This window comes from Lactuca saligna, chromosome 4, assembly GCF_052625555.1.
Source record: "Lactuca saligna cultivar CGN05327 chromosome 4, ASM5262555v1, whole genome shotgun sequence".
Lineage (NCBI taxonomy): Eukaryota > Viridiplantae > Streptophyta > Magnoliopsida > Asterales > Asteraceae > Lactuca > Lactuca saligna.
The window spans coordinates 156,273,579-156,345,667 of NC_136420.1; the positions used below are offsets into that span (position 1 = coordinate 156,273,579).

At 37.2% G+C, this 72,089-nt stretch overlaps 2 protein-coding genes across 2 annotated transcripts in view; both read left to right on the forward strand.

The window, feature by feature from the left end:
- The first annotated feature begins 32,170 nt into the window (after positions 1-32,170).
- On the forward strand, positions 32,171-35,558 carry LOC145040281 (uncharacterized). The gene is made up of 5 exons (XM_078988229.1): positions 32,171-32,330; positions 32,987-33,113; positions 33,495-33,672; positions 34,215-34,658; positions 34,947-35,558. Exons 1-5 carry the CDS (start codon positions 32,171-32,173, stop codon positions 35,556-35,558), a joined length of 1,521 nt encoding a protein of 506 aa, XP_078844355.1.
- A 36,198-nt stretch (positions 35,559-71,756) lies between these two features.
- The window catches only part of LOC145040282 (boron transporter 4-like), a 4,642-nt gene continuing 4,309 nt past the window's right edge, over positions 71,757-72,089 (forward strand). Inside the window, exon 1 of the mRNA XM_078988230.1 lies at positions 71,757-71,777. Coding sequence (XP_078844356.1) covers positions 71,757-71,777 — 21 coding nt within the window. The remainder of the gene's footprint in view (positions 71,778-72,089) is intronic.

Sequence of the window (72,089 nt, forward strand, 5' to 3'; positions counted from 1 at the left end):
CTAAGTTATAATATATTGTGATTGGATCCTAGCCTTAATATTACATTTGGGTGTTTTATTAAGGACTATCTTAATATCTAAACTAATCTTGTCCTCTTCATTCAGATGTCTTCAAACAACGCTGCTTCTGGCTCTAATCCTAATAGCTCCTTTACCGTTATGAACTTGTGTGGGAAAGTCACTTTTGATGGATCCAACTTCAATGAATGGATCATACACATTAGGATGATTAACCGCCACGAGGACAAATAATATGTCGTTGATAAGGAGCTTAAGGAGATTGATGAGACCACTGCAACTCCTTAGGAGATCGCTGAATTCCAGGCACATGAAAGGGATGCTACCAAAGTAGCATGCATCATGATGGCCACCATGACAACGGAACTCCAAAAGTCCTATGAGGACATTTACCCTTTTGAAATGCACCAAGATCTGATGGAAAGATACCATCAAAGTGCACGACAACAGAGGTATGAAATCATTTGCTCCATGATAACAACCTTGATGAAGGATGGAGAGTCCGTCATGAGCCACATGCAGAAAATGCAAAGGTATGTGGATCGATTGTTGAAGCTTAATGTTGACTTCCCTGAGGAACTTGCAATAAATATCATTTTGCACCCCTTACCATTGTGCTCTGATTAATTCCGCAAGACATATCACATGAATAAGGAAGGGTCACACTCAAAAAACTTCAGGGACTTCTCACGACCGTAGAAACAGGTCTTGAGGGGAAGTCGGTTTTTAACACTCCTACTCCAAACTCCGCCCCGATTTTGACAATCGGGAAAAGTCAAGGGAAGAAGAGAAAGAGTTCTTCGAAGGGTACCAAGTCTAGGACCCTTGATGGCTCATCTTCAAGTGGAACCAAGAAACGTTTCGTCACTCCTTCTTCTGACCCAAAAGAGGCTGAATGCTTCTATTGCCATGAAAAGTTACATTGGAAGCGGAACTGCCCAATGTACCAGCAAGATGTGAAGGATGGGAAAGTTAAACCCAACCATGCTGGTATTTACACTATCTTATCTAAAAACTCACCCCATTCTAACTCTTGGGTCCTTGATACTGGTTGTGGTATTCATATATGTTCTGATTTGTAGGGACTAAGAGGAAGTGAGAATGTGGATCAAGGAAGAATAAACTTAATCATGGGGAATAGGAAAGCTTTACCTGTCACCAAGATTGGAGTTTATACTTTATCACTAACTAGTGGGTTTAATTTAGATTTGAATAAATGTTGTTATTCGCCAGAAATGGCAAGAAATATTATTTCCTTTCATGCATTGTATAAACAAGGTTTCACCTTTTCATTTGATAATGAAGTTGGTTCGATTAATGCTCTCTTTAATAATGTTCTTTATTTTAAAGCATTACCTTGCGATGGTGTGTATGAAACTGTATCTGTGGTTGATAACTTAGGAAATAATGTTTAGTGTATTGATTCTGTTAATGATAATAACTTGTATAAAGCATCATTATGGCATTGTAGTCTTGGACATATAAGCAAGAAACGCATAGGCCAACTCCAAAAGGATAGAGTCTTGGAGTCATTTGACCTTAGGTCAGATGATAGTTGCAAATAATGCTTACTTGGAAAAATAACAAAGTCACCCTTCACAGGTTCTTGTGAGAGGGGTGAAGGTTTGTTGAATCTTGTACACACAGATGTGTGTGGGCCCTTCAAACATGCCACAAGGGATGCTAATCATTATTATTTGACTTTTACTAATGATTATAGTAGATATGGATATGTCTACTTAATCAAGCGTAAGTTAGAGACTTTCGAAAGGTTTAAAGAGTTTAAACAGGAAGTCGAGAATCAATTGGGTAGGAACATTAAGATGCTTCGATCCGATTGAGGTGGTGAGTATCTTAGTTCAGATGTCCTCAACTATCTTAGGGAATGTGGGATTGTCTCACAATTGACACCTCCCAGGACACCGCAGTTGAATGGTGTGGCTGAGAGGCGTAATCGGACCTTGTTGGACATGGTTCGTTCCATGATGAGTCAAGCTTCGCTACCAATCTCATTTTGGGGGTATGCCTTAGAGACTGCCGCCCATATCCTTAATCTGGTCCTTACAAAGAAAGTTGCCAAAACTCCTCATGAGATGTGGACTGGTAAAGTACCCAAACTAGAGCACATCAAGATTTGGGGTTGCGAGGCTTTCGTGAAACTCGAGACTCATGATAAGCTCAAACCTCGAAGCGAGAGGTGTATTTTCATCGGCTACCCACAACAATCCTTTGGTTACCTCTTCTATAAACCTAGTGAAAATGTGGTCTTTGTAGCTAGGAGGGCATTCTTTTGAGAGAGAGATTTCATAAGCTAAGGAAATAGTGGGAGGCAAGTTGACCTTGAAGAAATTCAAGAGTCAAGTGGTGAAGGAACTTCAAACCCTAGCACTCAACTTGAGGAGGAAACTCCTGTTGAGCCAACTGACAAGTCTGTACCTCTAAGGCGTTCCACAAGGGTTAGGAATGCACTTGAGCATTACTATGGATTCCATATTACTGCGGAAGGTGATATACTTATCAGTGATGAGACACTGATAGGTCTGGATGAACCTAACAGTTACGCGGAAGCCATGGTAGGCCCTGAGTCAGCCAAGTGGAAAGAGGCAATGGACAGCGTGATACAATCCATGTATGACAATCAAGTTTGGAACTGGGTTGAGAATGTACCAGGTCGTAAGACTGTAGGATGCAAATGGATCTTCAAGAAGAAGACCGACATGGATGGTAATATACATACTTATAAGGCACGACTGGTTGCAAAGGGTTTCTCACAAACTCCAGGAGTTGATTATGATGAGACCTTTTCTCCAGTGGCCAAGATTAAGTCTATTAGGGTTCTGTTAGCCATAGTTGCATGTCATGACTATGAAATTTGGCGAATGGATGTCAAAACTGCTTTCATCAATGGAAAGTTGGCTGAGGATATTTACATGAGTCAGCCAGAGGGTTTTGTCAATACAGAGTACCCTAATAGAGTGTGTAAGCTTGAGAAATCCATTTAAGGGTTAAAGCAAGCACATCGCAGATGGAATCTTTGCTTTGATGAGAAAGTCAAAGAGTTTGGTTTTCTAGGAGTGAAGATGAATCTTGTGTATATGTCAAGGCTAGTGGGAGTATAGTTATCTTTTTGGTATTGTATGTGGATGACATACTACTCATAGGAAATGACATCCCAATTCTACAGGAAGTTAAGTCCTGGCTTGGGAAGTGTTTCTCTATGAAAGACCTACGAGACGCTGCCTATATTTTAGGGATAAGGATCTTGAGATACCGGAGTAAACGACTCATTGGACTTTGTCAGAGCACCTACTTGGATAAGGTGCTGAAGAGATTCAACATGCAGGATTCCAAGAAAGGAGAGTTACCCATCTAGAGTAACGCCAGAATGAGTAAGACACAAAGCCCTATTACTGAGGCTGAGATAGCAGAAATGATTCGAATACCTTATGCTTCGGATGTAGGATCGATCATGTATGCTATGACGTGTACTCGAACTGATGTAGCCTTTGCCTTGAGCATGGTTAACAGCTATCAGGGGAACCATGGCAAGGCACACTGGACTGCGTTAAAGAATATCCTCAAGTACCTACGGAGGACTAAGGACTGGGTTCTTACCCACGGTAGGAGTGAAGACTTCAGAGTTGTAGGTTATTGTGATGCTAGCTTTCAGATTGATAGGGATAATTTCCACTCTTAATTAGGCTGGGTCTTTACCCTAAACAGAGGAGCAATTTCTTGGAAGAGTTCCAAGCAAGAGAAAGTGGCTGATTCAAGTTGCGAATCAGAGTATGTAGCAGCTAGCGATGCAGCAAAGGAGACGATATGGCTAAGGAACTTCATTGGAGACCTTGAAGTTGTACCAGCTATTAAGGAGCCAATGTAAATTTTCTGTGATAGTGAAAGTGTTATTGCCTTAGCCAAGGAACCAAGGGATCACGGGAGATCCAGATACATCGACAAATACCATTTCATCAGACATCAAGTAGAAGAAGGACTCCTCGTGGCAAAGAGGGTATCATCAGATGAGAATCTAGCAGATCCCCTCACGAAGGGACTGACTTGGGTTAAGCATCTCCAGCAAGCTCGGAGCATAGGGCTGAAGGATAATATTAGATTTAGTAGTTAGATAACCTTGAAAATTTTAAAGTGTAATTGACATTAGATGATGAATAAAAGGTGTTTTATTTATGAGTAAAGTGTTGCTATCTCTTGTCAATTGTTTACTATATTTCTTTTGCATGTTTTGACTTCCAGAAAAATTATGTTTGGTATATCATATTATTCAAACCTCCACAGTCGGTCATATGTTAGAAGTAGGTATGAATCAATACTGTCATGATTGGTTGCAGAGGTCTAAGGTGTTGGACATGGCTACAGCAATCATGAGTGCTCATAAGTTCTGAGCATTGGACACAACCCACACTCACTGGAATCACTTCATGGAATTTATCTCGAGTGATCGTGAGATGGTAATATCATATAAGTCGTCAAACCTAGAGATATGATTTGTTACTTACGATTTGGTTATGCATTGATTGTACGTAAATTGATTGGTAACTCGATGTTATAAAACATGCTTTTGTGTATAATTCAATGAGTGGTAGAACAAACATATGAGTCGAAGTTTATCTGTTCCTTCTTGGATTAGAAGCTGATATCTGGGCCCCTCGATGATTTTGTTTTGACCTATGTACCGGGCCCAGTCAGAACTAAGTTGATGTGTTCAATTAAGTTCTTTGTCAAACAAATCGAAAATCAGGAAACAAACTGCTGGACAATAAGTAAGACATTGTTCCATGTATTTGTCCGGTTGATATCTCGAACAGAGGATTATATGATCACTTATCTTAAATGGTGTATCATCATCTTCTTAGTTCCGAGAAACCTTGAAAGAGCTACGATTGCTGATCGGTTCCTGAAGTCATACTTGCAGTTGTAGTTATTAGACTTATCAAAGTGGGAGACTGTTGGATGAGGTGTCTAAGTCCATAACTATTTCTAGTATGTACTTGACCCAACCCGACATGGTCCATTTGGGTTGCATGGCACCATGCAAATGGATAGACTAAATGAGAGAAATAACACTTGTGGATTTATTAATATATTATAAGTTCTAATATATTAATAATATTATTTAATTAGTTTGATCAAGATTTAATTTAGAATAAATTAAGTGATCAAAAGATAACTAATTAAATATATGGGTTGATTATGTAAATCATCCATACTTGTATAGTGGGCTAAGAGGCTCCATGGATTATCAAGTTGGGTTCCACCCATAGGATGCTCCATGGGAGTTACAAACTCATCAGTCATGGAAATGAAGAGTCATGACACATTAGGGTTTACACGGTGTAACCCTAGATGTATCAACACTATATAAAGACCATATTATCCACGAAAATCGGCTACACACATGAACAAGTGAGGGCTAGGCCGATTTTTGCAAGTGTAAGATTCTCTCAAAAGTTTACTCCTTTGCATTTGGTGTTGTGTGAAGCATTTGAGGCATCACACTTAGGGTGCTAGGCTCACAAGGTTTCAAGGATCACAAGCAACAACAAGGTAAGTTATTCTATCTTCCATTAAAGTTAAATATTGTTCCCCATGTATGCTAAATAGGAATATAACCTTGGAATTCAACTTTGCAGAGATATCATGACATGCTGAGAGAGGATATGCGGGAGGTCATGAGTTTTTCAGGGTGCAAAACCCTGAATGATATGGTGGATAAGGCTCATGAGTGGGAGATTGAGCTAGAGCTTAAGACGAAGCTCAAGCCGGAGAAGGTGCAGATAACAGTGGGTCAGCCTAAGAGGCCCAAGACCTTCAACGCCCATACCATGGGCCAACAGGGTCCGGGCCGTAGCCGCAAGTGTGATAAGCGCATAGTGGCACTTTTCGAGCGACAGGTTCAGGATGTTTCGATTATGGCTAGTCGGGCCACGTAAGTAGGGACTACCCCAAGAATGCTCTTATTTGCTTCCATTGCAATTAGATAGGCCATAAAAAGGCCGATTGTCCTAGATTATCCAGAGGAGTAATGGCGGTGGCTATGCCAGCCATTTTCAGGATTACTAATGGCCACCAAGGCAAGGCGGAGGCACCTGTGGTGAATAGAAGGGCATTTCAGCTGACCACGGATAAGGTCGTGCAGTGCTAGATGTGGTTACTGGTATGTAACTTATCTCTATCTTTTATTGCTTTACTTATTTATACTTATGATTATTTTGATCTTGTATAGGAATGTTTTTGGTCAATGGTATAACTGCTCATGTTCTATTTGATTCGGGTGCTACCCGATCCTTTGTATCTCTTGCACTTAGCAAGAAGTTTTGTGATACTCCCTGGATTTTGGATATCCCGTTGGAGGTTGAGATTGTGGATGACCGTGCAGTGCTAGATGTGGTTACTGGTATGTAACTTATCTCTATCTTTTATTTCTTTACTTATTTATACTTATGATTATTTTGATCTTGTATAGGAATGTTTTTGGTCAATGGTATAACTGCTCATGTTCTATTTGATTCGGGTGCTACCCGATCCTTTGTATCTATTGCACTTAGCAAGAAGTTTTGTGATTCTCCCTAGATTATGGATATCCCGTTGGAGGTTGAGATTTTGGATGACCGTACCGTGAGTGCTTTGAGGGTTCATCATGGGTGTGTTTTGAATCAGTTTAGCGAAAGGTACTCTATTGAATTGGTACTGATTCCTCTATAGGGATCGAAGGTTATTATCAGGATGGATTGGTTGGGTCCTAATGGGGCCATGATTGACTATGAGCGGCAATTAGTAAGGGTTAGAACCCCAAGTGGGGGAGAACTATTTATTCCTAGTGAGGGAGCCTCGTATGGGCCGACTCTCTGTTCACCTACAAGGGCCAAGAGATATTTATAGTAGGGTTGTTCATGGTTCCTAGCTTATGCTGCAGACACTCGAGTTGAGGGCAAGATGAAGTTCTGTGAGGTGCCCATTGTTCGGGATTTTCAAGATGTATTTCCTAAGGATCATCCAAGAGTGCCTTCCGATAAGCAGGTTGAGTTTTGACTTGATTTGGTTCCTAGTGTGGCTCCGATAGCTAAGGCACCGTATCTCTTAGCACCATTGGAGATGCAGAGTTGTCTATGCATCTTTAAGAGCTACTAGACAAAGGATTTATTTGGCCGAGTAGCTCTCGTTCGGGAGCATCGATCATGTTTGTGATAAAGAAGGACAGTTCACACAGGATGTGTATTGACGGCCGAGAGTTAAATAAGCTAACAGTGAAGAACCGTTACCCATTTCCGAGGATTGACGATTTGTTTGACCAAATTCAGGGTGCATCTTGGTTTTCCAAGATTGATTTGCGATTGGGGTACCATCAGATGAGGGTCATGGATGATGATGTGCAGAAGACAGCCTTCAGGACTTGTTATGGACATTACGATTTCATGGTGATTCCGTTCGGGCTCATTAATGCACTAACAACGTTCATGGAGAACATGAACCAAGTCTGCAAGTCAATGCTTGATTGGTCTGTGATAATATTCATTGATGATATCTAGGTCTGCTCCAAGACCAAGAGGCATCAAGAGGAACATTTGCAAGAGGTGTTGGAGACGATGGGTAGGGAGAGGCTTTATGCCAAATTCTCTAAATTTTAGTTTTGGTTGCGCGAAATGCCGCTCTTAGGGAACATCATTAATAAGAAGGGAATATTGGTCGACCCAACCAAGATTGAGGCCGTAATGAGATTGGAGGTTTCAAAGACCCCATCTGATATTCAGAGTTTCTTAGGTCTCACTGGGTATTATCGGAGATTTACCCAATATTCCTCCAAGATTGTAGAACCTTTGACCCACTTGACGAAAAAGAATGTGACTTTTTAGTAAGGGATTGATTAGCAGTTGGCTTTTGAGATTCTATGGTAGAGACTATAAGTGACCATGATTCTTGAGCTTCCTGAGGGTTTGGATGATTTCTTGGTTTACTGTGATGCCTTTATTTCAGTTTTGGGAGTTATTCTTATGCAAATGGGTAACGTGATTGCTTATGATTTGAGACAGTTGAAGCATCACGTGGAGAAATACCATATACATGATTTGGAGTTGGTGGATGTGGTTTTTTCTCCCATGATTTGGAGACACTATCTGTATGGGGTTCAGTGTAAGATTTATACTGACCACAAGAGTTTGAGGTACCTAAAAGACCAACCGAATCTGAATATGCGGTAGAGGAGATGGTTGGATGTGGTAAAATATTATGATTTTGAGATGTTTTACGACCCTGGTAAGCCAAATGTGGTGTCTAATGCTTTTAATTGTAAGGTCATGAGTGCTCCTGTCAACGATGTTTGTTTGAGGACGGTTATTACTTCGCCTTTGTTGGATTTGATCAAGAAGGCTTAGGTGGAGGGTTTGAAAAAAGAGAATTGGAAGGCAGAGCGAATCAGGGGTCAGATTCCTTTATTTGTCAGAGACAATCAGAGATTGTTGACTTAGTGCGGTAGAGTTTGGGTAATGACTACTGGTGAGGTGAGACAGACGATCATGGATGAGGCTCGTAAGTCAAAGTTTTCGATCTGTCTGGGGGACACGAAGATGTACAAGGATTTAAAATTGAGTTATTGGTGGCCTTGTATGAAGAGGGAAATAACATAGTTTGTTGAGCGGTTCCTGACTAGTAAGAAAGTAAAGGCCGAGCATCAGATACCCCATGGCAAGATGCAACCATTACCCATTCCCATGTGGAAGTGGGAAGAGAATACCATGGATTTCACAACAAAAATGCTGAGAATGGATCGTGGATCTTATTCTATCTGGGTTATGGTTGATAGATTGACCAAGAATGTGCATTTCATACCGATTACCGACTGGATATCTGAGGAGAAGTTAGCTGACATCTACGTTCGATAGGCGGTGGTTCGGCACCGAGTGCCAGTTTTTGTGGTTTCGGATCGAGATGTTTGTTTCACCTACAAATTATGGAGGAAGTTTCTTGAGGCATTGGGTGCTCAGTTGTACTTTTGTACATCGTACCACCCAATGACTGGCGACCAGAGCGAGCGGACGATACATACGCTCGAGGATATGCTCCGAGCTTGTGCGTTAGATTTTGGAGGGAGTTAGGATACTTACCTTCCATTGGTCGGGTTCTCTTACAACAACAATTATAATACCAATATTAACCGACTGCCGTTTGAGATGTTGTATAGAAGGAGGTGCAGGACCCCTGATTGTTGGGGGGGGGGGGGGCATCGAGTGATCATTACATCACAACAAGTGAAATAATAAGAATCAAATCCACAGTTATTATTGCTAATAATAGAAATGTAACCAACACTTACATCGACATCATTGCAATGAAATATAAAGTAATCCAACTATATAAACCAAGATTTCACTTTTATTGATACTAAATGAACAATTGGAACTTGTCCTTACAATGCATAAAGGAAAAAAAAAATGTTTCTAGACATTTCCTAAGCAATCTATTAAATATTTATAACTCCTAAGTAGTAGCTTCCAAAATCTGATCATCAAGCCATGCGAACGAAATCCATATCTCACAATCAAATTCAACTAAATCTGCTTAAGCTTCCTTCTTTCTTATAGATCACGCAATACCATCAAAATGTGATCATCACATAATGTATTAAGAGTCTATGAATATGAACTTATTTAAATAATGGAGTTAGATAATTGATGTACCTGAAGTAGAGTTACACAACCTGACTTTAACATCTCTAAGATCTTTCAGGTAATCTGGCAGCTTCGCAACCAATGTCCCTTTAATTTAAAATAGAAACATATAGACTCTTTAGGGATAACACAAGGAACTATCTATGAAATAACCTTTCTATTTACCGTACGATCAAATGGTTTGACCTTGGCCGATCCCTTTCCATTGGAAAGAGAAATCTTTTCTGGACTAGCATTGTTAATGTCCATGGAAACTTTGGAATTTGATCCTACAAACACTTTTGCTTCACTTGTGCTCTTAAGAATTTATTTTTTAATAACAATCAACATATGTGTCAGATCAATTAGGGTCACGTCATTGTCGCTCATATAAAAGATCTCAATGACCTAACTATATGACTCGGGAAGTGAAAGGAGAACCCAGACAATGGCTTGCTCCCTTTACAAAATGACACCCAACCTTTCCAATTTTTCAATCTATGATTTCAGTTTCAGAACATACGTACACACGGAATTTCCATCTTGATGTCTACATGCCAATAACGCTTGAGTAGTTTCGTATCTTTCGGCTTGAGGGAATCGTGATGTGGGGAGAGTTACTGGAGGAGGAGGAGGAAGAGTTGGAGAAGTATGATATCTATTTCCACCATTTCTTGAAGAAGGGAACACACTTTCACCTTGATCAGAATGTAGAAGATCATCTTCAGAAGGAAGAGGAAAACCACATCACAAAGAACGAGGAAGACCATTATTGTCTTGACTTGACATCTATAATAGAAGAAGAGAGAATTCAAGTTAGCTCATTTTTAATCCTTAATTATTAACCCATAAATTTAAAATACGGCTAGGATCCATATTTTCGATTCGAACTTTGAAGAGGGATGTCGTAGTCAAATTCAAATGTATTTTAGGTAGGTAAGGCTTTTACCAGTTTCAATCTTAGGAAACTCCTAGATCTTTCGAGATTCATTGAATCCAATCAATGACATGTTTAATCTCGATTATGTTCTCGATTTTACGACTAGGATGCCAAGGATCACAAACGAGATGTGAATAACCATGCAAATTAGCTTGGTACTCTATGTCATTTGTCATCCCGTTTTAATGTGCCGATTAACCACACGTGCTCCATTAATCAACGATAATTTTTGAGAGACCCATTACAACTCTTTATTTGTCCCCCGTTAGTGTGCCGGTTAACCACACACGCTCCACTAACGACTTATAAAGTGTAATGCGCAATTTCATAGATTAGCATACAAGTTTATATTTTCCTAAGGTAACTAAGAGTGGAATTTAAGAAAATAGTTTAGTAACTTTATATCATTATACTTTTAATGCGGTTATATCCAATCAAATCCATTTGGCTAACGACCCTCCACCATAAAAGAGAGTGGTGGGTAGGAGTGTACACCCAATTACAGTCATTTTGTAGGCCACTTACTTAAACCCCTCTTATAGTATGGCTTTGTGAATGAGGCGTACTAGTTTTGACATGTACCCAGAATTAGCTGGACTTCTAGAAATCAATACTTATTAACTTTCTTACTAAAGTTCCGATTTCTGATACGAGATGCTTCGATAAGACTTAATTTAGGATACTCAAAATCATACACCTTTCCTTAAATAGTTCACTTGTGTGTATGAACAATTTCAGAATTTACAACCATAAATCTGTAATGTTTAGACCCTTTTCCATATCTCACAATTCAAATTATGAAAAGGGATGTCATAATCATAATTGAATTTTAGAATGCAAATATCACAATTCTATCTCCCTAAAATCTACCTAGTGAAAACGTTTCCTCACCATCATTTTCATGAATCGGACAGAAACCTTATGACACTTAGATTTTATGCTGTATATGTTCCTATCCCTATGAATTTTTCATAACCATAATCACAAGACACGATTAGTGACAAATTCAAATTATATTGACTGAACTGGTTCAATATTAATTTCTTGCCACCTGGTAGCCCAAAGGGCATACCATTGTTTCCAAGTATTTATGTAAACAACTGAGAACTCATAGAACTCATACGAATAGTCAACTTTACTGGAATAGGCACAGAAACAAGAATATGTCAACACATTAGCTTACAAACCTCAAGTCGTGTACTAGTGATTCATAATAGGTTACTCTTGATTAGTTCTGTAATGTTGAGGCATCAAAGTCATTGAAACCTAGCCAACAATATTACAAAACGTTCCATTTGAGCTTTGTTACTGAAAACAATTCCAAAGTAATGAAGTTTCAAATTCAAGGAACACTCCATGAACACCTTCCTTGCATTAAAGTTTCTAACTCACATGTAGATTTTAATAATCAACTCCCACTATTGAAACATTTCCATATTCCTATATAACCATAAATATTAACGAAGAATCACCTCAATCTAAAAAATGTCACTATGTGTTGGGTTTTGTATACTACAACATCCTATGGTGCACATATAACTCTAAAAGCTTTGGATCTATTTTTTTTCTAATTATACATGCATATAGTTTCCAAAGCTTTAAGCCTACAACTAGCATACAAATAACATATGTATAATAAAACAAGTTTTAGACATACCTCTTGATGTTGTTGATGTTTCTAGGAAGACTTTGGCCTTTAAGAACTTAGTGCCCAAAGTGTTGCATCTCAAATGGAATCACAACACATCTAGGACAAAGGATGACATTTTGAGAGAGAATTCCATGCACCAAAATCGTCCATCTTTCTCTAAGAATAGAAGCACTTGAAATTGATCATGAAGTAACATCTTTATATGAAGGCTTCCAAAGGTCATGGGTATAACCCAAATCCATACCCATGGGTTTATGATCCATGGTTCATGTTGCCCAACTCTTTATGTATCCATACATAAACTTAGTCCAATATGGATCATATGCTCAACATATATAAATATAACCAATTACAATAATTAGTCCCCCATAGATTTAATTAGTCTCTTTTGATCACTAAATTAATTCCAAAATAATTCTTGATCAATACTAATTAAATCATATGATTTCACATTAATATATTAGAACTTATAATATATTAATAAATCATATATAACCTCTTCTCAAAAGTCCATCATAACCAATTGTCTTGATGATATGCAACACAAATGGGCCATGCTACTTTCAGGTCGAGAACATACCAATAATAGTTATAGGCTTATACATCTAATCCAACAGTCTACCACTTGTATAAGTCTAAAACTATTATTGCAAATACAACTCCAAAATACCGACTAGAAATTGTAGCTCTTAAAATCCGTTGTTGAACTATGACCTAGTTAAAGACGTGTCTATTAAATTAGGGATCATATATTCCTCCATTCTAGATATCATATGGAATGAGACATGGATTATAACCATTCTCTCTGTCCATCTATTGTTTCCAAATTTCCGATTTATGACGACCGACGAATTGAACAAATCAAATCAGTCCAGGTCTGACCGAGCACTTGGGGTTGTCATCACTAAATCATCGAGGGGACCACAAATATCGCTATTATCCACATGGGGTAAAAGGAACGGATAAACTTCGACCCAAATTCTTGCTTGTACTTACTCATAAAATTACACACAATGATATATTTTATAATATCCAAGTTACTGATGTGTTTACATATGTCAATGTGCAACCGATGCGCAACTACAACTCACACATCTCCGTTTGAAGAATATAAGATATTATTGTCTCATGATAAAATCCATGAAGTGATTCATATAAGCGTGGGTTGGATCCAGTACTCGAATCTTATTCCAGAAGTAATCGTGAACACTGCAACCACTTTATCCTAGACAAACTAGACACCCATTTATGACAGTCTTGCCTCAACACCTACTTCCAAAGTATGATCGACTGTGGATGATTTGAATAACATAGTTATCCAGGAAGTCAAAACATGCAAAGTGAAACACAAGAATAATCGAATCCAATATGGTCTCGGAACTTATGAATATAAATAAAACACCTTTTATTTAATCACCATATTGATGACACATTATTCATTATATATTGTTTTGATTTATCAACCAAATACTTGAATTTAAACAATAGCTGTGCCATGCTATAAGAATGTACACTATGTTTTTTATGGTCCTGACTTTGTGAAATAGATTAATTGAGAACATTCAATGATGCTCATTTCATAATTCCAAATCCTTATTGCAAGTGTAAGAATTCCAAATTCCTGTCACTGCTAGAAAGTGTTAGGTTCTAAACTATCACGCAATGATTCTTTTGTAATGTCTAAGTACCAAAAGTCATAGAGACTTGAAAATTGATATTACAAAATATTCCTTTTGGAAATCCTTACAATACAATTCCATAGAATTGAAGTCTCGAATTCAAAGTACATTCCTTGACACATCCTTCTTGCGCAAAAGTTTCTAACTTTTTCATTTATTCTTCAACTCCCAATATGGAAACATTCCATATTCCCATTTTGACTATCACTTCTAAACTAGAGTTGTCTCTCTTCATAATATATCAATATGGTCCATCCATTTTTATACTACCAACTATCCTTAAGTGACCAATCCTTAGATTATCCTTAACAGTTGTTTAACTATGTTAGTCAAATTTGGTTCTATTCTTTTTTTCTTCTTAATGTCCTAGGCATTTGAAAAATTTAGAACACGATAATATTATAGCATATGCAATCGATCCAATACCTGAAGCATATGGGATACGATTCATGATGTCTAACATAAAGACTTGATACTTAATCATTATGTTGCTATAATATTCCAATTTGCCATGTTCACAAATTTTAGATTATGAAGAGGGCTGCTGTAATCATAACCAAAATTTTGAGAATGCAATTAACCTTTCCATATATAGAATTTCCTTATGTTGAACCATTCCAACGTAACATTAATATATATATATATATATATATATATATATATATATATATATGACTAAAATTGATTAAAATCTCAATCTAAGCTTTTAGATTTGAAATGATGTATGAATTCCTCTCCCTTAATTATAACAAAACAGCTTTTCAAACCGTGCATCTTTGCAAATTGAAACCTTTTGTTTTCTATAATTAACATTGCTAAATTACAACACTTTCCATAATAATTATACTCTCACTTGCATTATAATTATTACCTTACTAGCATAACACTTATGGTCCCACTAACTTTGACATGTACCCAAAAATTAGCTAGACTTCTAGAAATCAATACTTATTGACTTTCTTACCAAAGTTCAGATTTCTGATAGGAGATGCTTCGATAAGACTTAATTTAGGATTCTCAAAATCATACACCTTTCCTTAGATAGTTCACATGTGTTTTTGAACAATTTTAGAATTTACAACCATAAATCTATAATGTTTAGGCCATTTTCCATATCTCACAATTCAAATTATGAAAAGGGATGTCATAATCATAATTGAATTTTAAAATGCAAATATTACAATTCTATCTCCTTAAAACCTACTTAGTGAAAGTGTTTCCTCACCATCATTTTCATGAATCATAGAGAAACATTATGACACTTAGATTTTATGGTGTATATGTTCCTATCCATGTGAATTTGTCATAACCATAATCGCAAGACACGATAAGTGACAAGTCCAAACTCATATGGACTCAATTTTTTTAATCTTAATTTCTTGCCATGTGGAAGGACATGGGCTTACCATTGCTTTCAAGTAGTTATGTAAACAACTGAGAACTCATAGAACTCATACGCATAGTCAAATTTACAGGAAAGGGCATAGAAACAAGAATATGTCAACACGTTAGGTTACAAACCTCAAGTCATATGCTAGTGATTCACTTTTTCATGGAAAATTAATTGACTAACCAATACTCAAGAGTTAGTGTGGATTCTAATCAAGACAAACACTTCACAAAATTGGCCTTAGTTGGTCTTCGTTTTATACAAAACATCACAACTTACCAATTTCAAATGTACAAGAGTAGAAAACTTTTACTCTGCATTTGATAAGTGTTTTAAACATTTCTTAAGATTATGTCACTCAAGGTTACAATCTTGGAGTATTACTCTAATATTTGTTTGGGAACGGAGTATGACTTATCTTCTTGATTTAATCTATTTCAACAATTCACGATTCCTCTTCATAGCCATACGAACGCACTAAGATGTCATTAGAGGATCAATTGTGATATGTGTTTTTTCCATAAACATTAAGATGATCACAAAACACGATACTAAAGCACTCTCCCATGTTTTCAGATTGGAGAAAGTTTTATATTTCTTCCTAATTTGATTCTTCTCATTCGTTCTGCCATACATTGAACCCTTTCCAATGTTTCATAATTATACTTATACTTGTAAGCATAACCATGTTTACTAAATATTAGTAAATCATGACGAATAGCCTTATCGTTCTTTTTGGCGGACCTAATCAGTGCACAACCAAGTTTACCCAATCTCCTAGTCCTTTACTTGACTCACATATACATGTGAACAAGGAATTAGTCTTAATTTCCCAAATATGAAAATTCTCATTCATCATACAATATAAGTTGCATGATTCCAAGTTTCTATCCAAATGAAACTTGGGTGATGAGAATCTTTCCTTATTTGGCAAATTATGACACTACCAAAACGAAAGAATCAAATCCATTTTCCAATATTGCTATCAATGGAATCATATAAAAAATAATTTTCACAAACTCCATTGTAAGGATACTTAAAACAAATAAAAACTTTTCTTTATAAAATTACGGAAAGACTTTTGCATACAATGCAATGAAAACTATGTTGTTATCTATTTCTAAGCAATTTATCCTAACTCTTAAACAGCAGCTCAAAATTCTAATCTTCGAATCATGCGATCGAAATCCATCTTCATGATAAGATTCAACATACTCTTCTTCTAAGCTTCCTCTCCTTTTTTTGATTCTACAAAACATCAAAATTCGACCTAGTTACATCATGTAATAAGAATCTCCAAATAGGAACTTAATAGAGTTAGATAGTGGACTTACCTGAAGTAGAGTCAACCTTTTTGACTTTACCATCCTTATGATCTTTCAGGTAAATAGGGAAGCTTCACAACGAATGCCCTTCTTTTGGAAATAGAAACGTATGGACTCTTTAGGAATAGTACACAGGACTATCTCGGACTTCGCATTTCTCTTTACCATTCGGTCAACCGGGTTGACTATGGCCGATCCCTTTCCATCAGGAAGAGAAGACTTTTCTGGACTTCCAGTGTTTCCATTGTCAATGTCCATGTAATTTTGGGAAGTAGATCTTCCATTCAATTTTCCTTTCCAGTGCTTCAAATCATTTTTGATTCAGCAGCATCAAACAAATAGGTAAGATCATTAAGGGTCATGTCATGGTCTGTCACATAGTAGTCCTTAATGAACTCACTATATGACTCAGGTAGCGATTGAAGAACCCAATCAATATCCAACTTCCTTAAGACTTTCACACCAAGCTCTCCCGGCCTGTCAATATGTGACTTCATCTCCAAGATGTGAGAGCACATAGACATTGCCAATAGGGCTTGAGTGACCTTGAACTTTTCAAGTCATTGAAGTTGTGGGTTAGCGAGAATAATTGAAGGAGGTGGAGGAAGATAAATATGATTTCCAACCCCATTAATGTACGACAAAGGGATTGATCTTTCACCTTGATCGCCATATGGGATATCATCTTCATAAGAAAAGCTTTTTCCATAAGGATAAGTAGGACCATAGTTGTCAGAACTAGACATCTATGAGGGAGAAATTCAAGTTAGTTGAATTATGTCCTTAATATAACATCCAAATGAAATATTAAGGCTAGGACCCAACACAAAATTTTACAAAATTGGAAGAGGGATGCCGTAATCCAAACCGGAAAATATTTGAAGGTAGGTAAATGACGATTTACGAATTTCCACCACGAAAAACGAGAAAGGATTTTTGGTTTTAAGTGAATTGAAACTCCTAGATCCTTTAAGATTCATTGAACAAATCAATGGCATGCTTAAATCTTAATTGTGCCCTTCAAGTTGGTAACTGGGATGCTGAGGATCACAAAAAAGGAGTGAATAATCATGCAAATTAGCTTGGTACACTTAATGTTACAACCACCTAATCAATGTGCTAGTTAACCACATACGCTCCATTGATCTATGATTAACATCAAGCTACCCTTTTCCACACATTATCAGTCCATATTAGTGTTCTGGTTAACCACACACGCTCCACTAATGGCTTAACAAGGTGCAAAGTGCAATTTCATGGGTTAGCATCATATTCACATTTTCCTAAGTAACTAACATTTGGGAATTTATAAGTTTTTAGTTACTTCATATTTATCATTATACTTTTAATGAAGGGAGAATTAGAGCCCTATCCTACCCGTTCGGCTAACGACCCTCCACCAGTCAAGGAAGCGGTGGTTGAGAGTGGACACCCATTAAACTGCAATTTTATAGGCAGTAACCTTATACCTCCGTTATAGACCGACTTCGTGAATGAGGACTACTAACGATAAGACTCACTTTACTCTTATATATATATATATATATATATATATATATATATATATATATATATATATATATATATATATATATATATATATATACCATACCTATAATATTATAATAGTATTAGGGTTGAATTTTAAACTTTTAAAATTATAGGGTTTGATTTGGAATTAAAGTATACATGGGGGTAACTTTACAAATTCCAAAACTTGAGGACAAGTTTAGAACAATTCAAAAACTTTTGGATTCCATAACTTATGAGTATAATATGGTTTTTATGGAAGACTTTTCAACATCTATAATTTGAGTATAAGTTATGTAAGACATAAAACTAGTTTATTATGACATTAAAAACAAGACCTTTCATTATTTCATGACCTATGTATCTTAATGAACCTTTAAAGTAAAACTATTCATTTTCCATAACATGAGGACAAGTTATGGAGTTCATAAAAACCGTTAAGATAAATTATTCCAATTAACACAATAATCAAATAATTTTTCTATGATCAAGATCAAACTTATAAATAAAGATAATTCACATCAACAATTTTCAAGAAATTAGCTAATCACATACACTCATACAAATCTTGAAACTTTGACAATTATCCTTTATTTGGATGAAGATAATCATTACCATAACATCAAAATCAAATTTTATGAACAAAAACATTTTATGGTAATGATCCTCATCCAAAAGAGGCCAAAAACCTCAAAAATCTACACTCAGGACTGCCAACTCGTCGAGTTCCTTGATGTAGTTGGCGAGTCCAAGATTATCTTCAAGCAACTCGTCGAGTCACTTAGTGGACTCGGCGAGTCCTGCAGTCAGAGTGCAGAAAATTCGATTTTTTTGTCTCGAAAACCAATAATAACATCAAATATAATAGAAAACAACCCATGACTCTGATTCCACTATTGGGTTTTGTATACTACAACATCCTATGGTGCACATACAACATTAAAATCTTTGGATCTATGTTTTCTCTAATTATATATGCATATAGTTTCTAAAGCTTTAAGCCAACAACTAGCATACAAATAACATATGTATAATAAAATAAGTTTTAGACATACCTCTTGATGTTGTTGATGTTGCTAGGAAGACTTTGGCCTTTAAGAACTTAGTGCCCCAAGTGTTTCACCTCAAATGGAATCACAACACATCTAGGACAAATGATGACATTTTCAGAGAGAATTCCATGCACCAAAATCGTCCATCTTTCTCTAAGAATAGAAGCACACGAAATTGATCATGAAGTAACATATTTATATGTTGAATTCAAAAGGTCATGGGTATAACCTAAATCCATACCCATGGGTTTATGATCCATGGTTCATATGGCCCAACTATTTATGTATCCATACATAAACTTAGTCTAATATGGATCATAAGCCCAACACATAAATATATCCAATTACCATAATTAGTCCCCATAGATTTAATTAGTCTCTTTTAATCACTAAATTAATTTCAAACTAATTCTTGATCAATACTAATTAAACCATATGATTTCATATTAATATATTTGAACTTATAATATATTAATAAATCATATATAGCCTCTTCTCAAAAGTCCATCCTAACAAAGTCTCTTGATGATATGCAACCCAAATTGACCATGCTACTCTCAGGTCGAGAACAGACCAATAATAGTTATGGGCTTAGACATCTAATCCAACACTATGGTCCTCCCAAACAATACCATACTTCGAACTGTCCACAAGAAACCAATTCTTTTGGCATAACCTTAGAATGTTCTTTACAGTTGTGTAACAACTTTAGTCACACAAAGCTCTAGTCCTTTTCCCTTTCAATGCCCAAGGCATTTGGAAAAACCAGAACAAGTGAATATTATAGCATATGTAACCGATCCTATATCTGAAGCATATGGGACTCGATTCATAATGTCTTACATAAAGACCTGATATCTAATTAGTTTCTTGCTATAATATTTCCATATATCGAATTTCCTATGTTGAGCCATTTCAACATGATATTCATATATGTACAAGACTAAGTTCTTTTACACCATTTGATCTAAACTTTTAAATTTGAAACGAAGTATGAGTGCCCTTTCCCTTAAGTCTATCATTGAGAAATAATTCCCAACCTTTGCAATTTGCAAATTGAAAACTTTGTTTCCAACAAATAGTATTTCCAACTTGCAACACTTAGTAAAAAAATTATGCTCCCATTAGCATAAAAATTATGCTCCCAATAGTTTTGACATGTATCCAAAAATCAACTAGACTTCTAGAAATCAATACTCTTGACTTTCTTACTAAAGTGCAGATTTCTGATACGTGATGCTTTGATAAGTCTCTAACTAGACTTCTCAAGTTTATACACCTTTCATTAGATAACATATGTGTGTGTGTGTTCAAACCCTCTCAGAACTTATAACCATATGTCCTGAAAAGTCAAACAATTCCTTGCCACCTCTCATAATTCGAACTATAAAAAGGGATGTTCTAATCATACTGCGAATTTGAGAATGTAATTAACACAACCACTAACCATAATGATATTTATCAGATCTTTAAAATCTACTAGCGAAAGTATTTCCTCATAATTATTTTCATAAAGTATAGCAAAACCTCTTACCACCTAGATTTTATGGTGTACTTGTTCCTATCCATGTGAGTCTTTCATTTCCAACCTACTATCATAAGACATGGTTTATGACAAAACCAAATTCAAATTTAGCTTTCATGGACTGAAATTTGCTTATTCTTAATTTCTTGCCATCTGGTAGCACAAGGGACTACCAATGCTTCCATGTTTTTTAGCAGTTCTCCCATATTGACCAATATACTCTCACTGACCAACATGCTCTACCTTTTGTATTCAAATGAGAACCATAGAAATCGTTAGCATTGCTAACCCAACTGGAAGGTGCAAAAAAACAAGAATGTGTTGACTTAATACGATATGTTATCAACTTTAGGTCGTGTGCTAGTGATAACTAACATATTTATTCTTGATTGACTTCGACAGGTTTATTCTTGATTGACTCCTGAAATTCTTCAAGATCATTAAGACTCTCACAAAATTCTTGACATATAAGTTTCTCTATCAAGGAATATTCCTTGACGAGCTAAGAAAAAATATTCAAAAGTTAGTGTCGATTCCTGATAAGAAGACACTTCATAGAATTGGTCATATTTTATCATTTGTTTTAACCAAAACATCATAAATACCAATTCCAAATGTGCTAGAGTAGGAAAACATTATTACGCCACATTTCATGAGATGTTATAAACCTACTTAGTATCAAATAAGTTTCAATATACGATTCGAAGTAACTAGAGCATGGCTCTAAAATTTGATTAGAAAAGAAGTATGACTCATCTCTTGATTGAACGATTTCAACAATATCTAATTCCTATTCTTAGTTAAATAATTTCACTAAGATGTTCTTCGACGATCAATTGATACATAGTTCCACAATCATTAAGATGATCACAAAACACGATACTAAAGTACTTTCCTTTCAGATTAGAGAAACCTTTTTATATTCCTTCCTAAAAGATTCTTCATATTCATTTTTCTAGTCTTTGAAACTTTTCAAAGTATCAGAATTATGATTAATCTTATAAACACAACCACACTTACTGAAATATCAGTAACTTATGATGAATAGAGTTATAATCCTTTGTGGTGGATCTGAATAGTCCATATCAATGGACTAGATTCATTAGTCCTTCACTTTGACTGACATAAAACATGTGATCAATGAATTAGTCATAATCTTCCAAAGATCAAAATTCTCATACATCACACAAATCGAATTGTTGACTCCAAGTTTCTATCCAATTTTGGACTTGGGTGATAAGAATTCATTTTCACTTAGTCAATTATGACATTTACCATAAGCGAAATAATAAGAATCAAATTCACAATTAATATTTATAATAATAGAAATGTAACCAACACTTACATAGAAGCGATTGCAAGGAAATATAAAGTAATCCAACTATATAAACCAAAATTTCACTTTTATTGGTAATAAATGAAAATTTGGAACTTATCCTTACAATGCATAAATGAAAATAATGTTTCTAGACATTTACTAAGCAATCTATTAAATTATCATAACTCCTAAGTAGTAGCTTCCAAATTCTGATCATCAAGCCATGCGTCCGAAATCAATATCTCACGATAAGATTCAACTAACTCTTCTTAAGCTTCCTTCTATCTCTTAGATCCTATAATATCATCAAAATATGATCATCAATCATGTATTAAGATTCAATGAATAGGAAATTATTTAAATAATGGAGTTAGATAATGGATGTACCTGAAATAGAGTCACACCACCTGACTTTAACATCTCTACGATCTTTCAGGTAATTTGGGCAGCTTCGCAACCAATGTCCATTCAATTTGCAATATAAACATATAGACTCTTTGGAAATAACGTATGGAACTATCTTAGAACTATCCTTTTTCTTTACCATACAATCAAACGGTTTGACCTTGGCTGATCCATTTCCATTAGGGTCACGTCATGGGAACTATCTTAGAACTATCCTTTTCTGGACCACCATTGTTAATGTCCATGGGAACTTTGGAATTTGATCCTACAAACACTTTTGCTTCACTTGTGCTCTTAAGAATTTATTTTTTACTAACAATCAACATATGTGTCAGATCAATTAGGGTCACGTCATGGTCGCTTATATAAAAGATCCCAATGACCTAACTATATGACTCGGGAAGTGAAAGGAGAACCCAGACAATGGCTTGCTCCCTTTACAAAATGACACCCAACCTTTCCAATTTTTCAATCTATGGTTTCATTTTCAGAACATGCGTACACACGGAATTTCCATCTTGATGTTTACATGCCAATAACGCTTGAGTAGTTTCGTATCTTTCGGCTTGAAGGAATCATGATGTAGGGAGAGTTACTGGAGGAGGAGGAGGAAGAGTTCGAGAAGTATATTATCCATTTCCACCATTTCTTGAAGAAGGGAACACACTTTCACCTTGATCAGAATGTAGAAGATCATCTTCAGAAGGAAGAGGAAAACCACATCACAAAGAACGAGGAAGACCATTATTGTCTTGACTTGACATCTATAATGGAGAAAAGAGAATTCAAGTTAGTTCATTTTTAATCCTTAATTATTAACCCATAAATTTAAAATAAGGCTAGGATCCACATTTTCTATTCGAATTTTGAAGAGGGGTGTCGTAATCAAATTCAAATGTATTTTAGGTAGGTAAGGCTTTTACCAGTTTCAATCTTAGGAAACTCCTAGATCTTTCGAGATTCATTGAATCCAATCAATGACATGTTTAATCTCGATTATGTTCTCACTTTTACAACTGGGATGCCAAGGATCACAAACGAGATGTGAATAACCATGCAAATTAGCTTGGTACTCTATGTCATTTGTCATCCCGTTTTAATGTGCCGGTTAACCACACGTGCTCCATTAATCAATGATAATTTTTGAGACACCCGTTACAACTCTTTATTTGTCCCCCGTTAGTGTGCCGGTTAACCACACACGCTCCTCTAACGACTTATAAAGTGTAATGCGTAATTTCATAGATTAGCATACAAGTTTATATTTTCCTAAGGTAACTAAGAGTGGGATTAAGAAAATAATTTAGTAACTTTATATCATTATACTTTTAATGCGGTTATATCCTATCAAATCCATTTGGCTAACGACCCTCAACCATACAAGAGAGTGGTGGGTAAGAGTGTATACCCAATGACAGTCATTTTGTCGGCCGCTTACTTAAACCCCTCTTACAGTATGACTTTGTGAATGAGGCGTACTAGCGATTTGACCGACTATTCTTATACATATAATATATATTTAACTTTTAATTATATATACATGGTATAAGGTGTATTTAAAATATTTTAAAATAGCAAGGGTTTAATCTTTTAATAAATTAAACTTTTAATTTAATTAAATTTAAACCATTTTATGGGTTTATTAATTATCTTTTAATTAATTACTTAATTAAATTACTAATAAGATCTATAAAGATGTATTTTAAACTTTTCAAAATACTAGGGCTTATATTTTAAATCTCAAAATGTAAGAAATTAATTTTAATTTAAAATTAAACCAATCACGAATTCAAGATAAGGATATCCAATTACTTAGAAAATTATTTTGTTTTACTTATTTAAAGCATTATTTAAGGTAATTATCCTAATCAATTCATGAGATAAGCAAAAAATCTGATTTAATAGATCTGATCGTCCTCCACATTGTGGTAAACAATTACAACGTCATGGTCGAACGAATTCGTAGGTCACCACGTCGTGGAGGCGGAACAGAATGATGATTCTTTTTTTCATCTCCTTGTTCAAGTTCAACTATTGTAACAATTCAATAGAAAACAAACCCTATGCTCTTATACCAGTGATGGGAATTATGCAAAACATAAATAAAACCTATGTGTGCATGCAACCCTATTTCTCGATCTATGTTTTCCCTAATTGACCATACAACTTTGAAAAAAAAAATAAGAAACCCTAGGATACCTAGGCTATTTTTGATATTATACTAACTAGGCTTAGGAGAAACGTACCTTGATTGTTAATGTAGAGAATAACAAAGAAACCTTCTTGTTGATCTCTTGGAAGCAAGCGCCACAAGTGTCCTGCCTCTAACGGTTCACACCTAAACCCTAGCAACCAAGGAGCTTGAAGAGAAAGTGAGTGAAACATTCACAATTCATCTTAGGAATGAAGGCTTGGATGAAATTCAACCATAAGGGGGTTTATATAGGTGAGAGGAAGGTATTGGATAAGGCAGTTATCTCCAAGATAACCCTAATCCATTTTCTTCCTCACTAAGGCATCCATGGCACCCTTAAATCCCAATGAACCCCTAGAAGGGATTCTAGAATTCTTCCTATCTAAGGGAGGTTCTAGAATTCCTCAATGCTCAACTATTTAACATTGTCACCTTTAGTCCTCTTACTTTTAATTAATTAATACCAATTAATTTCTGATTAATTATTAATTAAATAGTACTATTAATTAAATAATAGTATTTCCAATTAATATATTATTCTCATAATATATTAAAAAATTATTTATTTTGATTTCAATTTAATTTATTAACCAAGTAATAAATTAATGAACCAGTATCTCTATATAAAAGATATCATATTCAATTGCTAGGTTTGAGGGCAACCCAAAAGGACCATGCTACTATCAATTTAAGTATATACCAATTATTGTTATGCGCTTAGACACCTAATCCAACACTTGATTTTTTAGGTATTCTCTTTTGACCCTTGGATTGTGATTTGTTTGCAAAATTGGTCCTAATGGCATTTTCATAATTATTGGCCATGCATGAGTACGCTGGGCGTACATTGCTAGGGTGCGAAACCTTATTTTTAGGGTTTAGATCTATTGAACCATATTTTGGCCTCACACTCCTTCCTCACTTCGAAACATAATGGCATTTTCTTAATTCGAGCCTCATTCCTCACTTCGAAACCCTAAAGTGTGTAAGTTGCCTTATGAAGCTTGAAGAGCCTTTTGGTGTCATTTCGGAGCTTTTGGAGAAGAAGGAAGAACCTTAAGGTTTTGATGTTTCACTCAAGGCCTTAGATCCATCATCTACATTCCTTTGTACACCTTTTGGAGGTATAAATCTCAAACCTTGATGAGCATTTCTTTTAGATCTAGTTTTAGCTTAAAGATGGTTCCTTTTTGTCCCAAATCTTGACCTTTGTGAGAATGGAATGCTTAGAGATATTTGAGTTGACCTTTCAAATTTTTAGGGGTGTGTTAAGTCATAAAAATGGAATCTTGGACATTGGTTCTCCTCGCATGCATGATCTAGGTTGTCTTAATGGGTCAAGAACCTAGGATTTTTGTTATTAAGGTCTTTATAGCCATGCAAAACCATGAAATTGGAAATTTTATGGTTAAGATCACATTTTAGGGTATGTATATGGATTTTGGATGAAGGTGCTTAAGGATTAAGCATTTAATGGGTTAAGATGGTTGGCAACCTACATACGCTGGGTGTACCAAAGGTTATTTTGCGTGTATGTGGTGGACCCTTGTTTTTGGTCAAACGCATAATACGCCTCGCATATCAATTGAGTACACTTAACGTACTCACCAAGTTGACTCGGTTGAGTTTGAATTTGACCAGGTGTTTGAACTAGGGTTATTTTGGGTATTTTGAGATGTAGTATTAGTTTGGGTCACTATTGTCCGTGAAGGTAACCAAGTAGAGTTGATTTCAGGAGCAACATACTATTCAGCTTCCATCTGGTTGTGAGGTGAGTTTTCCTCAATATGTCTATGGGTCGAAGGCACCAATGCCAACCCAATACTTTCTTATGTAGAATGTTAGTTGTCTCTGTGATAATCGCATGAAGGACAGGATATGGCCTCTAGTAATTGTATGAAAGTCCAAGATCTGGCCCCTGACAATTGTATGAAAGACCAAGATCTGGCCCCTGATGCTTGTATGTAAGACATGGATTTGGCCCTCAACATTGTAAGGAAAGACCATGATTTGGCCCATGGTATCGCATGTCCTTAATCCTTTCAAACTCTAGTATCTTCATGTTGTTGAACTCCCGGTACCATATCGAATCACCCCCTATGGTCTCGCAGCAACAATAGTTGTAGTGGCTGCGGTAGCAACAACAACGCTCATCAAAAGTCTCAATTAGCAAGGTCCTAATAGACACAAACATCTCTAGTATGACCTCTCCTATTTCCGTGATCATATTGGCAGTATCGATCCTACGGATCTCATCATCACTAGCACCCGGCCTCTAAGGGTCGTTAGAGCCTGAACCTTGGGTAACCACCATACTGCTACACACATGAAAACGATTAGAATCAGGATATAGCGCATACACGAACACTTACATATTCCTTCATGTTTTGTAGTGCCCTAAGATTCCTCCTTGAGTCTCATATGGATCCGGTACTTTCAGTAGTATGGGCTCAATACTACCTTCCATACCAATCCGTATTTGTCTCAAGTCATCCTACTAAGACCCTAAGTCACAAGGAATCTATTCCTCAAGGGTATTTATGTTCCCACCATAAAGGTTCCTTATAACCACTACTAAGCACCAATGCACTCGTCCTGGACTACTCCCCAAACACCACTTTGCCTCGCAAAGATCTTCGTTATCCTTGCCATTTGCTTCGTGTATGCCAATCGTACATAATGTAGGACTCACTAGACAATCGAATAAATGGTTCTACCTCAAGTCCACAACCAAACAAGGAATAGGAAAAAGGCTAAATCAGGCATTCTCAGCCTAATAAATCCTAACTATGTACAATTATGCAACATACACCAAGAAAACAGTAACAATAGGTTCAATATTATAAAAGCAACCTCCTAGGCTAAAGGCATCACAAATCAGGAAGCTTTATTACGCACTTCCTTAGGGATCCTTAGCCTATCAACTAGTATTCGGTTCTATCTACTCATGAGATAACAACTTGCTACATCACATAAAACAATTAGAAATATTTTGGGAAATTACCGCTCATGTTCTAGCTGATTGTACACACTGCTTCATTCGATGTTCCTTCTTTGACATTCTTTTTTTCTTTTTGAAAGGTTTTTATGAAAATCCACATATCCTTAGTTTGAGTTTGGAATCCCACAAGTGTTCATCCAAATCCCGCAAACCAAGGCTCTGATACCAATTTGTAACATCCAAATTTTCAAACCAAAATTTTCATTTTTCATTAACTAAAAAAACATTGTTCATAAAAACACATCTCAAGAAAATCACAAGTATCCAATAGAAATCATCATAATAATATCAGAGTGTCCCAAAATATCCGGAATCAAAAACTATAGGTGAATGTGTACAATTAAGCCTTTGCCTTCCCGTGTCACAACTAGAAATTCTCAGACCCAAAAACCAGGCCAAAGGAGCCCGGTATATGTAAAGATTGTAACTATACTGTTATTATGTTATGGTTATGTAATTTTTGATAATTATGCTACCCTAAACCCTCATGAGCAATGAAATCAAATGTGATATTTGATTTACGTTAAAATATTTATCACACAAACTATAAAACCAACACTTTAGAATTAATATACTTTATGATCATGAACACTTCCCTAGGAAGCATTTTGGCCATGAACTACCTTAAAACACCAAACCTTGACCGTGAACCACTAGCCTAGGCCGTAAACAGCATTTGAGGAAGGAAACTTTGACCATGAACACCATCCTAGGCCACCTTTAGGCCGTAAACCCCATTAGGGGCCACCATTTGGACGTAAACCCTTTGGTGGACCTCCCTTGGAGCGTAAACCCTTGTCTAAACCCATTGTGATCGTGGACCCATTTCTAATTCAATGTCTTTACGGTGAGTGAGCTGTAATTGGCTAATTCCCAATGCAAATCCCAGTAACTTATGAATTAACCTCTAGTAATAGATATTACCCATTAGTAATCAAAGCAAACATCCCATCCAATTCTCATTCCCATAAGAAGGAGCGTAAACCCCATTTTCCATTTTACAAACTCATTTCTATTCACTGAGAACTCCGTAAACACTCTCAAGAATTCAACCAAGAAATCCAGGAGCCATTTCTTCACAATCTCTTCTAAGTTCTTGTAAGTTAATTCACGTCTAGTAATGTTTCACACATTTAGTTGTTGAAATTCTTCTACTCACACATAAATTTATGTGTTAACAACCTTAGGCTAGCAAAAATCCTCAAGAGGTTCATCCAACACTTCAAGTGTTCTAGGCTCCAAATATTCACCTCACCTCTTCAACCACACCTTTCCTTTACCCAATGTGAGCTTCATACCCCTATTTTTGAGTTTTTCCTTGTATTGGGGGAGAATGCAAGTCATAGTCTTGTTTAAATCTTCATATATTTGCTTGTTTTGGATGTATGTTATGTTATATGTGCTTATGGTTATGAAACTTCATATGAATAGTCAAGAACTCGAGATTTTCAGCAAGTCTCAAGAGCTTGAACTATAGTTCACATATTGTGGGTTAAAAAACAAAAACTATAATCTATATGAAATATGATTCATAAGATTTTATGTCAATAACCACAAGAAATTGCTTCAAGAACTATTGAGCAAAGTTGTTACGCATAATATATTTATGATGTTAAATAATAAATATATTATTATTCTTGGACATTTTCCGCCATATATATATATATATATATATATATATATATATATATATATATATATATATATATATATATATATATAAAGGCCATTTTGAAATTTGGGAGAACATTTAGTTATTAATGAATATTTCAATTAAAATGGCCAAAAAATGGAACTATCGATAAATAAGGGTCGTTTTGAACATTTTCGTAAATAAGAGTCTAAAATGAGCATTTTAGAAGAAATGGGGCATTTTCAACAATTCTCGTATCTTCAGATCACTCATGACACTTCTTGTCAAAGGTGGGCCTTATTTGATAATTTATAAAAAGAAGGGCCACTTTTGCCAACATTGATAATATTGAGTCATTTTTTATAAATATGATCCAAAATGGAATATTTTCAATAAACGAAACGAAACGAAACACCTAATCAATGAGCACAACTAAGGTTATGAAACGAAATAAAATATCTAGTCAACAAGTACAACTATTGTTATTTATTAAATAAATAACGGAATTCAACTAATTACGTAAATACCAATTACTATTCTAGTCAGACGCATCTTCACTATACATATATGCTAGTGTACGCTTAAAATCCTGTAAGAGTTATAAATAGAGTCTCCTAGAGGGAGAGCGGGAATTTGTATATAAATCTATAACGGGTTGACACCCCGCACCTTCGTTGTTCGGTATAGCTAGACCGGCCAGTCTAGGGTGACAAATATCTTAAACAAAACCGACGCCTGAAGAACGTCTAGACATGCACTCCGTTATATTAGTATGGAACGACTCACTTAGAATATAACAATATTATTTAGAAATTTGCGCAAGTTACACCTTTTGTTATAATCAATTAGCATATGGACACCTCAAACGAAATTTTACTACACAAGTCTTAAAGTTTTTAAGGCTACTATTTTGTACATCAGAAAATATAGGATTTTCTGGAGAAAATGATTTTATACGATTTCGAAAATGATAAACTAAAACACACATGAAACTACACTTCATCGGAAACAAGACTTACAACTATTTTTACAAGAAAATATTGAATTTTCTGGGTTTCTAAACTTTCTCTAATTTTTATACAAAAATGCTTATGAACTCACCAACATATTTTATGTTGACACTTTTCAAACGACTTGTATTCTCAGGAAATTAGTAAGCAAGTACATGGATCACGGATTTTGGGATATTTTGCTGTAATTTGGAATTTACTTACTATTGTCTCTTTTGTGTAATTTTGAGAACAAATACATGATTTAAAACAATGTAAGTATGTTATCTTAATGTATGATGTTTTGATTTGCTATGTTTCAATTATATTCAATTGTTATTATACTACACAATCACGTCACTCGCCTCCGGACGTTTCCGTCGTTCTCGTTCAGGGGTGTGACATCCCGCGATCATTAGAAGTACCTAAAACACACATAATCAAAAACTGTACGCACAAATCTTAGCGAGTTCCCCAAAATACCATATACAACACAACACAAAAGTTATCAGCAACCTTGGAGACTACCTGCAGTCTCAGTGGACAAATAACACGCCCTGTAGGTTATCGGCAACCCTGGAGACTAATACACACACAATAACACATATCACAGTAACAACACATAAGACCCATCTGGTCAGCACGTATATACTACTACACATGCAAGTACAGTGAGTAGACTCACCTCGCACCGAAGACTAATAAAACTCACACCCAAACTGCTGGAACTAGACTCCACGTATTAATCACACGAAATAACTATAATTAGCAATTAAGATAATTATCCAAACTCAACTAGTCCCAAGCCAAGTCTAACCCATAATTTGGGCTAAAGACCATTTTTCCCCTTCCAAGACCAAAACCCTCACAAATTGACCAAAAGTCACTCTCGGATAAAAAGTCAAAGGTCAACAAATTTGACCTTACATGCAGCGTACCAAGGCTCTATGCTTGGCGTAGAGCACAAAACCTAAAAATGAGCTCCCAGTTGGCTACACTGGGCATAGCCAGATTTATGCTTGGCATACTCAGCCTAAATTCAAGTCTTAGCTTTTAAGCTCTTAATCATTAAGAGACTTAACCCCAACCTCAGATGTGACCATAAAAGGCATTCAAATCCATAAAGTCTCTAACTTTATGCCTTTGCAAGGATAAAGAGAGCTCAATCCCAAAACCCTAACTTCTAACATCACCAAAAGCTCCATAACTCATGCATGGATGAAAGCAAAGAACCAAGCTTGCATTTTTAAGACACCATGCACTCAAAAACGTCTAAAGGACAACTCAAATGGTCTGTCGTAATCCATACTCACAAAAACCAACAAGAAACCATCAATTTTATGTTTGGCTTCTATTTTTTCATTTTTTTTTGTTTTTAGTTTTCCGGTTTTGCTCACCTCTAGCACTGGTGTGGCATGATGACAGAGTGACACAAAAACATATTTGAGTTAATCCAATAAAACTTAATTTGGATTTCATGTAAAATCTAAAATTCAGCAACATAAAATACTTTGCTTAGTTTGATGTTCTTTGAGATCAATTTAGTTTATTTGACTATGTACTTCATACCCCCAAGCTCATATTAAAGTTACGAATTTAAGTAAATTTGTATTTAATCTAATTTTTAATTAATATAATACAATGAATAATCAATATATTATCCATTAATATTTACCTATAATTAAGGGATATTCCATAGTTATCGTTCAAGGAAATATTGAATTGAAGATACAATTTCCACGGACGATTTCCAGTATAGAATTTGGGATTTTGCATTCAATCGACTTTTGTATATTGTTCATCATTTACGGTTGAAGATAACAACGCAATATACCATTCGTGATTCAAATCAATATCGATGTCGGACTGTTTTGATTACAGTAGCGATGATACAGAAGATGATGATGATCAATATGACGAAGAAGCAATCAACTGTAATGAATATGATGACGACGATTTCTATAATTCGGATGATCAATACAGTAGAAGAAATCAATTATCTGATTATGCGAGTGAAGGTAAAAAATGAAAACAATATCAACATCTTGTAAATACAGATCCTGTATTACAATAATTATTGAATTTTTGTATATGATGAATAAGACCGGAGTACATATTTGTATACGATTAGTCATGTACATTGAATGTATTAATTATGTAATGCTGGTGTATATCACAGATCGTTTTACAGGAGTCCCTCGTTGTACATTTTTTCTTAAGTTTAATACAACGTTGATTAAGCTTGATAATCATTGGTGATTATGCGTTAATACGATTAAAATGAGTAAACACTTCAACTTTGATTACTGTTTCACAGACGTTGTATAGGAGTCCCTCATTGGTGATTTTTTTCTTAAGTTTAATACAATGTTGATTAAGTTTGATAATCATTGGTGATTATACATTAATACGATTAAAATGAGTAAACACTTCAACTTTGGTTACTGTTTCACAGACGTTGATTATGATTATAAAATTCTGTAGTTTATGTATACGTAATTGATAGAAATTTATATCATGTCTTGCATGTCGCATTATTGTTTTTTGTTGTTTTAAAAAACGGGTACGAATCGAACTGATTCTGAAGAGGAATCATTCAATAGTAATGTTGTTGACTCGCCTGGTGGGAAAACCATGTTGTGGAAACCTATTGTTCCTAAAGATTTTATGTCAGATGTAGATGCTATATATCAATCATTAGAGGAGGCGGTTGAAATGTATAAATTATATGCAGATAAAGTAGGTTTTGGTGTAAGGTTAAATACAGTAACGAGGTTCGGTGACAAAACCATTAAAAAAAGGTATGTAGTGTGCAACAAAATGGGTAAAATACCTAACAGATAAACTGACACTTTGGATCCTGAGGGAAGTGGAAGGAATAAACGAAACTCAAACTTCAAAATCACGGACTGCAAGGCATTGATAAAGTTTGAAAGGTTACATATGCAAACTAATGCTTGTAAAATATATGAGTGTGAAGAGAATCACAACCACCCCCTAGAGACTAAAGAAGAAAGACAATATTCCAAATGTGCACGACGACTTAGTCATAAAGACAAGGAGTTTATAGTGCGTTCATCAACATCTAACATTGGTGCAACAAAGGCACATAAGTTACAAGATAGTTTGCAAGGAGGTTATGAAAACGTTGTCCCTGACGCAATTGATTATAAAAATTTCAGAAGGAAGATGGGAAACATTATATGTGACAAGGATGCACAACTGGTTGTTGACAAAATGAACATGAGGAAAGATGAGTTACATAACTACACATTTGAGTATAAATGTGTTGATAGTGTCTTAAATGCAATGTTTTGGGCGGATGAAACCGATAATTTATATTACAAGGAGTTTGGAGATGTGATATCATTTGATGCTACATTCCGAACAAATAAGTATGCTCTTATACTTATTATACATTTTTTTTATTTAAATATGAATATTGATGTATATTGAGTTTATAATCAATGTTGAATTTGTTTTTAATTACCTTTTTAATACAAGTATGGAATGATTTTTGTGCCTTTTACAACCATTGATAACCACAAACGTTCAATAAACATTGGAGTAGGTTTGTTAAGCAACGAATCAATAGAATCTTATCGTTGGTTGCTCGAAGCTTTTTTGAAAGCACATGTAAAACACCCTAAATTAGTGTTAACAGACCAAGATCCATCAATTCTACAGGCTGTTGAAGCAATATTTCGTACTTCTAATCATCGTTTATGTATATGGCACATTATGAAAAAAAATACAAGCCAAGGCGTGTATATTTTGGTTTAAGTTAACACACAACATGTTTTATTCAGCAATGATTTGCACAGTTTGCATATTATTAATAACGATTAGCATACATATTGTTTATTCATAGTTAATCTTATAAATTTATATTCTTTTTTTAGGTTTCAGCCGATTTTTTGAAAAACACTGATTTTCAAAAGCGTTTTACGAAGCTTGTTTGGAATGTCCACATCGAGCCTAAAGTGTTTGAATCAAGGTGGAAACTGCTTATGAGAAAATTCAAACTACAAGACAAAAGATGGTTCAAAGACATGTACAGGGATCGAAAACTTTGGATTCCAGGCTATTTTAAAGACATGCCACTACATGGTCTAATGAAAACTACTTCAAGGACTGAAAGCGTGAACTCATTTTTTAATAAATACTCTAACTATGGTAATTTGCTTATCTATTTCATGATGAATTACGACACCGCAATTGGAAAGCAACGAAATGCTCAACAGAAACTAGAACATGATACAAAAAATGCAAAGCATGAAATGACGCTTCCAAGTGGCTTACTAGAACATGCAGCTGCGGTTTACACTAAAAAAAATTTCTATGAGGTCAAAAAGGAAATATTTAAAGCAGCCTAGTACTGTTCTATCGACAATGTTGAAAAGATTGATGGGTGGCAAGTTGTTATGATTACACAAACAGATAAGAGCAAACAGTTGAAGATAAAATGCAAGGTTATATTCATCGTTTAAACGCTTTTCATTAGTCATCATACAAGTATATTATATCATTATTTTTAAATTACATATATATTTTTCAATATTATGCAATAACCACCAACTAATATGTTAATTCAATCAGTTACTAACATACATTATTTTTATTATACAATGTAGGTTGAACTAAAGTTGCCTGAAAAAGAAGTTAAATGTTCGTGCAATCACTTCATACATACTGGCATTTTGTGTCGTCATATTTTTGTTGTATTGAGAAACAACCAAGTTGAAGAGATTCCAGAGCAGTATATTCTAAGAAGATGGAGAAGGGATGTAATTTCCAGCCATTTGCTTGCCATGAAATATGTTGCCATGGAAACAGAAGATGACACCTTTAAACTTCTAACAAAGGCATACATCAATATTGCATACTGCTTGGATCATTTCAAAAGAAGCAATAAGAAATTTTTGGAATTTGTTGAAAAAACACGTACGTTGAAGCAGGCACCAATGGAGTTTGGTAGTTCAAACCAAACATCACCAGATAACGATGAAGAAGAAATTATTCGGATGCTTGGAATACGCAGCATTCCTGATGAAATAAATATCCATCCACCTGCATCTATACGTACCAAAGGTAGTGGAACTAAGAAAAGAATGGTTAGTGCTATTGAGAAAGCCGTTGCAGCTGCAAAGAAAAAAACCAGAATGTGCACAGGCTACAATCAATATGTTAACCATAATTGGAGGACTTGCAAAGTAAGACTTGCACGAGAGTCAAAAGTAGATTAAAATTACCCATTCGTTTTCCCAGTAGATTTTACTTTTCTATTAGATTTATGAATAAGACTATGTTTCTATGATTTAGTATGTTATGTTATCTTAAAACACTTTCATTATTTTTAATGTTTTGTTTTATTCAACGATGAATAATAGCAATGCCAAATTTGGTAATCCTAACAGATTAATGATATTATCTGGCATTTAAACCTCTTTTATTTGATTAAAAAAATTTGCACTTAGAATAGATATACTTTTCCTTTCTTGAAATTATAAAACCATCAATCATTATATACTATAGTCATATACAATTCAAGCAGTATTCATAGTTTATTGTATGTTGTTAGTAGTATATCTTAATAACAAATGTTTGTACGATTAACTTTTAAAACACCTATACATCATATATTGATTTACGTTTGCTTTTGGGTAAATTTTATTCATAAGTTTAACCATGGTCGACTTTAAACCCTTAATTATAGTCAATAATGAATAACATCATAAATACATTAATTATTTTCAACATATTGATGATATGAAAATTGTTAAATACTCATCTGTTAAGTTAAAACAATTTTCATTTAAAGTATAATATGTTAGGAATAATTCAAGTATTTATGCTATTATTCAATATTTGAATAACATACTTTAAGATATAAACCCAACAACAATCATTATATAATATAGATATATTCACTTTAATTATTAAAAATTCTGATTGTATGGTCATAGTAACATAGCATATTAACAAATGTTTGTTAGTAAGAATCATTCCTGAATATACACTAAAACTATACCATCAATGTTAATCATCATTTTTTAACATAACTTAATTTTTCAAATGTTAATGTAAAATTATAGCTACTAAAATATCACTAATCCATTAGAAAATTAGCAAACCAAAAGTAACTATTGTACGTTCAGCAACCCAAGCTAATATCCTTAGCATACAAAACCATTGTTTTAAAACTATCCAAAAGAAACCATTGAAGTCATAACTAAAATAACTTTTTTAACATAATTAACTTAAATCATCCAATCTCCTGTGAATTTCTTCCTTTGCAATGGCCAACAGTTGAGAATGTTGTCTTGAATGAATCTTGTGGAATTCATCAACCTTTTGCAGCACATAATCCTTTTGCACATTATATTCATGAGTGATGATTTTGTATAAATACTTTGTCCTCAGTTTAACAAGTTGATCATCTTGTGCAGAAGACTCCTTCTTGAACCCAACTTTAAACTTATTCATACTTCCACCCATATATGTTTCCATGTGACGCATCGTAAACACACCACAATCAAGGCTAATGTTTATTGTTCTCCTAGGCATTTCCAGTCTATGTGGCATCACATGTGAAAACATCTCAGCTTTTGGATGATTCTGAGATTTTTAAGTAATCAACTATGTACTCTTTCTGAAAATGTAAAAAACATTGTCAACACATATGAAATTTTATTAACTATGTAAAGTAATTTTTATAATCACTTACAATTATTTAGGGAAACTGACCATATGTCTCACCATCAGGATCATCAACTTTGCTGTTGTCAATGATTACAAACTCTGGGTGTTGTAGATTGATCACAAAAAGGAAAATGTGGAAGGAACGAATGATTGGTAGGAAAAGCTGCAACGTTTATTCATTACAATTGTATTCACTTTATTTAATATTCATATTTGATCAATGATAAATAAACACATAAGTAAACTGTGGATATATATCTCTTACCAATCCAACAAAACGTAGGCTTGCATCCATATCTTCAATAGAAAGCACCAGATTCTCAATGAATTTATCTTTACGTTAACTTTTTGTTAAATCACTTTTAAGATACGAATTTTGTGATGCATTTTTACAAACTCATTAACTTATTTATATGTTGTATTTAAAAAATAGTATAATCAACATTGAACAATATTAAATTATACCATCACATCTGTCTTGAAATAAACTCTCAGAGGCGATTCAGGTGCACGCTTACTTTCATCAAGATTCAACACTTGACTCCAACAATCAATGACATGGCCAAATAGTTCAGATGTTGGAAAAAAAACTTTCCATGTGAAACCTCTGAGCAGAAAAACCATCCAAAGTGTGGAAAACTATATCACTGCAAAAGATGTGACCAATTAATACTATTTTTAATAAGCAACCAACAAAATTAAGTAATTTTAAAAATATTTTAAATGCAACTTACTTTGGCTCTCCCTGGAGTGAGAATATCCATTCTGCTACACGTTTTTCCTGCCGTGGAACTCCTTTGATGATATCAACAGGCCGTATAATGTAAGGAGATTTCAGATGTTCGGATTTCATGCGAGGCCTGTACCCTCTTCTACTAACACAATGTTCATCATTGTTGAATGGTACTACAGACAAAGGAATTGGCATTTCCATTTTAGATGGTGGTGTATTCTTAAAATATTTTCTTCCAGATCTATTCGCGAAGTCTGCATATTCCTGTGACATTTGAATACTACATTTTGCTATCAGGGAGTTGTCAAACTGTTTGTGAGTTGTAGCTAGAATCAGTGTACGTTCAATTTCAGCCTCGTTCTCATACCATTGACATTGTTCTGGTTCTGTGATGCGGAAACTTCACTAAACAAATCATTTACTTTGTTTTTCCATTCTTTGACCAACTGATTCTCAGGATATTTCTTGACAGCATCATTTATTTTGTCTTCCAACACTTTCTTTTGCTGCAATATCACGTCGTACATCTCCTTTATTGTTGAAATAGTTGTCTAATTAGGTCACCACAATAGAATTACGTTACAAACCAAATAAAAACATTAATATGTCAGTTAGTATTAATTAGTACTATAGTAACTAATTATTCAAATGTGAATAGGTAGTAAACTCCTCAACACTTTCTCCACTTCCACTAAAAATCTCATCTCATTGATTTCCCTACGAAAAGTAATACAATATTAGTTGTTGTACTAATAACTTATTATTTAGTAATGATTATATTATATTAATACCTTACACCTACACCTCCTGCATCATTTCCCTATCAATAATGTATGAATATAATTAATTTAGATTATACCAAAAATAACAAATAATAAATTTCATATGCATTATTCAATACAATAAAATATTACCTGAACTTTTTCTTGCCCTATATTACCAGTTCCCGATGCTTCATTGATGACTTGAAATGGATCTTGCAATTCACCCATACCCAGACCAATTGTCCTACACTCTACTCTTTCTCGCTCACGTAGTTTATCAACATTCCAACAACATATTGCTGGTCTGCATCGTACAATCTTCACTGAATTGCATCGAACACTTTCTACGTATAGCAACTACAACAAAGACAAATAAAAAATGTATTACTTAAATACACTTTAATGAATCTGCACACATAAGTCTACCAATATTGAATGACAACTAAATTTAAAACAAACCTTACCAGCAGTAATGTAATTGGCCCAACATAGAATCCTTTTTTGCTGTTTGGATTCCATGCACATTTTGTCTCCTTAAGGCAATCAAAAACATATCCACACCAATCAATGTCACTTAGATCCAGATCTTTCGTGACTTTTGTTAACATGGACATGTCACATGTTCCCATGCTCATCGACTGACCTAGTGTATTACACAACAGGACAAACATGTTTACTTTAAAGATTAAATTTGCACGTGTTGATTGCATAATAACTTGTTGAACTTCCCTTGGTCTAATATTATCTTCATCTTCGAATTGTTTTCTCCAAATTGTTATTGTGTCGTCTGTGACTTCTCTATAAGGCATGGACTTTATTGTAACATGTCGCAGAGGCAGACCCAACATTTCGTGAATAACTTGCCGATTGATTGGTATCTCTCCATGATGAAGTTTGAGTACTATCCTATCTGCATCAAAATTCCTTACAATATAATGCCCCATAATTGATGCACACCCATCCACTTTCATATTCAACAAATGGCCCAGACCAATAGAAGAAATATAAGCTTCCTGTTTCTTGCTAAGGTTATGCATACAACTGTACAAAACATTTGAAGATGTTCGTACTTGTATTCGCCTTGCTTCTTCTGCATCACTTGCTACAACTTTACGCAATTTTCTTGCTTTCACTACATTTCCTTCTTTATTCCTTTGTCTTTTAAATTTCTTCACATTTTCTTTTTCATAATTTTTGAATGAAGTATAATGCCTTTTCCTTTTCCTTGTTACCATAGGTTTGTCATCTTCAAAATCAGAGTCTTCATCTTCATCAAGCTTCTGGACAGTAACTTTATATTTTCCTGTTAAGACATATTTAACACAATAAATTATTATAAATAAATTACCAAAATAATACTATACTAAATTTATTAAAAAAAACACTACCTGAACATGAGTTTATAACAACAACTTCATCACCTTTTATTTTACATCTATCAAAACGACTTTTTGTTCTCAATTCATTTTCCCTATTTATTCCACTATTTTCTGTCATGTCATAACTTTCAATCAAACCTGCCAATAAGTAGACAACATAATAATAACTGAAGTTACTTTAATATACAAGTTACATTACATGAAATCATCATTGATACCTCTTTGTTTCTGTATATTTTTTTTAGATTTTGAAAACCTTGAATTTCCCCCATCAAACTTCTTCACATTGATTTTGGGTTTCATGTTCTTTTCTACTAATAAATACAAAACAACACAAGTTATTAAAACTAACTACAACATCAGACTCTAAATAAATTTATTTTTAAACAAGTACATTACTTGAATCTGAGCTCAAAACTACAACTTTAAGATCCCTTCGCATTGAATGAGCTGGTGTGCGATTAATACGTTCCCCTCACCTGTCCAAAAAATAAGACACATAGTCACTATAGATTCCAATTGATATTTAACATTTTAAATTTCATATAGTCATCATCACCACCAGTTTGTTTTTTAGTTTTCTTCTTAGGTGTTGAACACTTCTTTTGTCCTTCTCTTTTAATCCGAGGTTGTACTATTTCGTTTCCTTCATTGTCTTCATCTTCAATATCAATAAGCAATGGATTGGATTCTTCATTAGTGAATTTGTTGAATGCCATCTTTAGTAATATCCTCTCCCTTTTCTTTCTACCTAATAGTAGAATTAAAATACCATAATCATTTATAAATCAGAATTGAATCATTAACAACTCAAATAATCATAAATTATACCTACTAAACACAAACACAATTAAACACATACCCAAAAATAGAGGAATGTTTACAATAATCATCAATAAACAAACAGTGTAATTAACTTACTCACAAAGAACAGTAGGGACTCCTACACCATTATTCTTTACTTAGTACATCATGTACAGGATCAAAACCACATGCATACTCAATAAAGTACCCATTCACAACTGAATATGACTTTAACAATATACATAATATACAACCAACAACAAGGATTAATACTAGAAAAGTACTTCTGTCGCACAAACAATTGGATTTTACAAGTAATCATTAGTAATGAATGACATTTATACCCTTCGTTATTATTTTTCTACTAAACACCATTCACAATCGAATACTAACATCAATTACTCCTCTTGTCCTACTTATAATGTATTTATTTTGCCATTGATCAACAATAACACTCTTAAAACAAAAGTAAAAAAAAAACCCTAATTTTTGGGTTTTCGTAACCTTACTTCAGTTCAAAGTAGTCGACTACGATTAGACATGTATATGCATCTTAGAACTTTCAAACACAATCATAAACGATTAATTTTTAAACACATTCAATATTAGAATACCGTAACTTCGAAACTCATCTACAATTACCATTTTCATTTAAACATTCACATACACCAACATGTTATTTGTAAAATACAACCTTTAAATCAACAATCATCAACGATGAAGAATCACTACAGTTCATAATCGATGATATAAAGAAAAATCGAAAAACCCAACTTCTGGGGTTTTAAGAATCGTTAAAATGTACATATTAACAAAAAATAAACACACTACTACACCCGTTTTCCAGTCAATCGACATTCAAAAAAGATTAGAAAGCTTACTTCTTCCACTTCGGTTGATCATCGACGACATTCCTCCACCTTCAACCCTTCACGGAGTTCTGAATGCAAAATACCTCTTTACGGATGAACAGTATTAATCGAGTCTCGTATAAACGTTTAGCTGTAACGATATTTTGCATTCAAGATACGATCGAATCATCCAAAAGATTAGAAGTTAACTGTGATTACTAATTCATAGGAACGGTTTCTTTTAATTTTCAAATTTACCTGATATATTCAAAATGGATGACATCATAAAATTACTTGAATACCCTTTTCTATTTTTTTTAATTGAAAAAAATTAAATTCATTTAATATTTTGTTTAAATTAATGATTAATGACATCCTTAGATTATAAATATTTAATGTACCAGATTTGTTCTCGCGTTCTCAACCTTTTAGGCGTTTTCATTGATCATTTTCCATATATATATATATATATATATATATATATATATATATATATATATATATATATATATATATATATATATATATACACCATTATGGTTTGAATGTAAAAAAAAACCTTGTATTTACATATTTTTAAATATAAAAATAATTATTTATATGATTTTAAATGAAAACATTAATACTGAACAAAATTGATAAACAATGTTCGATTCGTAAAAAAAAATGGAACGTCAAAACAAAAGTAAAAAAAATTAGTATAAAAAAATAAAAAAATAAAAACTTGGTGTATTTTTTGCATTTTTTTTTTAATTTACAGTTACCATATCTGGTCATCATAACAAATTGGTCAATAAAATATGAAATTCAATAGAAAAAAATAATGCACCGTATAAAAAACTCAAATAAAAAAAAAACTGCAATACAATGATAATATGTTGACAAGATAAAATTAGATTATAAATTTATAATTAACAAGTTTTGGCACCACGTGGATGTACAATTGTGCGTCCAGATCAACTTTACACGTTATTAAGAAAATATCACAAATCGTATAGTTAACTACTCTAGACCGTTCTAAAAGAAATTGCTCTTGTAAATATATATTTTATTTGGTAAAAAAATTCATTTATACAAATATCTGTAAAGATATAATGATTTATTAAATGTCACGAGCTCATGAGCTATCATCACTTTTAATTTATTATATATAGCCATCGATAAAGATCATATTTTATCTACTTTAGCATTTTCATTTTATTTATATAAATAATAATACACTTATATTTTTATATGTTCGCATTCTGATTCGATTCACTAAAATATTAATCAAGTGGACACACCTCATTGATTAGAGCACCGTACTTCAATGGTAAACAAAAGTGTTCAATTATGCAAATGCATTTGTCGAGCTTTTATAAAAAATAATTCTTTTACCAAAAGATTAATATTCTTGTTCTTAACCATGAAGCACTGACAGATTGCTTACATCAGATCAATGATAATCACGTAAGATTGAAAAAAAACAGTGTTCAATACATATTGACCGAACGTAAAGGGACAACAATCTGTGTCGCTAGTTTTTTCTGGATGACAAAACTAATTCTTTTGAAAACAACATCCGTTAATCTAGAAGATATAACATTAGAATGCATGACCCGTTGGATTCTGTTGAGAAGCTCCACCGCCTCTGGTGCGAGAAAACCAAAGGTATCAAAGAGAAAAGGTATAAACACATGTTGATTTTTTATGCATGTATTCTCGTGCTTTACTACTTTAGATGCAGCAGCTTTCAAAGCAGCATGCCCTGCTATGAAACCCCTGCTCTTCAAACCTATGAGAGGAGAGACCCTAGTAAGATTCATACAAGCGTGCTTCCCTCCTATATATCCAAAGACCAAAATGTCAGTCGGCCTGAGTGTGGATCTTCCATCCAGCAGATTCGTCAAAAAGTTCACGGATGCTTCTTTCTTCACGGAGATACCAACATGCCGACAAGCATCAAAGAGAACATCCCTAACCACATCATGTCGATACTTGAAACCAGGGAGATCTCTACCATGAACCGCATGTTCCCCAAAAGTGTCCAAACATGCCTTGTGGCAAACTAGGCATATTTCGTCACTCGGGAATAGAGGAATCATGAGGCGGTAACGAAGAATAGTTCAGTGCTCCATAGGAGACATATGTTGGTCGAGGCCATCGATATGGATAGTTAGCTGAAAATCCTGAGCATCGGGTGCGTGAAGACACTCAAAAACTACTTTCCGTCGAATAGTCATGTCGAAGTCAACTTCCATATCTTTGACGATTTTGCTAAAAAGGGAACATGCCAATGGTTTTTAGGATTTAAGGGGTGGTGTCCATATTAGTGAAACCGCTACAGTCGAATCTCGGAATCGTGTCACGAAGACAAGTCAAACCACAAAAGTAATCAGAATCCATACCACATATGTCACTGTCACGTAATATGTGGTCTTGTAATGTACAAGATTGGGCCCTCGAGGCTATAAATGCAGAGGATGAAACCTCGTATTGTAACGCCTAGATCCCGGGTACGTATTTGAATATTATATAATCATTTTTCACAAGGCAACTCGACGAGTTGGTAGCCCCAAACTTGTCGAGTAGAGATAGATAGGGACGCGAGGTTTGAAGTCTACTTGACGAGTTGGGAAGCCCCGACTCGACGAGTAGCACTGCCAAAATGAAACCCTAATTTTAAGGGTTTGGTACCCTATATAAAGAACATAATACCCCTTTATGGCCTACCTCATCGTCTCCTATTGTCCAGAAAACCCTAATCAGTGAGCTCGAGCTTTTTGTGAGTGTGTGAACCATTTTTGAGTGATTTGGTGTGATTTGAAGCTTGTGAGAAGAAGGATAATCTAGAGGACTCCAAGAGAAGGTTGCAGATCCAGAAGCAACATCATATTTCCTTCACTTTCTGGTAATCAAGTCTATACTTTGGCCTTTTGTTTTCTAGATCTTCCTATAGGGTAGTTAGGGCATTTTGGAGTACCTTTTTGGAACCATTCATGAGTTAAAGCATGAGTCGATGTATTTACTGCAGATCCAGGTCCTTGAGGGACTCCATGGCATAAAGGTACCAACTTTATGGACATGGGAGTCCCATGCACCTTATGAGCCACCTTTTTGGACCTTTTGAGCTAAAAACCCCATACATGCATGTAAAGTTGGAAACTTTATTTGACATAAGGACCTTAGGGGTCCAGATCTATGTTTTTGAGGCAATGAGCCCAATTGAAATCAACTGAATGGATTAAGATCTTGGGGGACTCGACAAGTTGTTCATGCGGCTCAGCGAGTCAGGTTGCGGTTCCCCAACTCTTTCTGTTAATGAGTTAACTCGTTGAGTGTACGAGATGACTCAGCGAGCTATACATAGTTTTGGACATGGAGGTTGAAGAACTCGACGAGTCCAAAGAAGGACTCGACGAGTCGAGGCGGGTTGTCCCGATTCTGAGTAAGCAGAACTCGACGAGTCTGAGGATGACTCGACGAGTTGACTCACTTAGTTGCGACTATGAGTGGACAGAGAACTCGGCGAGTTGGATCGTGCTTTTAGGGTTCTTGAGTAGCAGAACTCGGTGAGTTGAGTCAATCAGAATGATTAATTTAACCAGGGGTAAAATGGTCATTTTACCATGTGAAAGATTATCAGATTATTGAATAAGTGTATTGTGTTGATGATAGTCATGGAGTCATTGGAGTAGCCATCATAGATTCCTTACACGAGATTACAACAGACAGCTTGTGAGGTGAGTTTTTCCTCCAATAGGAATGGGTCGAAGTCACCAATGTCGTGGGTTCGATGTCGGGGTTTGCCCGATGTAGGTTTATATGCTTTTTCTGGATTTCGATCCGATGTTGGGGCGGTCCTGAGGAATGCTTGTATGCTTGATGTATTTGTGATTCTGGCATGTATTTGTATATGTATGTTTTCAGATTTTTGTTCGATGTCGGGGCGGTCCAGAGGAGTGCTAGCAGGTTTCCGGACTATGGTACGATGTCGGACGGGGCCTGAGGAATGTTTAAATGTTAATGATATATGCTTAGGTTTACGTGTATTATTTGACAATGTTCACATGTATTCCAAGATATGCTCGATGCCAGGCGAGGCTTAATGCCGAATGGGGCCCGATGAAAAATAGGGTTCGATGTTGGGCGGGGCCCGATGCCAATCCCTCTGATTGGTGAGCTCGTCGAGTCCATGAATCGACTCGACGAGTCCACTCAGTAACAAGTCAGTTCATGCACTCGATGAGTTGAAGGCTTTGTTTGTAGAATTTCGGGTTTGTTGGCTTGGATTGGATTAGGAACACTACCACAAACTGTTTTGGATCATTACAAATGTTTTTTATGATTTGGTAGTGCTTATACTCATCCAACTACAAGATAATTGTCAAAGTTTGGAAAAATTGTTGTTGTATGTGATAAAAAAAAGTTGCTTGCAAATTGTTGACTTGGAATTATCTTGTTTATGAGTTTAGCTAGATCAATCTTGAAATATATGATAATTTTAGTTGTTGATAAATTCATCTAAATAAATTTTAATGACCTTCATAACTTGTCCTCAAGTTAAGGAAAATGAAAGGTCTTATCCATTAAAATCCAATTAAACTCATAAGTTATGAATATGAAGAGTTTTGTCAAGTTTCAAAACTTGCCCTCAAGTTTTGGAATTTGTAAAGTCTCATTAGTGAAACTTTAATTCCAAACCCTATAGTTTTAAAAGTTAAAATTCAACCCTTATACTTTATAATATTATAAGTTTAATATATATATATATATATATATATATATATATATATATATATATATATATATATATATCTATATATATATATATATGTAAAAGACAAGTCAGTGTTATCGTTAGTAGGCCTCATTCACGAAGCCGGTCTATAAGGGGGGGGGGGGGGTGGGGTATAAGGTTACTGCCTATAAAATGGTGGATTAATGGGTGTCCTCCCTCACACATTGCTTCCTTGACAGGTGGAAGGTCGTTACCCGAACGGGTCAGATAGGACACTAATTCTCCCTCATTAAAAGTATAATGATAAATATAAAGTAACTAAACTTTTATTAAATTCCCAATTTTAGTTACTTTATGAAAAATGTGAAAATGGTGCTAATCCATGAAATTACAATGTGCACCTTGTTAAGTCATTAATTGAGTGTGTGTGGTTAACCGGCACACTAATATGGGATTGACAATGTGTGGCAAAGGGTAGCTTGGTGTTAATCATAGATCAATAGTGCGTGTGTGGTTAACCGCCACACTGATTAGGTGATTTGTAAAATCGAGTGTACAAAGCTAATTTACATGGTTATTCACATCTTGTTTGTAATCCTCGAAATCTCAGTCACAAACATGAAGGGCACAATCGATATTTAAACATGCCATTGAAAAGTTCACTGAATCTCAAAGGATCTATGGATATCAAATCCAATTAAAACTTAATAATCTATTTCATTTTTCATGGTGGAAATTGGTAAATCGTCATTTGCCTACCTTCAAATATTTTAAAATTGGATTACGACATCCCTTTTCACAATTGTAGAATATTGTGCTGGGTCCTAGCCTTAATATTTCATTTGGGTGTAATATTAAGGATTATCATCTAACGTAAACTTTGTTGTTCTTCTTCTTCATATGTCTATTCCAAACAATGCTTCCAACCTAATCCCTTCAGGCTCTTTCTCCTTCATGAACCTATGTGGGAGGGTCATTTTCGATGGTTCGAACTTCAATGATTGGATTCGAAACATCCGAATTGTTATTCGTTATGAGGACAAAGAATACGTCCTAGACAAAGAGCTAAAGGAGATAGATTTCACCACTGATACCCTCGAACAAATCGTTGAACATACTACTCATGAGAGGGATGAGACAAAGGTGTCATGTATAATGATTGGTACCATGACTGCTGAGCTGCAGAAGTCCTATGAGGACTACTATCCTTTTGAAATATATCAAGATTTGATGTAAAGATACCATGAAAGTGCTCAGCAGGAGAGGTATGAGATCATTGCCTCAATGATCACAACCAAGATGAAGGATAGAGAGTCCATCACGGCCCACCTGTAGAAGATGCAAAGATATGTGGACCGCTAGTTGAATGTTAATTTTGATGAAGAGTTAGCCATAACTATTATTCTACACTATTTACCTTCTTGTTATGATCCGTTTCGTATGACCTATCATATGAACAAGGAGGAGGTCACTCTTAGCAAGCTTCAAGGCCTTCTAAGAACTGCATAAAGCAACTTTAAAGACAAGTCGGTTGTGTCTACTCCTAATACTACTACCCCTGTTCTGGTAATCGGACATGGGAAGGGAAAGAAGAGGAAGGCTCCCTCCAAGAGCCGCAAAGGAAAGTCTCTTGATGTATCCTCTTCTAGTGGGACCAAAGTTGGTTATGCTAATCCCTCTTCCAATCTGAAGGATGCTGACTTTTTCAATTGCCATGAAAAAGGGCACCAGAAACGAAGCTACCCCGAGTACTTGCAGGACATAAAGGATAGGAAGATCAAGCCCTCCTTTGCATGTATTTACACTATTCAATCTAATAACTCATCACATGCTAATTCTTGGGTCCTTGATACAGGTTTTGGATTTCACATTTGTTCTGATGTGCATGGACTAAAAAGAAGTAGGGATGTGGAGCACGGGAAGATAAACTTAATCATGGGAAATAGGAAAGTGTCACCTATGACCAAGATTGCTGTTTATTCTTTATTTCTTAGTAATGGTTAAAATTTAGATATGAATAATTTTTGTTATTCGGCCGATATGGCGAGAAATATTATTTCCTTTCAGAATTTGTATAAACAAGGCTTTACCTTTTCTTTTAATAATGAAGTTGGTACTATTAATGTTTATTATAATGGTGTTTTTATTTTGAAGCATTACCATGCAATGGCATATATGAAACTGTGATGGTTGTAGATAACTTAGGAAATAATGTGTTGAGCATTTATTCGTCCAATATGTTGGACAAGGCATGATTGTGGCATTGTTGTCTTGGACATGTCAACAAGAAGCGCATAAGCCAACTCCAAAAGGATGGAGTTTTGGAATCATTCGACTTAAAGTCAGATGTAGTGAAAGGGGTGAAGGTTTGTTGGACCTTGATGTGTGTGGGCCCTTCAGAACCGCCACAAGGGATGCTAACCGCTTCTATATGACCTTTATTGATGATTACAGTGTTGGATTAGTGTCTAAGTCCATAACTATAATTGGTATGTACTTGACTCGACTTGGCATGGTCTATTTATGTTGCATGGCATCGGAACAATTGGATAAACAAAATGAGAAAAAAGGATACTAGTGATTTATATTAATATATTATAAGTTCTAATATATTAATATGAAATCATATTATTTAATTAGTATTGATCAAGAACTAATTTATTGATAAAAAGGAACTAATTAAATATGGACTCTTATATATATATATATATATATATATATATATATATATATATAGGATGGGCCAAGTTCGTTGAGATTGGGCTAAGCTTTCCTGGATAGTCCATGGAGTGTTTAACCCATGGAACCTATGGAAATGAAAGGTCATGGGTATTAGGGTTTACATGAATGTAACCCTAATCCTCCACACTATATAAAAAGGTCCTTGGTTCATGAAACTGATTCTAGTGCATAGAAAAGAGGGAAAGGTCTATTTCATAAGAGGGAACCTATGTATCCTTATTCTCTAGTTATTCCAAGTGTTTTTGGTGTTGTGTGATTCCATTTGAGGTGAAACACTTAGGGCACTAAGCTCTTAAAGGTTCAAGACTTCAAGCTCCATCAAAAGGTATGTCATCCTACTAGATTCTTGTATTGTATATACTTCGTATTATGCTAGTTAGGATGAAACCTTGGAATATAGAATATTTGCATGTATAATATAGAAAACATAGATCCAAGGTTTATAGGGTTTCATGTACACCATAGAAGTGTTAGAATGCTCAAAACCCATCATACAATAGGTATGGCTATATTTACTTAATCAAGCATAAGTTAGAAACTTTTGAAAATTTCAAAGAGTTTAAGCATGAAGTGGAGAATCAATTGTGCAGGAAGATAAAGATACAACGATCCGATTGTGGGGGAGAGTATCTTAGTATCTAGATCCTTGACTATCTTAAGGAATGTGAAATTGTTTCACAATTCATGCCACCTAGGACACCACAGCTTAATGGTATGGCTAAGAGGCACAATAGAACCTTGCTAGACATGGTTCGTTCCATGATGAGTCGAGATTTGTTACCTATCTCATTATGGGGGTATGCCTTAGAGACTGCCGCCCATATCCTTAATCTAGTCCATACTAAGAAGGTTGACAAAACACCTCACGAGACGTGGACATGGAAAGTTCCCACATTGGATCACATCAAAGTTTGGGGTTGCGAGGCTTTTGTGAGAAAAGAAACTGACAACAAGCTCAAACCTCGGGGTGAGCGATGTATTTTCATCAGCTACCCACATAAATCCTTTAGGTATCTCTTCCATAGACCGAGTGCCAATGTTGTCTTCGTTGCAAGGAAAGGAGTCTTTGGAGAGAGAGAACTCATATGCCAAGAGGATAGTGGGATGAAAATTGACCTTGAAAAACTTCAAGAGTTAAGTAATGAAGGAACCTCAAACACTAGCAACCAATCCGAGGAGGAAACTCCAGTTGAACCAATTAACGAGTCCGTACCTCTGAGGCGTTCCAGTAAAGTTAGAGTTCCACCTGAGTTTTATGGTTTCCATATTACTGTAGAAGGTGATACATTTATCAGTGATAGCACACTGGTAAATCTGGATGAACGTAACAACTACAAGGAAGCCAAGGCAGGCCCCGAGTCTGCAAAATGGAAAGAGGCTATGGACAGCGAGATTCAGTCCATGTATGATAATCAAGTTTGGAAATTGGTTAACGATGTACCGGGTCGTAAGACTATCGGGTGGAAATGGATTTTCAAGAAGAAGACCAACATGGATGGGAAAGTACACGAATATAAAGCGCGACTAGTTACGAAGGGCTTTACTCAAACTCCGGGAGTTGACTATGATGATACCTTCTCACCAGTAGCGAATATTAAATCTATAAGGATTATGTTGGCCATAGCTGCATTTCATGATTATGAAATATGGCAAATGGATGTCAAAATCGCTTTCCTTAATGGAAAGTTGGCTGAAGATGTTTTCATGAGTCAGCTAGAGGGTTTTACCAATGCAAATTACCCTAATAGAGTGTGTAAGCTTGAGAAATCCATTTATGTATTAAAATAAGAATCTTGCAAATGGAATTTTTGTTTTGATGAGAAAGTCAAAGAGTTTGGATTTTGGAGAAGCAAGGATGAGTCCTATGTATATGTCAAAGCTAGTGGGAGTATAGTGAGCTTTTTGGTATTGTATGTAGATGACATACTGCTCATAGGAAATGACATCCCAACCTTGCAGGAGGTTAAGTCCTGGCTTGGGAAGTGTTTCTCTATGAAGGACCTCGGAGAAGCTGCTTATATTCTAGGGATTAGGATATTGAGAAACATGAGTAAAAGACTAATAGGATTTAGTCAAACTACCTACTTGGACAAGGTGTTGAAATGTTTCATCATGGAGGAGTCTAAGAAAGGTGACATACCTATCCAAAGAAATACCAAACTGAGTAAGACTAAGAGTTTGAGTACAGAGGCTGAGATAGCAGAGATGAGTCGAATACCATATGCTTCCGCAGTTGGCTCGATCATGTATGCTATGACTTGTACTCACCCTGATGTGGCCTTTGCTTCGAGTATGGTGAATAGATATTAAGGAAATCCTTGTAAAGCTCATTGGACTACAGTTAAGAACACTCTTAAGTACATGTGGAGGACTAAGGACTGGTTCTTACCCTCGGTGGGAGTGATGACTTCAGAGTGACAAGGTATAGTGACGCCAGCTTCCAAAGCGATATATATAATTTTACCTTGAATGGAGGAGAAGTAACATGGAAGGATGTGGTTAAGGATTACACGGACCATAAGAGTCTGAAGTATTTGATGGATCAGCCCAAGCTAAATATGCGACAGAGGAGGTGGTAGGATGTGGTTAAGGATTACGATTGTGAGATCCTGTACAGAGGCTGAGATAGCAGAGATGAGTCAAATACCATATGCTTCCGCAGTTGGCTCGATCATGTATGCTATGACTTGTACTCACCCTGATATGGCCTTTGCTTCGAGTATGGTGAATAGATATTAAGGAAATCCTTGTAAAGCTCATTGGACTACAGTTAAGAACACTCTTAATTACATGTGGAGGACTAAGGACTGGTTCTTACCCTCGGTGGGAGTGATGACTTCAGAGTGACAAGTTATAGTGACGCCAGCTTCCAAAGCGATATATATAATTTTACCTTGAATGGAGGAGAAGTAACATGGAAAAGTTCCAAGCAGGAAAATGTAGCTGATTCAACGTGCGAATTAGAGTATATTGCAGCAAGCAAAGCATCAAAGGAAGCGATATGGTTGAAAAACTTCATCGGAGACATTGGAGTCATTCCATCTATAAAGGAGCCTATGGAGATCTTCTTTGATAATGAAGGGGCGATTGCCTTAACCAAGGAAATGAGAGATCTTGATAGATCCAAGAATATTGATAGAAAGTACCACTTCATAAGACATCAAGTAGAAGAAGGACACCTCGTGGTAAAGAGGATATCGTCAGAGGACAACCCAACAGACCCCCTTACAAAGGGACTTACTAGGGTTATCCACTTGCAACATGAAAAGGGCATTGGAGTAACGGACGATATTAGTTTTAGTGGTTAGATAAATAGAAACTTGTAATAGCTAAATTGTAATTGACATTTGATGATTAAATAAAAAAGAGTTTTATTTATAAGTAAAGTTACTGTCTTTTGTAAATTATTTACTATTGTTTCACTTTGCATGTTTTGACTTCCAAAATAATAATAATTATTCAAACTATCCACAGTCGATCATATGTTGGAAGTAAGTATGAAAGAAGACTTTCATGAGTTGGCTTGTGGATTGTCTAAGGTGTTAGACATAGCAAGAGTATGCTACACCATTCATGAGTGCTCCTGAAATAAGATTTGAGTATTGGATTCAACCCATGTTCACCTGAATTACTTCATGGAATTTATCACGAGTAATTGTGAGACGATAATATCATATAATCTTCAAACCAAGATATGAGTTGTTGACTATGAGTTGGTTGTGAATTGATGGCACGGAAACGCATCAGTAACTTGATGTTATAAAATGTGTCTTTGTGCATGATTTGATGAGTGGTTAGTACAAGCATATAATGTCGAAGTTCATATGTTCCTATTATCCTAAGAGAATTAAAAGCGATGCCTTGGGCCATTCGATGATTCTGTTTTGACTATATGACGGGCCCGATCATAAATAAACTGATGTGTTCAGTTATGTTCCATGTCAGACGAATCGGAAATTAGGAAACAAATTGCGAGACAATAAGTACGACTATGTTCCATGTGTTTGTCTGCATAGATATCTTGAGAAAAGAGGAATATATGATCCCTTATCTGAAGGACATGTCATTGACTAGGTCAGAGTTCGACAACAGATTTTGAAAACTTACGATTGCTAAGTCGAATCCTGAAGTCACATTGGCAGCTATAGTTATTAGATTTATCCAAGTGGGAGACTGTTGGATTTTGTGTCTAAGCCCATAACTATAATTGGGATGTACTTGACCCAATTGTAGCATCGTCCTTTTGGGTTGCCTTCACCAGTGCAATTTGATAGGATGGACTTTTGAGAATAAGGTTATTTATGATTTATTAATATATTACAAGTATAATATGTTAATATGAAATCATATTAATTAATTTGGAATTAATTTTGTGGTTAAAAGAGACTAACTAAATATATGGGGATTGATTATGTAAATTAATTATTCTTATAGTGTGGGCTAATGATCCATAATTATTTAGATGGGCTAAACCAATAAGATAATCGATGGATAGTCCATGGAGGTTAAACACGTGGAGCATAAGAATATGAAAAGTCATGGAGCAATAGGGTTTACAAAGTGTAACCCTAGCATTTGATACACTATAAATAGACCCCTATAGAACCAAAATCGGTTGATCCATCTTTTGAGCTAAGTAACTTGTTCTCTTAAGCCTCATCATGCATATTGGTCTTTGTGAACCATTAGAGGAACCACACATGGGGTGCTCAAGCTTCAAACGTCAAGAACTATAAGTCCTTCTAAGAGGTATGTCATCAAACTAGTTGTATTATTCATTTGACAATTGTATGCTAGTTAGAGAGAATGCTTTGGAAAAATTTGAAAATGCATGTATATTTAGAGAAAACATAGATCCAAAGCATTTAGGGTTGGATGTGTACCATAGGAGTGTGATAGTACTCAAAACCGAACAATATGGGCCCGTACTACTAAAAGCAGAGGACCCATACTCGAGTCAAGGAAGGCTAGCATGAATCCAAGGAACTTGTAGTATATGTACGATCCTTCGAGTACGATTAGTATTCTGATGTTTATTATGATGTGTTTTTAGAATGGTGGTTTTACGCACTAAACCAGTCGGCAATTCCGGCACCGGTGAGGGATCTGGCTCGAACTCAGGAGTCGGGTAGCTAGACGACCAGACTAGGGAGTTCATCTCCTCTGAGATCACACACAGTATCTTGGATATGACTCCTGTAATCTTTGGCACAATCAAGGAGGGTATTTTAGAGCTTATGGATGAGAGGTTGAGTGCTTTCCGCACTGAGGTGTCAGCCATGATGGGGTTGCACACACTGACTTTTAGGGAGTTTAGGGCTTGTGGAGCTCCCGACTATCATGGGGCTCGGGACCCCATTGCTAGCACCAGATGGTTGGATGATGTCGCCAACACATTCCGTACAAGCAGATTTCCTAAGGGGAGCAAGGTCCGACTTGCATCCTTTCTTTTGAAGAACAAGGCACGTAATTGGTAGGAGGAGGTCGAACGAGCCATTGGGGATGATATAGTTCTAGATGCTATGACCTAGAGTGATTTATCGGCCAGGTTTAGGGCTGAGTTCGCACCTATGATTGAGTTGCAATAGCTTGCGAGGGAATTCCAGGATCTTGAGTAGACTACAGAGATAGAGGCGGAGATCACCGCTAAGTTTAGGGAGAGGGCCCTTCTCGTTCTGCAATACCTGGTGAACGATGAGATGAAAAAGGCCCGACATCATGAGATGTTGGCAAGTGATATCCACCAGTTTGTGAGCTGCTCCAGCTGCAAGATGCTACAGGAGATGATTGCTAGGGCTCGATAGAGGGAGCTAGATTTGGAAATGGAGAGGAAGAGAAAACCAGATGGGGTTCAGACAAGCAGTGCGGGCAAGAAGCCCAAGTTATTAGACCACAGATCGAGGAGCCAGCAGGGCTGCAACCGGTGTGGCAAGTGTGGCAAGATGCATGGTATCCCATATGCTTCGGGTAATGTATCATGTCTTTATGTAAGAAGCCCAAGTAACTTATTCTCTGAAGCATCCTCTTGCATGTTGAAAAGATTCAACATAAGAGAATTCTATATAAATAGAAATATTATAGCGGGAGATTGGTAAAGTATCAGGTCTTTATGTAAGATATTATGAATGGTATCCCATACCTTTCAGGTATAGGATCGATTGCATATGCTGTAATATTCAACCGTTCTAATTTTCCAAATGTATAGGGAATTAAGAGGGAAAAACGTCTAAAACTGGACATGACTGAATTAGTTAAACAACTATCAAGGATGATCTAAGGTTCGCTAAGGATTGGTCGCTTGTGAGCAGCTGGAAGTAAAGTAATGAATGGAACATATTGACATTATTATGAATAGATAGGATTCTATTTAAAATGAGTTGTCATATGGAAAATTTGGAAATGTTTCTGTAATGGGAGTTGGATATAATGAATCTATGTAGATTAGAAACTTTTATGCAAAAGGGATGTTCAAAGGAATGTACTTTAAATGTGAGACTTCATATCTGTGGAGTTGTCTTGTAACAATCTCAAATAGAGCACTTTGTAATTTCATTGGAAAAGTCTTTATGACTTTGGTTCTGTGTCATTACAAAAGGATCAAGCTGTAAAATATTAGAATCTAACATATTCTAGTAGTGACAAGAATTTGGTATTCTTACACTTATGATAAGGATTGAGAATTGTGAAATGAGTATCATTGGAAGTGTGTTCAATTGATCTATCTCACAATCTAAGAACCATAGGTAAACATAGTGTGCATGCTTGGAGCATGGGATGACTATTGTATACAATGAATAATGTGTAATTAGTATGGTGATTAAATAAAAGGTGTTTTACTTCTACTCACAAGTTTTGAGTCTATATTGGATTCGATTATTCTTATGTTTCACTTCGCATGTTTTGACTTCCCAAATAATAAGATTATTCAAATATCCACAGTCGATCATAGATTGGAAGTAGGTATGAGGCAAGACTATCATGAATTGGCTTGTGGATTGTCTGAAGCATCTAGACATAGCAAAAGTTTGTTGCAGTGTTCATGAGTGCTCCTGAAATAAGATTTGAGTATTGGAATAAACCCACGCTCACGTGAATCACTTCATGGATTTTATCACGAGTGATTGTGAGACGATAATATATTATATTCTTGAAACGGAGACATATAGTTGCAATTTACAAGTCAGTTGCACATTGATGATATGTAAACACACCAGTAACTTGGTGTTATAAAATGTATCGTTGTGTGTGATTTGATAAGTAAATAGAGCAAGCATATGAGTCGAAGTTTGTTTGTTCCTTTTACCCAATGTAGGATAAAAGCGATATATGTGGGTCCCTCGATGATTTAGTGATGACAACCTAAGCGCTTAGCCAAGCCTAGACTAAGTTGATGTGTTCAACTAAAGTCTATTGTTAGTCGTCTTAAATCGGAAATCGGGAAACAACTATTGGAAAAAGATTGATTATAATCCATGTCTCATGTCCATACGATATCTTGTAGAATGGATGAATATTTGATCCCTTATCTAAGGACACGTCACTGACTAGGTCAGAGTTCAACGACTTTTGGTAGCTAACATTTGCTAGTCAAAATTTGAAGTTATACTTGCAACTATAGTTATTAGACTTATCCAAGTGGGAGACTGTTGGATTAGGTGTCTAAGCCCATAACTATAATTGGTATGTACTTGAATTGATAGTAGCAATGTCCTTTTGGGTTGCCTTCAAACCTGGCAATTGAATAGGATAATTGTTGGAGAGAGAAGAATGATTTATTAATTTATTACTTGGTTAATAAATTAATTTGAAATCAAGATAAATGATTTATTAATGTATTATGGATATAATATATTTATTAGAAATCATATTCTTTAATTAATATTTAATCAGAAATTAATTTGGAACTAATTTTAGGATTAAAGGAATTAATTGAAACTGCAGGGACTAAAGGTGACAATGTTTAAAAGTTGAGCACTGAGCATTCTAGAACCTCCCTTAGAGGCAGGGAATAAAATCTAGAGTGTCCTAGGGTTTCCTTGTCCTAAACCTTCCTTATTACCTATATAAACCCCTATAGGGTTATCTAAGATACACCTACCTTATCCTAAACCTTCCTTATTACCTATATAAACCCCTATAGGGTTGGATTTCGTCCCATGCACTCTAAGAAAGGCTTAGAGTCTGATTTTCACTTCCTTTCTTTCTCTCTCCCTCTCTCTCTCTCTCTCTCCATAGTAATCGCTGGTTGCTAGGTTTGTTTGTGAGCCATTAGAGGCACGACACTTGTGGCCCTTGCTAGCAAAGTTCAAGATCTTCAAGGATTTGATTGTTATTACAATATAACAATAAAGGTATGTATCCTAGCCCTAAGTATATGTTAATTTCGAAAATTACATGTGCCTCCTAGGGTTTCTATTTTTTGTGTTCAATACTTGTATGTCTAATAGTGAAAACATAGATCCTAAAATTAGGGTTGCATGCACACATAAGATTGTTTGCTATGCATAAAACCCAATAGTGGTATCAAATCTTTTGGTTGATGTTTTCAATTAGATTTGATACAAAAGTATGAATTTGAAAAATTAGGGTTTATGGCAAATAAACCCCAGGGCTTGGGTTTTCGAAATTAGAGTTTCAAAACCCTAGTTTTCGAAATTTGTTAGGGTTTCTTGAACCCTTTTCCTTTGGCCCCATATTTTCGATTTTAGTGTTACTAAATACTAGGGTTTTCGAAAATACCTTCCTCCCCAAGATTAGATTTCAAAATTTTATGGATTAGGATAATGTTATCTTTGGTAATTATCTTATTAAATGTTTAAATGGATAATTAAAGGTTTTGAAATATCCCTTCCCAAATGTTCGAAATCTAAGGGATAAAGGGGTTGGGTTAAATTAATTATTTAATTTAATGGACAATAATTTAAATTAATTGTTTAATTTTGATAATTATTAAATCAATGTTTTAATATTTAATATATTAAAAGTAAAAGGTATTAATTTTTCAAAAAATTTAAATTTGATTAAAAACCCTAGTATTTTGAAATGTTTAAAATACACCCTTATATTATTATAATATTAAAAGCTTAATACTTATATATATATATATATATATATATATATGTGTGTGTGTGTGTGTGTGTGTAAGCGAATGGTCAGTCTTACCGTTTGTAGGCCTCATTCACTAAGCTGGTCTATAAGGGGTGTTTAAGGAAGCGACTTGTAAAATGATTGCCATTGGGTATCCACTCTTACCCACCGCACTCTTGGCTAGTGGACGATTGTTAGCCGTACGGGTAGGATAGGATATAACCTTCCATTATAAGTATAATGATATACAAAGTAAAAAAAACACTTTTATAAATTCTAAAATCTTAGTTACTTTAGGAAAAATGTGGAATTGGTGCTTATCTATGAAATTGCACATTTGCACCTTGTTGGTTGTTAGTGGAGCATGTGTGGTTAATCGGCACGCTAATATGGGACCAATGAAGGATGGCAGTGGGTTTCTCATAAGATTATCATTGATCAATGGAGCGTGTGTGGTTAACCGACACATTGATTGGGTGGTAGTTGACATCGAGAGTACCTAGATAATTTGCATGGTTATTCACATCTTGTTTGTGATCCTCAGCATCCCAGTCACAAACTTGAAGGGGATAATCGAGATTAAACATGCCATTGAAAAGTTCAATGAATCTCAAAAGATCTAGGAGTTTCAATTCATTTAAAATCTAATTTTTCAATTTTCATTTTTCATGGTGGAAATTGGTAAATTGTCATTTACCTACCTTCAAATATTCTGCAGCTGGATTACGGCATCCCTCTTTCGAGTTGTAGAATATTGTGTTGGGTCCTAGCCTTAATATTTCATTTGGGTGTTATATTAATGGTTGAATCAACTAACTTAAATTTCTCCCTTTTTGTAGATGTCAAAATCTAACAACTATGGTCTTCCCAAATTCTTTGGAAAAAGCTTTCCATATGAAGACGATGTTTTGTGATTAGATCATGGAAATGGAAATCATGCTTCACTTCCTCCATCTCCTCCAAGAATTCTCGCCGGCCCACGTGTTCGAAGACTTGAAAAGTTTAAGGTCACTTAAGCCTAATTGGCAAACAAACACAAAGAAGGAAAGTCTGTATGTGCTTATGTCTTGGATATGAAGTTGCATATTGACAAGTAGGGGATGTTGGATGTCAATGTCTCAAGGAAGTTGGATGTTGACTTGGTTCTTCAATCACTTACCAAATAATATAGTGAGTTCATTAAAGATTACTATATGATGGACCACGACATGACACTCATTGATCTTACCTAATTGCTTATTGCTGCTGAATCAGCAATGCTTTAGCACACTGGTAAAGCAAATTTGACTGGTAGATCAATCTCCCAAACTTCTATGGACATTGAAAATGGTAAGATTGGAAGTCCAAAAAAGTATTCTCTTCCCAATGGAAAGGGATTGGCGATGGTCAAACCATTTGAACGGATAGTAAAGAGAAAAGTTGAATCTGATATTGTCCCATGTGCTGTTCCAAATGAGTCCATTTCTTTCTACTGCCAAGAGAAGGGGCATTGGATGCGAAGCTGCTATATTTACCTGAAGGATCGCAAAGATCGGAGAGTTAAGATGTATGAATTTGCTTTAGGTAAATCCATTATCTAACTCTTTTTGAAGTTCTTATTTAAAGATTCTTAATACATGATGTGATAAGATTACATATTCATATTTTGTAGGATCGAAGAAAAGAAAGGAAGCTTAATGGAAAGGTATGCCGAGTCTGATCGCGAAGAAATGGATTTCGATTGCATGGTTCGATGATTGGATTTTTGAGAGACTATATAAGAGTTATGATAGATTCCTTAGGAGCATTCTAGTAAAATAGTCTTCATTGATGACATCTTGGTTTACTCCAAGACTTAAGATCAGCATGAGGATCACCTGAGGGAGGTGCTAGAGACACTAAGGAGGGAGAGACTTTATGCAAAGTTCTCCAAGTGTGAGTTTTGGTTGCGCGAGGTGCAATTTCTTAGGCACTTGTCAACCAGAACGGTGTATTGGTCGATTCGGCCAAGATAGAGGATGTGATGCAGTGGGAGATTTCGAGGTCTCTAACTGAGATTTGGAGTTTCCTGGGTCTAGCGGGTTATTACCGGAGATTTATTTAAGACTTTTCCTAGATTGCAATTCCTTTGACCCGACTGACCAAGAAGTCGGTGACCTTTTAGTGGGGGCCTGAGCAGCAGGTAGCCTTTGAGATACTTAGATAGTGGTTATGCGAGGCACCGATCCCGACCTTTCCAGAGGGAGTTGATGACTTCGTGGTTTATTGTGACGCTTTTATCATGGGCATGGGTGCGGTTTTGAGGCAGCGAGGTCACGTGATAGCTTATGCTTCAAGGCATTTGAAGCCTCAAGTGGATAACAATCCGAAACATGATTTAGAGTTAGGGGCTGTGGTTTTCGCTCTCAAGATTTGGCGGCATTACCTCTATAGGGTCCGTTGTAACATTTACACTGACCACACGAGTTTGGGGTACCTCATGGATTAGCCAAATCTAAACATGAGTCAGCATCGGTGGTTAGAAGTGGTGAAGGACTACGATTGTGAGATCCTCTATCACCCAGGCTAGGCCAACATGGTGGTCAATGCCCTGAGCTGTATGGAGGTAGAAGCCCCGATTCGAGACATATGTCTGAGGATAACAGTGATTACTCCATTGCTGGAGCAGAACCGAGAGGTGCAGGTTGAGGGCCTGAAGGAGGAGCGTCAGACGTGCGAATGGATCATAGGCTATGTGGCCTCCTTTGATTACGAAAGCCATGGGCTGCTGAGCTTGCATAGAAGGGTCTGGGTACCGTACTGGGGTGGAGTGTGGCAGATTCTGATGGATGAGACCTACAAGTCCAGGTTCTCCATCAATCCTGTAGCGACAAAGATTTATATAGATCTTCGTCCTGATTACCGATGGCCCTGCTTGAAGCAAAATTTAGCTTGGTACGTGGAGAGGTACCTGACCTGTAGGAAGGTTATGGCAGAGCACCAAAGGCCTCATGACAAGACTCAACCAGTAGATATTCCTATGTGGAAGTGGGAGGACATTACTATGGATTTCATTACTAAGCTTCTTAGGACCGCACGTGGAGTTGATTCGATATGGGTCAACGTGGATCGGTTAACCAAGAGTGCTCATTTTATCCTGATCCAGGAGAGCATCTCGGCCAAGAAACTAGCCGAGATTTATGTATGATAGGTGGTAGCACGTCATGGAGTGTCTGTCCCAGTGGTGTCAGACCTAGACGTCCGTTTCACTTCCGATTTTGGAAGCGGTTCCACGACGAGATGGGTACTCGTCTCCACTTCAGCACCGCTTTCCATCCCCATAAGGACTGACATAGTGAGAGGACGATTCAGACTCTCAAGGACATGCTTCGTGCATATATTTTGGATTTTGGGGGCAGTTGGGATACGTATCTTCTACTTGCGGAATTTTCGTATAACAATAGTTACCACGCCAACATAGATCGACCTCCCTTCAAAATTCTCTACGGGGTGTAGGACCTCAATCTGTTGGGGCGAGGTCAGTCAAAGGGTCATGGGGAGTATTGAGGTAGTACTCAAGACTACAGAGCGGATACATCAGGTCTAGAGTAGTCTCTAGACTCACCAGAGTCGGCAAAAGAGATATGCCGATAAGTGGCGTTCAGATTTGGATTTTCAGGTGGGAGACATGGTCCTCCTAAACATGTCACCTTGGAAAGGTGTCATGCGATTTTGAAAGCGGGGCAAGCTAGGCCCCAGGTATATCGGTCCTTTTAGGTTTATAGCCTGGGTGGGAAAGGTGGAGTACCGATTGGATCTTCCAGCAGAGATCAGTAATATCCACAACACTTTCCATGTATGTCAGCTGCGGAAGTGCTTAGAGGATGACTCAGCGGTTGTACCTCTAGAGGACATTCAGGTTGATGACAGCCTGAATTACATCGAGAGACCGGTGGCTAGTCTCGAAAAGAAGACTAGGGAGCTAAGGAACAAGAGGGTTGAGCTGGTAAAGGTGCAGTGGTAGTACCGCAAGGGCTCTGAGTGGACTTGGGAGCCCCAGGAGGAAATAAGGGAGCACTACCAAGAGTTACTCGAGATAGAAGACTTCGAGGATGAAGTCTAAGACAGATTTGGATTTTCAGGTGGGAGACATGGTCCTCCTAAACATGTCACCTTGGAAAGGTGTCATGCGATTTTGAAAGCGGGGCAAGCTAGGCCCCAGGTATATCGGTCCTTTTAGGTTTATAGCCTGGGTGGGAAAGGTGGAGTACCGATTGGATCTTCCAGCAGAGATCAGTAATATCCACAACACTTTCCATGTATGTCAGCTGCGGAAGTGCTTAGAGGATGACTCAGCGGTTGTACCTCTAGAGGACATTTAGGTTGATGACAGCCTGAATTACATCGAGAGACCGGTGGCTAGTCTCGAAAAGAAGACTAGGGAGCTAAGGAACAAGAGGGTTGAGCTGGTAAAGGTGCAGTGGTAGTACCGCAAGGGCTCTGAGTGGACTTGGGAGCCCCAGGAGGAAATAAGGGAGCACTACCAAGAGTTACTCGAGATAGAAGACTTCGAGGATGAAGTCTAAGACAAGTGGGGAGAATTATAACGCTTATATCCTAGGTACTTATTTGAATATTATTTAAGCATTTTCACATGGCAACTCGACGAGTTGGTAGCCCCAAACTCGCTGAGTAGGGATAGAGAGGGACGCAGGGTTTGAAGTCTACTCGACGAGTTGGGAAGCCCCAACTCGACAACTAGGACTGTCAGAATGAAACTCTAATTTTAAGGGTTTGGCACCCTATTTAAATAACATAACACCCCTTTTCGTCCTCCCTCGTCGTCTCCCATTGTACAGAAAACCCTAATCAGTGAGCTTGAGCTTTGTGTGAGTGTGTGAACCATTTTTAAGTAATTTGGTGTGATTTGAAGCTTGTGAGAAGAAGGAGAAGCTAGAGGACTCCAAGAGAAGGTTGTAGATCCAGAAGCAACATCACATTTACTTCAGTTTCTGGTAATCAAGTCTATACCTTGGCCTTTTTGTCTTCTAGATCTTCTTATGGGGTAGTTAGGGCATTTTGGAGTACCTTTTTGGAACCATTCATGAGTGAAATCATGAGTTGATGTATTTAATGTAGATCTATGTCCTTGAGGGACTTCATGGCATAAAGGTGCTAGCTTTATGGCCATGGGAGTCCCATGCACCTTATGAGCCACCTTTTTGGACCTTCTGAGCTAAAAACCCCATGCATGCATGTAAAGCTGGAAACTTTACGTGACATAAGGACTTTAGGGGTCTAGATCAATGTTTTAGAGTCAATGAACCCAACTGAAATCGACTGAATGGATTAAGATCTTTGGGGACTGGACGATTTTTTCATGCGACTCGGCGAATCGTGTCTCAGTTCCCCAACTCTTTCTGTTAATGAATGAGTCGTTGAGTTTAGGAGATGACTTAGTGAGCTGGACATAGTCTTGGACTTGGAGGTTGAAGAACTCGATGAGTCCAAGGAAGGACTCGACGAGTCGAGACAGGTTGTACCGATTCTGAGTAAGCAGAACTCGACGAGTATGAGGATGACTCGATGAGTTGAATCGCTTAATTGCGACTATGATTGGACTGAAAACTCGACAAATTGGATAGTGATTTTAGGGTTCTTGAGTAGCAGAACTAGGCGAATTGATAGACCAACTCGACAAGTTGAGTCAATCAGAATCTTTGACCAGAGGTAAAATTATCATTTTAGCCTGTGAAAGATTATCAGATTATTGACTAAGTCTATTATGTTGATGATAAACGGGGAGTCGTTGGACTAGCCATCAGAGATTCCTGACACGAGATTACAACAGACAACTTGTGAGGTGAGTTTTTCCTCCAGTAGGAATGGGTCAAAGGCACCAATGAAGGCTCGTTCATGTATGTTAATGTATGCGGTACTTAGGTTCGATGGCAGCGTTAGCCCAATGTAGGTTTATATGCCTTTTATGGATTTCGATCCGATGTCGGGGTGGTCCCGAGGAATGCTTGTATGCTTGATGTCTTTGTGATTCTTGCATGTATTTGTTGTTACATCTCCAAATTTGTTGGCCAGAAAAGACAAATTTAGTTTATGTTTTTAAAATAAAATCAAAGTAATCTTCCAAAGGTGTTGCGAAATTTGTTTTCAAAACGAAATATAATAAAACTTTATCAAACCATTTCTTAAAGAAATGTATTTTCACTATATAACAAAACCTCAGGATGTCAAGTTCCAATACAGACCAAAAGCATAAACAGTACAATGTAGGCCTTACAATAGTTATTTACATCTACTGGCCTATAATCCAAAATCCCTCGTCATCGTCCAACTATGCTCTTGTTCCATTACATATAATATAGAAAACTCAGTGGGTTAGGCTTGGGAGCCTGGTGAGCATGTAGGGTTTTCAACCCACAATAAATAAATTTATTAAGTTGAATCATCAAACTATCAATCCAATTACCCATCCCCATTATCTTATTTATTCTTAAAGATCTTAACGATCATTTATCCTTCATTAATTCATTCCTAAGGATTATCCTAAGGAATAGGAACGAAGTCCATCGCTGCCAAGGTTCTTAAATTCCAACTGGTGAACACGTAGTTTAGAACATATGGTGTCACACCCCAAAACCTGAACGGAGGAATCGTTCGGGGGTGGAGGACGTCATTTATAGTGTCACAACAAAGCAAAGTAGTAAACAAGCCACAACATCATCCATTGAATTAATAATATAATTTCATACAAGTGTGTTCTGTTAAGTTATATAGACACCAAAAAGTACATCAAAATAAAAGAGGAGTCTTGAAGAAGCTCCTTCTTCTCAAAAACCTGGCACCGGTACCTGTCTACTGGTGACCTGAGAATACAAGTTATTTTGAAAGCGAGTATCAACTTTAAAGCTGGTGAGATCATAAGTATATTAGTGTCTAAGTTTGTATGAAAGCATTTGTATGATGTTTGTAATGTATAAGTTTTGTAAAGTTTGTATTTGTTTGAAGAATCCTAGAAAACCCTATGTTTCCTACTAAAAGTAGCCTTCTACCAAGGCATCTAGTAACTGTGTGTGTGTCTCTTGAAAGAGTGTGTATTTTCCTAAATCCGACTATCATTAACCAAAAATATAGTTTTTACATTACCGTGCATCGTGTGAATGTTCACGAAGTGAATGTAATGGGAGAAATATTTTAGTACTGTAGTATTGTATTAAGTAGCTACTGCTGTACTAACTACCTTAAATCAATTGTTATTTAAAGTACCGTGTGATCGGCCTGTACCCTGCTACCGACTCAATAGTAAAACAACGATGTAAGACACCGTAAGAAATGACATTTGGCACCTGTAGACTTGCAAGTCCCACTGTAGCGAGCATCAAGGTGTAGGATAGACAATCCAATATAGATCTATACACAAACTCATACGCTCCCCAATTAAGGAGATTCTGGATACAAAAACGGTCATGGCAGGTAGTGCCATGCCCCGCTTAATGGCTCACATAACTGTAATAATGTATATGTAATGTATGTGCTAGCTGTATTGTGTGCTCTTTCTTTGTGTAACTTGAATAGTAATGTATTGTGTGTACTAGTTGTATTGTGTGTTCTCTCTCTATCTAACATGTATAGTAATGTATTGTGTGCCAGCTTGTATGTTTGTTTCTCATCATAGTATCATATGTTGTTTCTCATTATAGTATATTGTTTGTTTCTCATCACTTTGTATCTATTGACTCATGCAGCAACTGACTCATTTGTATGTTTCATTTGTAACAACCTAAAATTTCCAATTTAATTTTTCATTTTCAAACCACAAAATGTATAACATATCAAAATCTCAAATCCATAACAACAGTGTTTTCAAAACAAATCCCAAGGTCTCTCTAACATGAACTTCATCGGTGTGGGTGTGTACAAGTCAAGCCTTCGCCTTCCCACGGTCCTCGCTGGTACCTGAGACCTCAATCACAACAACTGTAAGCATAAATGCTTAGTGAGTTCCCCAAGATACCACATATCCCAAATACGCCACTCAAGGCTAAACTCGACCCTCCGGTCAAGATGTCTCAGCGGGACCCTCCAGTCCCGCAGCTCGTTGGACCCTCCGGTCCATTCATAGCTCGTTGGGCCCTCCGGCCCGGTCAGAATCGTTGGACCCTCCGGCCCGGTCTATATAACCATACAGCATACAAATAACACATAGCACGAAATCTCTAAGACAACACATAAACTCATACATAGCATATGAGACCCTCTGGTTAACTCGAAATACCTACTCAAGGTAATGAATAGTGAGAAGACTCACCTCGCGTATCTCGGTAACTCGTAAATCTCGTAACTACTGGTGCTCGATCTCCCGAGCTATCGTCCTCCTACAACACAAGCATATCTCTACTTAATACCACATTGACCCTGGCTGACTAACACTACAAAGTCAAACTAGTGAACTCTGGTCAACGGTCAACGGTCAACGGTTTACCCGACTCGCCGAGTCTGGCGTGGACTCGCCGAGTCCCTACGGGAACCCGATCCCTCTGAATCACTTCCAATTCACCGAGTCACTCACCCGACTCGGTTACTCAGCCCTTGGTTCGTAATCATTGAACAAACCGCACCAACTCGCCGAGTCTGGGAGTGGACTCGGCGAGTGCATTCCATGCACAACCCCAAACGACCTTCTGAGGTCAGATCCACTCTACTAACTCATAGATCCAGTCACCTTAAGCTTATTGACCACGTAAAGTCCAAGTCTTGGTGCTCATTAAGCATCAAATAGCTCATTTATGGTGTTTTAGCCTCAAATACATTGATCCCAACCCAAAACCTCCATGGATGCATATAAAGCTTGGGCAAAGAGGTGCTCTGGACCTCTATGGGTCCAGATTCAGAGCCATAACTCTCCAAGGGACCATGAGGATACTAGATCTAGCCACAAATGGGTTCAAAAGCCCTAAATCTATATGAACATCACAATAACAAAGAAGAATTCGAAATGGTACCTTAGTTGTGATGTCCTGGACCTCAATTCTTCAAGAATCCACCCCTCTCTTGCTTCCTCTTGGCTAGATCTCCTCTTCCCTTGCTAGACAATAACTCCAAGATCAACAATGGCTCCTTCCCTCACTTGAATCACTCAAATGCTCTAGGATCTCACTCTGGGGACTGATGAGCGCAAATGACGGCCATAAGGCCCTTTAAATAGGCCTCAAACCCGAGAAATTAGGGTTTCAATAAACAACGCAGACTCGTCGAGTCCACCAAGGCGACTTGCCCAGTCCGGGCATCAATCCGGGTGAAAAATCGCGTCTCAACTCGGCGAGTCTATGCACCAACTCGCCGAGTCCTTCCACAAAACTCAGAATAAAAAGAATAATTAATATAGCTGAAATCCCAGATGTTACAATTCTCCCCCACTAGAATCCGACTTCGCCCTCGGAGTCTCATTCCTGAAATAACTCTGGATGTTGCTCCCGCATCTCCCGCTCCGGTTCCCAGGTCAACTCGGATCCCTTCCGATGCTGCCACTGAACCTGTACCCGAGGCACTTCCTTGTTCCTTAGAACCTTGATCTTCCGATCCACAATCGCAACTGGTCTCTCCACGTAGTTCAGGCTCGCATCCACCTGAATGTCCTCTAACGACACCACTGCCGACTCATCGGCAATACATTTCCTCAACTGCGAGACATGAAAGGTATCATGGATCTGCCCCAACTCAGCAGGTAGATCCAACCGGTAGGGTACCCTGCCTACCCTAGCAATTACCCTGAAGGGTCCAATATACCGGGGTCCCAACTTGCCCCTCTTCCTGAATCGTATCACTCCTTTCCAAGGAGAGACCTTTAGGAGCGCAAGGTCACCAACCTGAAACTCGAGCCTCGGACCGACGCCTGTCCGCATAACTCTTCTGGCGACTCTGCGCGGTCAACAACCTCTGCCTGACCTGCTGAATCTGCTTGGTCGTCTGGACTACAATCTCCGTGCTACCCATCACCCGCTGCCCCACCTTTCCCCAACAGATGGGGGTGCGACACCTTCGCCCATACAACAACTCAAAGGGTGGCATACTAATGCTCGAATGATGGTTGTTGTTGTACGAAAACTCTGCTAAAGGTAGATAGGTGTCCCAGCTCCCTCTAAAATCCAAAACACATGCTCGGAGCATATCCTCAAGCGTCTGAGTTGTCCGCTCGCTCTGTCCGTCCGTCTGCGGGTGGTATGCGGTACTGAAATGCAGTCTCGTACCCAACTCCTCATGAAACTTCTTCCAAAACCTGGAAGTGAAACGCACATCCCGATCTGAAACCATCGACATCGGAACCCCATGCCACGATACCACCTCTCTCACATATAATTCCGCCAACTTCTCCGCAGAAGAGCTTTCGCTGATGGATAGAAAATGAGCGCTCTTCGTCAGTCTATCCACGATCACCCAAATCGCATCAACTCCCCTCGTAGTTCGTGGCAATTTGGTGATAAAGTCCATGGTAATCTGTTCCCACTTCCATTCGGGAATCTCCAACAGCTGCAATTTGCCGTGTGGATGCTGGTGCTCGTCCTTAACATGACGACAAGTGAGGCACCTCTCGACAAACCATGCAACATCCCTCTTCATACAGGGCCACCAATACTCTTTCCTTAGGTCCAAATACATCTTAGTAGCCCCGGGATGAATCGAAAATTTCGATCGATACGCTTCCTCCATCAAGATAGTATGCGCACCGCCCACAAACGGTACCCAAATCCGACCCTGAAAAGTCATAAGTCCCTGACCATCCGTAACGAATTCTGATACCTGACCGACAACCCGCTCCCTCTTCTGATTTTTTGATCTCGCAGCCTCAGCCTGAGCCCCTCGGATGGTGTCCAAAATTGGGGTCATCACCGTCAAGCTCAAACAGATATCTCGCATCAGGGCACCCTGTGCCCTACGATTCAGGGCGTCGGCTACCACATTAGCCTTGCCTGGGTGGTACAGGATCTCGCAATCATAATCCTTTACCACATCCAGCCATCTCCTCTGATGCATATTTAGATTTGGCTGATCCATCAAGTACTTCAAGCTGTTGTGGTCCGTATATATCGTACACTGAACCCCATACAGATAGTGACACCATATCTTGAAGGCAAAAACCACATCCCCCAAATCCAAATCATGGGTGGGATATCTCGTCTCATGAGGCTTTAATTGCCTCGACGCATACGCGATCACATGCCCTCTCTGCATCAACACCGCCCCAACCCTGATATCGATGCATCACAGTACACCACGAAATCCTCCATCCCTTCTGGTAATGCAAACACGGGAGCTTCGCACAATCTCTGGTGAAGGGTCTCAAATGAGGTCTGCTGCTCCGGACCCCATGAGAAAGTAACACCCTTCCGGGTTAACTTGGTAAGTGGCACAACAATTTTGGAGAAGTCCCTGATAAATATCCGATAGTAGCCTGCCAGCCCTAAGAAGCTCCGGATCTCCGTAGGTGACCCCGGCACCTCCCAACTCATCACAGCCTCGATCTTGGCCGGGTCAACCAAAATCCCATTCTAGTTAACGAGATGCCCTAAGAACTGGACCTCCCGTAACCAAAAATCACACTTGGAGAATTTAGCGAATAGCATCTCCGATCTCAGAACTCCGAGGAGCTCTCTCAAATGCTCCTCGTGCTGATCTATGGTCCTCGAATACACCAAGATGTCATCAATGAATAGAATTATCGATTAATCCAACATCGGCCTACACACCCTGTTCATGAGGTCCATGAATGTCGCGGGTGCATTGGTGAGCCCGAATGGCATCACCACGAACTCGTAATTCCTGTAACGAGTCCTAAATGTCGTCTTCTAGATATCCTCATCCCGAACTCTCATCTGGTGATATCCCAACCTTAGGTCTATCTTGGAGAACAAAGATGCCCCTGCAACTAATCGAATAGATCATCGATCCTCGGTAGTGGATAACGGTTCTTGACCGTCAACTTGTTCAGCTCCCGGTAATCAATGCACATTCGGTGTGAACCATCCTTGTTGTTGACAAAAAGGATCGACGCTCCCCAGGGAGAGCGACTAGGATGGATGAAACCTTTCCTCAAGAGCTTCTGCAGCTGTGAGGATAACTCCTGCATCTCTGGCGGCGCTAGGCGATATGGCGCCTTAGCGATAGGCGCGACCCCGGGAATCAAATCGATACGAAACTCCACTTTCCTCTCGGGAGGTACGCCCGACAACTCCTCGGGGAACACATCCCGGAACTCACGCACTATCGGCACATCATCCACTGAACTTGGCCTCCCAACAGCCTCTCGTACATCCGTCACATAGGCCACGAATCCCTTGCAGCCCTGCTGCAAGCTCCGCCTCGCTATGGCAGCCGAACAGAATACCGAACCACCACGAGTCCCCTCGCCATAAACTGTCAGCACTCCCCCACTAGGATCTCGGATCATCACCAACTGACGCTCGCAATCTATGACAACCCTGAAACGGCTCAACCAATCCATGCCCACTATAACACAAACATCCCTCATGGCAATCGGTATCAAATCAATCGGAAATTCCACTCCGAAGATCTCCAGTACGCATCCACGTATCACCTAGGTAGCACATACCTCACGCTCATCGGCTATGGAAACCTGCAGAGGTCGACTCAACGCCTCCCTCAGAATACTAATGTGCCGACTAAAAGTCACAGATACGAACGACCGACTCGCACCCGAGTCAAACAACACTAATGCAGGTACAAAATTCACAAGAAAAGTACATACGCATAACATATAATCATCACAATATAAACTCAACATAAATAAATAAAGAATATGTACCTGCCACGATGTCAGGTGCTGCGCGGACCTCTTCCGCTGTCAACTGAAAGGCTCTCCCGCTAGCATTCGGTGTTTCGGCCTTTGCTGGCCGGGTCTCAGTAGCTCGAACTGCAGGTACGGATCCCTGCACTGTCCTCTGAAGCTGGTGGCACTCGGCCTTCCGATGGCCGGTTTGGTTGTAATGGAAGCAAACCGAGAACCTCTTAGGACAATCCCTCGCGAAATTCCCTTCCTTCCCACACTTGTAGCATACCCCAGACTTTCATGACCCATCATGGCTCTTGCCGCACTTCCCACAAGTACGACCCCTGGAACTACTCGTCCTCAAATCAGCGGGCTTTGCCCACTTGGCGGCTGGCTGCGACTGTGCCGGTCGCCGATCACCCCTCTGAGACTCGGCTTCCTCCCTTGCCTGCGTCTCAAGCTCAATCTCCCTCTTCCGGGCATTTTCCTGGAGCTTGGCAAATGTCCGGTAAGTCGAGTTCGCTACGAACTCACGAATGTCCCTTCTCAGTATACTCAGATATCGGCTCATGCGAGCCTGCTCAGTGGACACCTGCTCTAGGCAAAACAATGCCCGCTCATGAAACATCCTCGTAATCACTATCACCAACTCAGTCCCCTGCTTGAGGGTCAGAAACTCCTGGGCTAAGCATTCCCTCTCCACCTGGGGAACATAATCGTCACGAAACATTACAGTAAACCTCTCCCAGGTCACTACTGTCAGCTCAGCTGTCGAATAGCTCGCGGTCACAAACTTCCACCAGTCCTTCGCCCCCAAGAGAAGATGGTTGAGTGCAAACCGCACCCTTAAGTGCTCTGGACACGAGCACGTATAGAAACACCCTTCTATGTCTGAGATCACCCTCATGGCGGCGATCGGATCCTGTGTACCATCGAACTCTGGTGGTTTCGTGTTGCTGAACTCTCGATACAGCAACGAATCACCACCCTGGGGTCTCGCAGCAGCAACAACAGCATCATTCAAAGCAGCGTAACGCTCATCAAACGTCTCGATCAGTGTGGTCTTGATAGACCCAAACATCTCCGGAATCTCGGCTCTGATGGCAGCAGCCACCTCCTCATGGATGATCTGACGGATCTCCTCATCACTCACCCTACTGCCCTCGATGGTATGGCGTGTCCTGACCTTGATCAATCTCTGAAATACAACATAAGAACTATTAGGGACACTTTCAAGC

What these genes read in the sequence shown, in the direction of transcription:
- LOC145040281 (XM_078988229.1), top strand. Translation starts at nt 32,171, where the DNA reads ATGTCGGACTGTTTTGATTACAGTAGCGATGATACAGAAGATGATGAT. An exon ending in GACAAAACCATTAAAAAAAG is followed by an intron (nt 33,114 to 33,494) that starts GTATGTAGTGTG and finishes TAAAAATTTCAG; the next exon opens with AAGGAAGATGGGAAACATTA. An exon ending in CTAAAAAAAATTTCTATGAG is followed by an intron (nt 34,659 to 34,946) that starts GTCAAAAAGGAA and finishes TATACAATGTAG; the next exon opens with GTTGAACTAAAGTTGCCTGA.